We start from the raw sequence: 71,304 nt of genomic DNA, 5'->3' as shown, positions 1-71,304 counted from the left end.
TATATTATTATATATTATATATATTTATAAAAAATATATATTTTCATACTATACATATTATTATTATAACTTATATTTATAAAAAAAAAAACATCAAAGCTATATTATATGTTGAATTAATAAGTAAGTAATATAATATAGGAAAAACTTCAAATACCAACCCTATGGTTTTGCACTTTCTCACTTTAGTACCCTGTTTGTTTAAAGTGTACCACTTTCGTACCCTATGGTTTCATTTTTCTCCTTTTGTTATATCCTCCATTAAATTTTTTTCGTTAAATCAGTGACAAAATTAAAACTAAAAAATGCTAAAGTGAATATTCGATATACTATAGGTGGGGTATCTAAAGTTTTTTGTATATAATTTAACGGAAAGTTAACAGAGAGACCGATGAAAAATGAAAAATAAAACCACATGAAACTAAATTGATATATTTTAAACCATAGAGTACTAAAGTCAGAAAATACGAAACTACAAGGATAGTATTTGAAGTTTACCTATAATATAAAATAGGAGTTTGACTACTATACTCTTATAGCCGTATGAGTATAGTCCCTTTTGTACTCTTATAAGTTTTCGGCCGTTAGATCTACTCATAATTTGATCATTTTTATCTATTAAATCATACTATTCAAACAATCACTCACTCAGCTCTAGAGGACTGCTATCATTTTAACAACACATTCATTCATCTAATGGCCAAACATTTTTAGCACAAAGGAATTTATACTCATAATTATATATATAATAACCTTACTCTATATAATATAATAATAACCATGTAATTCTTTCTCAAAAAAAATAATAACCATGAAATACTATATGATAAAAAAAGATATTTATAAGAAATATATATACTATATTAATTTTATTAAATAAAAAATATATAATAATAATGTGAAAACTTCAAAAACTCCCTATGGTTTCGCATTTTTTTATTTTAGTATCGTACAGTTTAAAGTGTATGAAGTTAGTACCATATGTTTTCGGACTTTTTTACTTTAGTACCCTATGGTTTAAAGTGTATTAAGTTTGTTAGCATCCTGTGGTTTTATTTTTGTATCAAGTTAGTACCCTGTGGTTTTATTTTTCTCTTAATGAAATATTAAACCATAGGGTACTAAAGTAAGAAAGTATGAAACCAAAGGGTACTAACTTGATACACTTTAAACCACATGGTACTAAAGTGAGAAAGTGCGAAACCATAGGGTACTAACTTGATACACTTGAAATCACAGAGTACTAAAGTGAGAAAGCGCGAAACCACAGGGTACTAACTTGATACACTTGAAACCACAGGGTACTAAAGTGAGAAAGTGCGAAACCACAGAGTACTAATTTGATACACTTTAAATCACAGGGTACTAAAGTGCGAAAGAGTGAAACCATAAGGGGGGTATTCGAAGTTTTCCCAATAATATATATGAAAGTTTTTCACCCTCATTGGACCATTCACACGGTCCACGCGCTCTCACATTATCTCATGGACCGCGATATTGGAACACGCTAAAAACGGGATGAGCCACGATTTTCTAGCGAATGAGTTTTCATTTTTCACGTGGTCCAGGCGAAAGAAAAAGCTCACTTTTCCTCTGAATCTATATACAGTGTTTTTTTTTTTTTTTTTTTCCGTAGAAAATTATTTTATGCAAATCAAATGCTATAAAAATTATTTTTATTTTATGCCGAACCAAAACACTCTGAAAATTATTTTATTTTATGCCCAATCAAAAGCTATAAGAATTATTTTTTTTATGCCAAACTAAACGCTGTGAGCCTGTAAAAAAATCTTTGGCAACTTTTACGTGGAAGTAGGAATGTTCGAAATTTTATCCGAACCCGAACCCGAATGAAATGGATATATCCGATGGATATGGATATGAATTCGGATATGGATATAAAAAATAGAAATCCGGCGGACATGGATTCGAATATGGATTTTGATTGTACCCGACCCGAACCCGAACCCGAACCCGACCCAAACCCGAATTTATTTTGTATTATATATAATATATATATATATATATATAAATTTGATGTTATATTTGAATTTGTATTTTAAAAATTTAGATTTAATATAATATATTTTGAAATATTGAAAAAAGAATAATTATTTCNTCGGGTTCAAATTTTCGGGTTTGGGTTCGGGTTCGGATTTTTAAAAATCCGTCCCGAATCCGACCTGTTGATATCTCTACGTGGAAGCAAACGCACCCTAAAAGTTCAAGTTGAGGTAGATTTTCAAGTGAATTCGAGCTCGCGAAAAAAATTATTTTTTTTCCTTCCCCTAATTATTTGTATAGTGGTAAAACTAAAGTTATCTTAATTTTGCTATTTCTTTTGGTAGAAAGTGAGTGACACAAAAATTAAAGATGTAAGAGATAAAATAATATTTATTATTATTTTTTTATTTTTTATAATTTAGCTTAGGGTGGGCTAAAGTCAATTATGCTGTTTACAAAATTTTGATTTGTAATCTAAAAAAAAGGTTATGATGAATCAAACAACAAAAGATAGTTATTTTGTTTTTACTCTCTTTTCTGTATGATGTTTTGGAAAGTTTGAATTTTTTTCAAAGGTGAAGTTATGATGAATCAAACAACGAAAGTGAATATTTACCGCTGAAAATCACTCTACCTCTCTAAACGATTGGTGAAACAAAACGCAACTCATACAAAATGCAACTCAATATTTCTAATTTAGTTAATAAAAATTACTATTTTTTATAAAAAAAAGAAAAAGTTAAGAATGTCTATTTAAAAAGGTTAAATTAAGAGGCCGCGTACATTCGCAACTCAACATTTTCTTATAAATGTCCAAAAAGTAGAGGACACAAGTTGGGCTTCGTTTCGGATTACGAAGAAATGGCGGTGCATGAATTAAAAATATTCATTAAAAATATACTATATTTATTTATATACATAATAATATCACGTTCTTCATATATTGTAATAAGATGATTACGGTATAATTTTTATGATTCTATTAAAAAATAAAAAACCATATATTTTTTTTTATATATGTTTCTTTTAGGGGCAATTGCTTATATATTCTTGAAAAATTTTCGACTTTTCAATTTACCCCTCTTAGAAGGCTAATATTAAAAATACCATTTCTATGTTTCAACATATTTCTAATATACCCTAGAGTTAAAATCTATTAATGAACTCTTTTATTTTTGTAAAATTACTATTTTGTCCTTTCAAATATACTATTTTTTTTATTTGCCCTTAAAGTCAGGGGCATAAAAAGTATTTTCACTTTTGGTCTTTTCCAATATACTCTTCTACCGTCACCAACATTTTTTATTTGCTCTTAAGTTAAGGGCAAAATTGACATTTTAATTTTTTTTAACTGTGGTAGATATTTAACTCACGTTTAACCTAAATTAACTTAACAAGAGATAACTGCAGAGGTATTTTGCAATAACGGTGGAACATATGAAAAATATTTTAGAAAGAAAAAAAAAATAAATTGAATATTTTCAAACGTATGAGAGGTATATAGACAATTATCCATTTCTTTTTAACTCTATTTTATTATTTATCAGCGTCAGATAAACCTTGATACCAGATGAATCCTCTGTAAGTGGGAAAAAAACAAAATTTACAAATAAACCCACGTTTTCTTTGAGGCTGGACACGTACGTGAACCTTTCTTTCTTTTTTCTTTTTGAAATTCCTTTTTAAGAGAAAAAAATCATGCACTTTAGCCCTTGTCAATTTGCTATATTACAAAAAAGTTAGGTGGGGTCACTGGGGTCCACGAGGACATTGGTTTGTTCGATACCCACAACATTCACGTGCGCAGGTAAACTTTAAATGCCACCCCTGTAATTTTGCACTTTCTTATTTTAGTATTCTGTGATTTAAAGTGTATCAAGGTAGTGTCCTGTGGTTTTATTTTTATCTTTTCGTCAGCTTTTTTCGTTAATATTTTGTTAAATTATATACCAAAACTTCAAATAACCCCATCTAGGTTTATCGAATATTCACTTCATTACCCTTCAGTTTTAACTTTGTCATTAATTTAATAAAAAAAATTAGTGGAATCGATAATAAAAAGATAAAAATAAAACCATAGGACACTAAATTGATACACTTTAAATCGCAGAGTACTAAAGTGAGAAAGTATGAAACTACATAGGTGATATTTGAAATTTTTCCTAAAATAAAGCTAAATTACAGGGACTCCTAGTAAATATCAGTTTTTTTATTTGACCTTTTTAACTTTCAAAAATTTATATTTTATATTTTTAAAATTTAAAAATATGTTTAGAAAAGCACGATATTAATAGAGGGGGCAATATAATCAAATTATTCTTATTTATTTTATAAAAAAATATTTTTTTAATATATTTGTTATTTTAAAGGATATTTTCGGTATAAATATAAAAAATAAAATACAACAATTTCAAATATTGAGAGAGAGTAAAATATAGTATTTAAAAATTAAAAAACAGTGAAAAAAATGTGTATTTATAAGAATATTTTCTATAATTTAGTTCATAAAATAATAATAAAATAAAACTTAATTGCATCTTTCGATTTTGGAAAAGTGAAAATGGCACATTTTAATTTCTAATATTTTAAAATTTTAATTTTTGAAATCCAATATTTTTTTAATTTAGTTCATTTAAGATATTTGATAATTATTTTGCTCTAAAATTTAATCAAATTATTATAGTGGCGTGAATTATGTAAGATATACTAATCAACATCTTTTTTATTTTTTTAAAAAAATTCAAAATATTATCGTTACTATATTATTCAAAAATCTACCACATATTTAAATATAATCTTATTCAATTTAAGCTCGCGTATCTTTATGTTACCAAAGCGAATTTTATAGGTTCCCTAATGACATATTATTTTGGCGTATTATTTTGATGATACTGTGAATTGGTAACGCACTTACTATTCTGATTAAATTTAACTTTTTTAAGTTTATTTTTAATTAAAATATAAGTTTAAATTGAAAATTATATATTTATAAATTTTAATTTTAATTTGAGCTTAAAACAAAAAATTAAACTTCAATCAAGCATTTCGAATCTAATTTATAAATTTATATTTATATTTAAATTTAAATTATAAATTTAAAGTCTTTTTCAAATTTTAATTAAAAATTTAAATTAAATTTACAGATTCAAATTGAAATTTAAATTATAATTTTAAGTTTGAAATTGAATAAATTAAATTTTAGTTTTATATTTTAAATTATCTGTTTAATTTCAAAATTTAATTTTTTTAAAAAATATATTTAAAATTTTGAAATAAATTTTTAATATTTAATGTTTAGTTTGAATTTAAACTAATATATTATAAAGATAAAATTGACGTATTAATTTAATTACGTTTCTGATATCTACATGAACAAAACACTGACAATAAAAATAGTTTATTTTAATTCCGATTCAGATGACGAATGAAACAGAATGAGATAATAAATCATGTCGATTTTATCTTTATAATATATTAGTTTAAATTCAAACTAAACATTAAATATTAAAAATTTACATCAAAAATTTAAAATGATGTCAAAATTTTAAAAATATTTTTTGAAAAAATAAAANTCTCTCTCTCTCTCTCTCTCTCTCTCTCTCTCTCTAACCCCACACGCACACACACGCAAACCCTGCAAACCCTCCATGGTCGTTCCCCCCACGCGAGCCACGCGAAGATGCCCCCCTCCTCCACCGCCCACCTCCCCATCAACCTCTTCGATCTCCTCTCCCACCTCCACTCCCCCCGCGGCGGCGCCGCCGCCAACTCCGGCGAACCCCTCCTCCTCCTCGCCCCCTCCGCCGCCGCCGCCGCCGCAGCAGCAGCAGCAGCAGCATCAGCAGCGGCATCTTCCCTGACCCCCTTCCCCACCGTCGGATTCCGCCGCCGCAGCCGCCCCCCCGCCGCGTGCGCGCTCTCGCGCGGCTCGCCGCGGATCCTCCGCCTCTGGACCCGGTTCAACCGCCTCGCGCGCCTACACACCGGGTGGGCCGGGTTCGCCTCGGTCCGGGTCGGCGGGGGGAACCCTAGCGAGGAGGATGGGGGTGGGGGTGGGGGTGGGGTGGGAATCGGGGGCGGGGAGGACGATGGGGCGCCCGGTAATGCCGCGGAGGGAGAAACCCCGAAGAAGGTTTTGATCTTGATGAGCGACACGGGCGGGGGGCATCGGGCTTCGGCGGAGGCGATAAAAGCGGCGTTCAACGAAGAATTCGGCGATGATTATCAGGTCTAATTTTATGCCGGTTCCCGGTTGAATTCATAAAAATATCCGCCTTAATGTCGTAGCTTATCTCAATTTCGCCTTGCATAACAAATTGTATCATTTTCAATCCTGCACTTTACTACTGTCTTAAATATGCTGAAATATGCAGAATGCTTGTGAATTTGGATGCAAAACTTCATGAAAATGGGTCGACAGATGACGCTGGTTATATTCGATTTCAATGTAGTGGAATTTCAATGAAGTTTCAATTTTGGCAGTTTATTAAAGAAAGAGACCTCTTTAATTTAGTTTAGATCGATCGTAGGAATTGCCACTTATGTAGGTGTTCAAATACGGGTCCAACGTGATATGCCAAACCATTTTAGTAAAGTTTTGCATTCATTTTTAACAATCATTCCACAATTTGGGCCTATTTGAGACACTGATGAAGTTTTGGTTGAAATGAGAGGGGTAAGTGAGACATGGGCGAAAATGCAGGTAGGTTCTTTGTAATTTGGCCTTAATTATTAGTTTGTAGTACGGGAGGGTTCCGCGAGGGTTTTGAATTGGAGGTGATTTGGTGCAGGTTTTCATTACTGATTTGTGGACGGACCATACACCCTGGCCCTTTAATCAATTGCCGAGGAGCTATAATTTCTTGGTAAAGCATGGGACCCTGTGGAAGATGACGTACTATGGAACTGCACCAAGACTAGTGCATCAGCCCCATTTTGCGGCAACTGCAACATTCATTGCTCGGTAAGAACAAGTTGCTCTATTTCGCTTAAAAGTTGAAGTTACCAAAGTTGTAGTTATAGGATCTCTTTTGTTTGTGGTGTTCTTGTATTGACGTGGTGATTTTGCGTTGTGGAAGAAATTCAACTGATTTCCATCAGGAAGAAACGCTAAAGAGCTTTTAGCTTAGAAGGATATTGCAAAAGTTTTTGCATTGTGGTAGAAATCTAACTGATTTCCAAACACTAAAGAGCTTTTATCTTAGAAGGATGTTGGAAGACACCAATCATCGATTCACATGATCTTCCTGTTGGAAATGTTGACACGGACATTCGGTTGAGTATATAAGAGTATTGAGTACGAGTGGTCTACCCTGTTTGGGAGTTGTTAGTCTTGTTTTCTTTCTTCTATTTTTTCACTATGCTAAGTTGAATCTAAGAAGACCCCTTGCAAATTTAGAAGCTCTTCAAGGCAGTAAATATAGTTATTAAAGGGTCACTGCTGTTTTGTCACATGGATCTCTGAAAAGGTAAATTTGATTAAAAGAAAGAGGGTGGTTTGCATTGAATAATTCTAGGATTTATATAGGAGCAAAGACCCACCTAATGCTGCCGTAAAATCACATTAAACTAAGGAGCTAAATTTCCAAGCATCAAAGAGATATAGGGAGGAGTGTATATGTAAGTAGATTGATACTTTCCGCATATTAATTTGTCTAAATCTAATGCCTGGATTAGATAGAACATATAAACACAGTTTACTACAAAGAATTAGCTACCTCTCAAAGAGAAGTCTTTTGCAATGACCGGTATACATTCTGTTCTAATTTTTTTTAGAGAAGTCATGAAAGGACTGATGAAGTACCAGCCGGATATTATCATCAGTGTCCATCCTTTGATGCAGCATGTTCCCCTCCGAATCCTAAGGGCCAGAGGCCTGCTGAAGAAGATTGTATTCACTACAGTTGTTACGGATCTTAGCACTTGCCATCCTACATGGTAGGGTCATTTTTTGATTAGATCCGCCCTTCTCTTCTTGTCTGACAAGATATTTGCGTGACATGATATGTAATAATATGTGAAATTCTTGTTCTTTGATATGCCTTAGGTTTCATAAGCTTGTCACAAGATGCTATTGCCCTTCTACTGAGGTGGCAAAGAGGGCATTAAAAGCGGGGCTGCAGCCATCCCAAATAAAGGTCTATGGCCTTCCTGTGCGTCCTTCCTTTGCCAAACCAGTCCGACCTAAGGTATTGTTCTTATATTAAATGTGTAGTTAAAATAAAAATTCTTGGTATCTACTTATACTCTATGAAATCAGAATTTTCATAGATGACTTTTAAAAATTTTATTTCTTGCACGTCCACTCTTGTATTTTCAAAAAATGCCCCCTCCTTAGAAACTTTTCTATTAGAAAACCAACTTTTGCCCATGAATTGGATGACTCCCCTACTACAATAAGGGTAATGCGAGAAACTGTACTTTCAAGAGGTATATGTGAAAACTTGGATTTTACAGGGGTATGTATACACCAAGAAGATTTTACAGGGATATGTATGTAAAACTTTCTGTATTAATTTGTTTGGTTTGCCAATATCAATTTGCTATTTCTGTTATTTTTTTTCCTCAAGTCGAGTCAATTTTGTTTAACTTAGCCCATTACTTTTGTTTCTATCAACAGGTTGAACTGAGACGGGAGTTGCACATGGATGAGGATTTACCGGCTGTTTTACTAATGGGAGGAGGGGAAGGGATGGGTCCCATCGAAGCTACCGCTCGAGCCCTTGGAGATACATTGTATGATGAAAATCTCGGGGAACCGATTGGTCAGATTCTTGTCATATGCGGTCGGAATAAAAAACTGGCCAACAAATTGCAGTCAATAAACTGGAAGATTCCTGTTCAGGTATCTTAAATGCCCTCTCAAGTTAGCTGCAATACTAATTAGAACCCGTGTAGTGGTGGAGGTATTCCAGCTGTTAGATGGTTGACATTTCATATTAGGAATTGTCGAATGACCTTTTCGGCAAAGTGAAAAAACACTCTTCCTGAACTTGTAAAACAGGTCACTTTTTCGTTTTAACTACTTTAATTTGTGTTTTCAATTTTTAATCCAAACTGCTCGTCCGCTACATGACAGTGATGCGTAGTTTTCGCTGATTGATGCACAGATTTTGAACTGCGGTGACGTGTTTTTGAAACCGAGCATTCGATCATTCAAAATCATGCATTATTGTTCCAGTGGAGGTACCTTTTGGTCCTAAAAGTCATAACGCAGGGTAAACTTGCAAAAGTATTAAAGGCCTCTCAAACCTAGGCCATTTGTGTGTTGATACCATGCTCTTTGTGTCAATGACTTGACTTGTGGTTGTTTTGCTTAGTATTCTTGGTTATTTCTGCTTCTCCAACTCATTTGTTGTTTTATTCCTCTCCCCCCCCTCTGAAAATTAGGTCAAGGGCTTTGTTACTAAGATGGAAGAATGCATGGGCGCATGCGACTGCATTATCACAAAGGTGGAACTATAGTGTGCAAGCTGTCATTATGTCCTCCCATGCAAAATTTTAGTTACATATTCTGGATCCTTCAATTTTTGCAGGCAGGACCGGGTACTATTGCAGAAGCCATGATTCGGGGCCTACCTATCATTTTAAATGGTTATATTGCCGGCCAGGTAATATTTTTAACTATTCACGAATACCCTACTGGGTTATTTATGGACAATGCAACAATTGTTGTTTGCGATAAATTTATGTTTAGGAGATTCCAGTCTAGGGCATTTTATCCGTAAAAAGATATTGTAGTCTGAAATTGCAAGGACAGAAAAGGTGGATCAAAGTTGCAAAATAAAAGAAAAGGATTTCTTTTGCAAAATGCCCAAATGTGAAAGCAGTTCTTAGTCTTCTTTTAAGAATGTTATATCTTCTGCTTCATGCACTGCCAACTCCAAATCGCAAATGTTTGCTTTTTCCTAAATATGCAGTTCGAGATGTTAGTGTGATAATCTCGATTTTTAGTGTCTGTGCTTTCATGTAGTCATCGCTTTGTTTAGAAAGATAAAATGTTTGCATCGCAGGAAGCCGGAAATGTTCCCTTTGTCGTGGAAAACGGGTGCGGGAAGTTCTCGAAGTCGCCAAAGGAGATTGCGAAGATTGTCGCAGACTGGTTCGGCCCGAGAATGGACGAGCTGAAAGCCATGTCCCAGAATGCTTTGAAGATGGCGCGGCCCGACGCCGTGTTCAAAATCGTTCACGATCTTCACGAGCTGGTTCGGGAGAGGAGCCTTCTTGTACCGCAATACTCGTGTGCCACCTAAACTTCTCCTCATCATTTTTGAGCCACGTTTGTTCACAATCTATTTTGTAGCATATTTGTTAGTTGATTGAGGCTCTTTACTTCTCTCTGCGGATGTATGATTGAAATGCATGAGTAGTTGATTATATGCTCGATATGATCTACAATTTGTACCCATTCTTTTACACCTGGAAAAATTTTATGATCTTTTTCAACCCCTCGTAATCTTGAATTGTTGAACTTTGTTGTGATACTCAGTTGTTTCACTTAGGTTACTGTATCTCAGTTTATTGTAATTGATGTATTATACATTTATACTGGTATGAGGAGATATGCTTTTTTTTTTTTTTTAGCAGTAATAAATGTAAGTACGAAATTGAAGTTAACTCTAGAAGTTTCTAATATTCAATATTCTCTCTTTTTTGAACCTTTTTGTTTATTGTCCGTTTTGTTCAACTTTTTTTCTAAAATAAACTTATCTATTTAGAGCATGTTATGAGAATAAAAATCGATGGCATAACACAAGAAGGCATTAAGACTAATTAGTAAAATAATATGTTTATAAATTATAAACCCAATATTAAATTCTGTTATGTTTTGTGACATTCTAACATGTGACATTTTAAATTGAAGTTATTCTAAATCCTAAAATTAGCTCGAATAAATACATCCCAACTAAAAACCCCCCCATCCTGAAAATAATTAAAATGGAAACCTTAGAATAATTTTTTTTGCTGTCAATATAGTTTGTTTTTTTTTTTTTTTAAAGTAAAAAGTATAGTTGGCCAAATCAAGAGTAGGGAAAACTTTAAAAACCCCCCCTGTGGTTTCATGCATTCTCACTTTAGTACCCTGTGGTTTAAAACGTATCAATTTGCCCCCATGTGGTTTCGTTTTTATCTTTTCAGAAGCTTTTCGTTAATATTTCATTAAATTATATACAAAAAACTTCAGATAACCATCTATGTTTATCGAATATTCACTTTAGTATCCTTTAATTTTAATTTTGTCACTGATTTAAGAAAAAAAAAATAATAAAATTGATAACAAAAAAAGAAAAATGAAACCACGGGGGGGCAAATTGATACGTTTTAAACCACAGGGTATAAAAGTGAGAATGCATGAAACCACATGAAGGTTTTTGAAGTTTTCCCTAAAGAGTAATACTACTTATACACTCAAAAGTGAATGTATATTGTACATCTATCATCAATGAATTAGGGTCACTCACTAGTCACTTGATATGACTATTAAAAATATTCTATCCATTAAATGGGTAATTTATAAGATATACACCCTGACTGGAAAATACAAATAATATTTACCATATTTTTAATTAGATTATATACTGGTACACCCTTTTAAAATTTAAAAATAATTTATATATTCCTCCGAACTTTTAAGTCAACTTGAAATTAAATTAAAATTTTAAAATTTTAAAATTTTTTTAACAAAAGGGGTGGAAACAGCTTGTTCCCACCCCTATTCCACCTAAGAGTGGGAACAAGCTATTCCCATCCTTAGATATAGTGTTTGAAGAACAAGGAGGAGATAACCTCTTATTCCTATCCTTGTTCTCCAACCAAAAAAGGCCTTAATACCCTACAAAAATATCCCTTTAATTCAATTTTCACCAATCTCTATTATTTTTTTTTTAGTTTTTCCTCTTCTGTCTCTCTCTTTATTTTTTTACCTTTACCTACTTTTTCAATTTTCTTTTTTTTTTTTCCTTTCCGAGCAGTTTAATTTTCAGGAAAGATACTCTTCTCAATGTGAAACAGTTTGACATGGGATTAAAAAAAAGATATAATTTGATATAATATGACTTTTTATTTAGAATTTTTTTTTTTGGTTCATCAGATTGGAATCTAAAGAAAATTTTAAAAAAATAAATAAAAATTTAATAAAAGAATATTATGTTAAGATATTAGAAGTTCGTAAAAACAAAATATCAGCAGAGAGCTCCCAAGCGACACTTCGATGGGAAGCTTTTGATTTGCTATCGCGTGTTAGTTTTATCTCCATTCGAGAGTTTGTTCGATAATTTTTAATATTAATATTTTTTTTAATTTTAAAGAAAAAGATTATTACTTTTGTATAAAGATAAAATTTACACATAACAGCATATCAGGCTCCTCGACGCGAAGATACTCATGAAAATTTTATCTAGTTGGGAGAAATATGTAAATTGATTTACATATTAGCTTAATAAATATAAATTATTTTTAAACTTTAGAAAAGTGCATCAATATTTAAATGTTTTTAATTAATTTGAATTTTACTCCTACCTCTTTTTTTTCTTTTTTTTTAAAAATAAGTTCGTGGGTAATGAAGTGCGGAGTAGGGACTTTTTTTGCATTTAGCTCACTGACAAATTTTATTTTAAAATTAGTCATGTCAAAATTTAATTTGCAAAAATGGTCCTGAGCCTGTCACGAAGGCGCCACGTCAGCGCCACGCGAGCAGGGCCGGGGCCCGTGTGTTAAGTTGAAAATGGTGAACCATTCACCGTGTTCAAACACGGTGAATGGTTCACCGTGTTTAGTATGTATTTTTTGTATATTGAAATGAGGAATAGGGAGTAGGTATGCGAATAGGTATGGATATCCGAAATATTATCCGAATCCAAACCCGAATAAATTATATATATATACATAATTTATTTTTATTTATTTATACAATATATAAAATATTTAATAATTTTTATTTTTTAGATCTTCATCCAATGGTATAGATTATTAAAATTCGCTCGGTTCAGGTTCGGGTTTTGAGTTTTTGGTCGTATATGGATATGGGTATGAATTTTTAAAATCCGTTGGGTTCGGATCCGGATTTGGATTTTAATTTAATTTTTGGGTTCGGGTTCGGATTTTTGAAAAAAAAGATGTATTCCTCTTTTCATTATAATACGTACTAAATACGGTGAATTATTCACCGTGTCACTACCGCCCCCAGTCCCGCTCGCGTGGCGCTGACGTGGCGCCTGCGTGGCAGGTCCAGAGCCATTTTTACAAATTAAATTTTAACTAAATTATTTTTAAAATAAAAATTTACCGGGGGCTAAATGCAAAAAAAAAAAGCCCGTGGAGTCGCCATCGAATACTTTTCTCTACCAAAGGATTAAAAAAAAATAATAATAAAATCAACCACTCACCCACTCCCCATCTCTCTCTCTCTCTCTCTCTCTCTCTCTCTCTCTCTTCGCCATTGATGGAGTTCACGCCGCAGCAGCTCCGCGCCTACGACGGCGCGGACGCGGGGAAGCCGATCTACGTGGCGATCCGGGGCGCCGCCTACGCCGTCTTCGCCGGGCGCGACGCGAGCCGCGCCCTCGCGAAGATGAGCACCGCCGCCGCCGACGTCTCCGGCGACCTCTCCGGCCTCTCCGACAAGGAGATCGCCGTCCTCAACGACTGGGAGAACAAGTTCAGGGCCAAGTACCCCGTCGTCGGCCGCATCGCCGCCGCCTCCTCCTCCTAGAAACCCTAGAAACCCTACAAACCCTAGCCATGTGAGTATATGTGTGTTTGGATCTGTTTATAAGTAGCGGTGAATAAGTGGAGGTATGTATGGATTTCGGTTAACTGATGATTCGCTTTGCTTAGTTATGGATGCTAGAATCGGTGTAAAAATCTATCTATCTATGCATCAAAGGTGGAAACTTTTTACCAATTATCGTGATTTGATCCTCATGGTGGTTGTTGTGGATTGATCGAGCACTGTGTTTGAATTGTTTTTGATTTGTTAATGTGTTATTCGCGCATTTGAGTATATATATGTTCCGATTTGGACTGTATGTAGCAGTAAATAAGTGAGGGTATTCGCTGATTTTAGTTTTAATCACCTTACTATGGATGTTGCATCCGTGCATCATTGATCTATCTGTGGATGAAAGGTGTAAGCTTTTCGCCAATTGTAGTGATTTGATTCTCATGATGATTGTTGTGGATTGTATGAATTGTTTTTGATTAGTTAATGCATTATTCATTGCATTTGAGTGTACATATGCTTGGATCTGTTTATAAGTAGGGAGTAAGTGTGGTGTGCATGGATTTTGGTTTTGTGATGAATTGGCTCGATCGGTGTATAGATCTATCAATGCCTCAAAGGTCCGAAATTTTTAATAATAAATGATTAATCCTGGCTGTGGTAATTATACATTGTTTGGGCGGTGGCGTTCGACTTGTTTTCAATTTGTTAGTCCCTTATTCATCACATGTGAGTGCATGTATGTTCGTATGTAGTAGTGACTAGTGAATAAGTGGAGATATGTGTGAATTTTAGTTTTATGATGAATTGGCTTTCTTACGGATGCTATATCGGTTTATTGATCTATCCATGCATGCAAGGTGTGAGCTTTTTACTAATTAGTGATTAATCCTCATTGTGGTATTTGTGGCTTGATCGGGCATCTGATTCGTTTGCATTTGTGTATGTATGTTCGGATCTGTCGACAGTTTTAAGCGAATAATTGATGGTATGAGTGGATTTCTGTGTTATTGTGGTTTCCCTTGCCAATGGTAAGTTGCGTTGCCTTTGGGCTTTGGTACTCGTAATATTTTTAATTTTTTTTTGATAGCATATATATGTGTTTTAGGATGTGTTCTCAAAATTAGTTTGTTATGACTTGCAACTTTTACTGAATGGATTTCTTATGCTTCTTGAATGGGTTTTTGCTTGGCAATTAGACGCTGCCATTTTTGGTAGTTAAGTATCTGAAAATCTGTTAGTAAAATAGTGCAGGCATGTAGGGATGAAAATGGGTCGTATATGGATTCCATAGTGCCCAAGCCATATTCATATCCATATTTTTATGTTGGATCCTGATACAAATTCGGATGTTGATCAAATCCTAAAAGATGGGTTCTAATACGGGTCGGATGTTGAATGGATACGGATATGTATAGAATATTTAAGAAATAATAGAACTGAAAGAAAAAAAAAATTATATATATATATATATATATAGAGAGAGAGAGAGAGAGAGAGAGAGAGAGAGAGAGAGAACGAGGCTACTATGCTATCTATAGTACCGGAGCTCTGGTACTATAATCTTGTTTTCGATATTAGGGTGTTCAAATCAATGATCCATACCGTTAAATATGGTCTAGAGTATATGAAGTTCTTAGATATAAAATTTTAGTATTTTTCGACATCATTTATTCAAAATGAATGGTGAAAATTGAACAATCTTTAAAATATGAGCATAGGACTTTTGAATTCAAGATCAAGGATGTTGACCTTGATCTAGATAGTTTAAAGTATTTCCTATCAAAATTTGAATAAATTAGATTCTCCTGCACCGTTAAACTACAAACTCGCCATAGTAGCTATTGAAATTTTACAATTTTGAGACGGTTTGATTATAAAGTAAACTATGTTGAAAAAATATAAAATTTATTTCTAAAAACTTCAAATACCCTAGATCAGTTTTAATGGTGTAAATCGTTGATTTGAACATTTTAAGGTTGAAAACAAGACTACAATATTGGGGCCCCAGTACTATAGATAGTATAGGAGCCTAGTGCTCTCTCTCTCTCTCTCTCTCTATATATATATATATGTTTGTATGTATGTCTGTATGTAAGCTTCTTAAATTTTATAAAGAAGTTACAAAAATATACAAATTCTAAAAAAAAATAAAAAATGGATTTAAAGAGGATGTAACATGTTAAAAAAAATCAAAACCAGTTTCGGACTCATATAACTTTGGATTCAGATAATCTGAATCTGAAGAACTATAGTGAACCCGAATTTGAATCCTAATCCAGAAAATAGTCAAGTTCGAGATCTAAATCCGAATCCAAATTTGAGTCGGATAGTAAAATTCCAACCCATATCCGAAAATTTTGAACTCGGAGTCGAGTCGGGTTGTATATTATCCGACCCATTTTCACCCCTACAGGCATGTGTAAATTTTAGTGTTATTAACTTAACAATAAATTGCCCTACCTCTGGTAGTTACATCAGTGTATTGATTTATCTATGCATGAAAGGTGGGAGGATGTTTTCCATTTATAGTGATGAACCCTCATGGTGGTATCTATAGATTGTTTGGATGTTTGTGGTTCAATTTTTCGTGTCGTTAATGACTTACTCATCTGTGCTTAAGGGATGTGTTCTAGGAACCTAATTGCTCTAACTTTTTATAGGCTTGATTTCTTTTTGCTATTTGTGCTGAAATATCTTGTCACTTTGGGTAATTAGGCATCGGAAAATTGCTCTGATTAGCTCATCTATTCATCTATGCGCGAAATTTGTAAATTTTTTTACTTATTCGTCATCAATCTTTATGTGTGTTTTAGGCTACATCAGAATTTCGGTTGTGCAACTACCATTCTTCTATTGCATCCTTTCTCCAAACTTTGATACTTTGATGTACCATCGGATCAGAGACCTGAAATATTCTGTCATATAGATTATAATTTCAAGAAGCGAAGTGTAACATTTCAGATATGTTTGGATGTCAGAATTAAGTTGTGTGTTAGTAATTTATTCAGTATGGAGATCTGCAATTTTGATTTCTAGTTATTGTGAAGTCGTGTAATAGTTCCCATTTTCAAGGATAGGAGCTTTTCGCACATGGTGGTTCGTCATATTTTAATGTACAAGATATTCATAAATCTGCATCCTTTCCTTTCTCCAAACTTCAGTTATCTTTCCTAATCAATGATACTTTGCAGAAGCAGTTACTGACGAACTATTGGATCAGAAACCTGAAATATTCTGTCACACAGATTATAATTTCAAGAAGAAGTGAAGTGTAACATTTCAGATCTGTTTGGATGTCAGAACTAAGTTATGTGTTAGTAATCTATACGGTATGGGGATCTGCAATTTTGATTTCTAGTTATCATGAAGTCGTAATGGTTCCGATTTTCAAGGATAGGAGCTTTTCGCACATGGTGGTTCGTCATATTTTAATGTAAATAACTAATTGACTTTGTTATGTATTATGTACTTGTAGACATATTTCCATTGTCCTAATTGCGATTTCTACACGCAACTAGAATGCATAAAAGAAATGAAATGTGCTGAACTAGATATTCATGAATCTGCACTGTTCTGGGTTTGGAGTTTAGGGTGTAGTTTTGCCGATTTTTGTGGTCATATTTGCATGTTTAAGGAAACTTTTACTTCTTAAGTTATTGCATTTTTATGAATATTTCTCTTGTTATGTGAACACATGTAAGAAGATAAACTCTTTTGATGTAGTTGATATCATTTTGACTTTCGAAATTACAAATTACCCTAAGTTTATGGACAATAATATTTGGCCCCAGATCTTTCAGAACTTGATTTTGACTTTGGGATCTTGCTTTTTCGGCATAATTACGAAATTTTTTTCTTGCACTTTAGCCTTTGTCTCATCTACCTCATTATATTTAAAATTGCATTAATTAGCTTTATGCATTTCGCCATTATTTCAAATAGTTCTAAAAATCTAGGATAATCCGCGAATTATATTGTAAAATTTACTAAAACGAGTTAGTCTATTATAGTGTTCCACTTCGTAGTATCCATTTAATTTGCAACTTAAAAATAGAATAAAAAAAATTAGATAAAAGTGATCTTTTATTTTACCAATACTATCAAAATTTATAATTTATTAAAGTTCGTATGATTCTACTGCATTATAAAGTTTTACATGTGAATTCAACAATAATTCCAATTTTGGGACTTATTTAAAATAATAATAAAGTGCAGGAGGATAATTAAAAGAATTTTTTAACTTAGGTGGTAATTGAGACAATCCCTCTAAGCTACAATATAATACTTTTTGAGTTTCAATATAATGCTTTTTCCTAAAAGCACTATTTAAATTACATTACATTTGGATCCGAGTCAAACGAGCTCTTAAATAGTGTTCTAGTTATTATTTATTTTTATTTATTTATTTATTTATATTTATTTGTTTGTTTTCTAGCTCAACATGCCAAATTAGGACTTATGTGCCTTTGGGTTTTTATATTCTTTATGTTATAAGCCAATGCGGGGAAAAAGTTGAAATATTATGCCTAAACATGTTCGGTTTTTAAACTATGAGATGGTAGTTCTCAAATTTTAATTTATTATATTTTTTTGTTCGAATTTGTAGGATTATTATAATCAAATTTCACAATCTAGTTTATTAACAAAATATGAACGCCTGGTTGATGCAAAAGAGATGTAGCATTTTAAGTTTTACTGTTTGAGACTAAGTTATATCATTTAAAACTATTTAGATTAAGTTGTACCATAAAAAATATACAAGTTGCACTGTTTGAGAAGTCGCAATTTAGTCTCAGATAATGAATTAGTGCAACTTATCTCAAACAGTATAATTTAGTCTCAAATAATATATTTTTTATTTTTTGTGTTACGATTTAATGTCAAATAGTTTTAAATAGTGTAATTTAGTCTAAAGCAATGCAATTTAGTCTAAAAGAGTGCCATGTCGTCTCAAACAGTGCAATTTCTTTTTTTTTCTCTTTTTTTTTTTTCTTTTGACTTTTCTATAGTGGCCGTGATATATAATGGCCTTTCGAGGAGAAAAAAGAAAAAATATTATTATTATTATTATTATTTCCTTCTATTCTCTGCATTATTTTTTCCTACCTTGTCTCCTTTCTCGTTCCATTGTCGCAACAACTGCCTCCGCTCCGACGTGCTCTCCCTCTCCGTCATTTCAACCCATGCGACACTCTTGTCATCGTTGTTGTCGCCGTCCCGTGCTTTCCGTTATAATCTTACCTCTACAATTTATGTCATATCCAAAACTGTGTCGCTGCAGCCGACATAGGCAAATGTGGCGGCAAGGTAGGAGAGAGAGTTGCACGGCATTAACTTGGGGACGATGGAGGGGAAGAAGAAGAGAAAGGAACTGACGAGGAAGAAGGAGATGAAAAAGAAAAAAGAGATAAAAAAAATAAAAATATTTTGATCAGTTTATTAAAAATAAAAATTTAATATATAAAATTTTAAAAAAAATTATTTTTATATATAAATAAAAAACTGTTGGATCTTTTTTTTTTTTAATGCAAATTGGCCTTACATAGGACAACATTTTTTTTATTTTTATTTTTATTTTTTATTTTTAATTTGACAGCTCCAGTTGGCTACCAGCTCTGCCATTTATTTTAACCTTTGGATACCTCTCACACACACAAAAATTGTCTTATATTGATCCACCCAATTTGGACCAGGTCCACCATGGACCGGGCTCATAAAACTCACTGCACGGATCTTAAAGTGAAATCCAAACCGTTGAACATGATTGAGCAGAGCTAGAAATACATAAGTAAATAGAATCATTTACTTTCGCATTATTTTCTAAAATAGAGCATATAAACCGATGATCGGCATTATTAACATGATCTACACTACTTATTTAAACTTTTTAGGGCATGAATTTTATAATTTCTCGACAATATTTGCTTGGCGAGTAAGTTTTATTAAATTCATCTTATATAAAATATAGTAAAAACAACTCTTGAAAATTTACGCTTTGCTCGGACCCAATTTGAACTCAAACTTTGGACAATATATTGTGTCCCGGTTTGGACGTAGTTTAAAGGAAATAGATTATGCGGATTCCAAACCCAATTGGATATGGTTTGAGCCAAATTTTTTTTAAAAAAAGTGTTAAATCAATTGGAATTTAAACTTTGTGTACTCAAATATAAATGTCATAATCGCAGGGACACTTTATATATACATTTTTAATTTTACCACTAAAACTATTAGTGTGTATTTGAGTTGTTGATCCGAAACTTTTTATGTCCAGATTTGATCCAAATTTTACAAAATAATTCGTCAAGATCGACTTTTCCAAAAAATATTTATTTTTTTGAATCAATTATTTTGCAAAATTTACAATTTATAGATATATAAGGTATGATTCTACTAAATTACCTTTAAATTTACTTTCAAAAAAAAAAAAATCTCCCAACTCCAAATACTCTTTTGGGAAACTGAAAATCATAGACCGGTTCTTTGAGTGTCGTGGTGGACAGGGTCCACCTAAGAATATTTTTCACCACCACATCACACATGGGAACCCACAAAACTCTCTAAGGTATCGTTTGGTTCAGGAATAAGCAAAAAGTAGCTATTCCAGGAATAGGTATAAATTGAGGTATAAACGAGGATTAGATCAATTTTGCGTTTGGAAGAAAATTGGGTTATTTCTGATAATAAAAAAGTAGTGTTTGGTTAGATAAGATGGAATAAGAATTAAAGTGGGTAGTTATAAATAAAAAATAATGATATTATCCCTTTCTTTATATTAGAATTTGAACTTTTATATTTTATATTTATATTTTAGAATTTAAAATATATACTTTTAAATTTTAAAATTTTAAAATCTCAAATTTACAATTTTAAAAAATTAAAATTTTAATTTTTAAACTTTAATAAATAGTTATTAATTTAGCCAATATTTTATTACTAACTTAGTTCATTATTAATTTAGTTAATTAATTAATAAAATATTATATAATACATTAATTAATAATATTTTATTATTAAATTAGTAGAGGAATAAAGTGAAGAAATTGTTATTCCACCAAAATGGTGGAACAACAATTTCCCACTCTTAACGGGTTATTCTAGAATAACCCGTTAAGAGAGGGATTAAATAAACTCATCCCCTCTTCTAGTGTTTGGATGAATTAGAGGGATAAAGTGGTTTATTCCCACTTTATCCCTCAACCAAACACTGCCTAAGGAGACAAGTAGAAATATTATCAACACCTGGTGTATCCGTACATCTCATGCACCTCACTCAATATTTGCTGGTTGAGATTATAAATTAAATATTCAATCCAATAAATACAATCTATTTTTAAAAGAGCCAATAAATAAAACTAACAACATCCAAATATCCACGCATAAAAGCTCGTAAATTTTATAAACACGTCACTTATGCATAAATAATTCAAAAAATTAATAAGATAAATAAGAAGTACTGAATCAGAATTCTTTCAAATATATAAGTTTTTGATCTTTCTACGTTGTATTTAATAATTTAAGGTATTTTAACTTAGTAGGGATCGAATTTTTTGATATTTGATATTATTTATTCAGTGATCGAGTGGTCTCATGTATATCTTACACTTTTTCACTAAAATTATTAAGTTTATAACCACTTAAATAATATAAAAAATATAATATATAAAATTATAAAATATAAAACTATTCAAGTTGCTTATCATGTATATTAGTGTTGATCATCAATTTAAATTTTTTTATTATAAAAAATGATGAAAAATTTTAAGTGCTTGATACTTTAAAAATTACGCTGCCCTATCTCTAAAAACAAATTATTATCCAAAATTTATAAATTTAATATATTGATCTCTCGTATTTTGTGTTTGATGAGTCCCATATCAAATGAATTCGATTTTTATTTCAATGCCAAAATAAAATGGAGCATTTAGTGGCTTGGTGTATTAATTATACACTTATAATAATATATACACTTGGTCTATGCAAATAGTTTATCTAAACAGGAGCCAAAAATATAGGACACCAACTGATTAAGACAGCCAATGGAATCGTGACACGTGTAGGACAGGAGCTGTCGAAAGCAGGTGAAAGATTTATTATTATATAATATAATAATAATAATAATATCTCGTGAATGATAGGAAATAAAATAAAATAAAATAAAATAAAAATTATCACACGTTGTACGCAACAAATTAAATTAAAACTAAAAACGCCTCTATTAAGTCAAAATCTTACTCCTTAATCCCTCTAACCCTTTCTCTCCTCCGATTTTGTGCGCATTTCCACAAAATTTGTGTGATTTTTTTCTCTCTCACACGTTTGTTCGCTTCTTCTAGAGCTTAATTTCACGCATTCAATCGATTTTTTGTTCAAATTTGTAGTTTTTTTTTGTCTTTTTTTTTTTTTTTTTTTTTTTTTTTTGCTGTTTTTGGTCGCTGGGCATGTGCAAACACATGTCAAAATCTCTTTTTTTATCCTTTTTCGAGGTGATTGGATCGAAATAGGAGGTGCCCAGTTGGGGAAATTGGTTTCTGATGCCCCTTTGGATCTAAAAATCCTTTTTTTTAAAAGCTTAAATCTGTGTTTTTGTGCGAGATTTGAGCTTTTCATGTAGGGCCAAGTTCAATGTTAGGGTTTTCACCAAGTTTTTCCTAATAGGGTTTGGTAAAATCCCATTAAAACCATGAAAAATCTCATCTTTTGTACATAGATTCAAAGTTCACTCCTTGATCCGCACCAAAATGGCGCCACATCTTTCTCCCCCAGTTTGCGGGGATAAGGAGTGCTTTGAGGAGGCAATAATGCTCTCCGAGGAGTCTCCGAAGGCGAAAGAAGCTCCAGAAGAGGAGTACAAGGAGCCAAATTGGTCCCCCTCGCATTGGTTCAAAATGCTTGCTGAGGAACTGCATTGGAGCTTTGTGTTTGGGGTGGTCACGGTTTATGGCATTAGCCAGGGTTTCGGGGGCGGCGTGTCGAGAGTGGCGTCGGATTACTACTGGAAGGATGTTCAGAGGGTGCAGCCGTCGGCCGCGCAGGTGTATCAGGGGATCACCAACATTCCCTGGATCATTAAGCCTGTTTGGGGCATCCTCACCGATGTTCTGCCCGTGGCCGGATACAAGAGGCGCCCGTATTTCATTTTCGCAGGCAATTCATATGAATGTTACTCTGTGTAATTCCTATGCATTTACGTTTCCATTCATTATACCGTATCGCCATTTTATTACTCTTGCGTAACTTGTTGTTGCAATGCTCGATTAGGGAAGTAGATTCGACTATAGAGTACACAAATATAGTTTTGTAGGTATTCAATTGCCAATCCCGGGGGTTTGGTTCACAGAAAACAGTTTTCTGGCTGGAAAAGTATTTTCTGCCCGCTTGGTTTCTATTAGGGAAGTAGATTCGACTCTAGACACAAATATAGTTTTCTAGGTATTCAATTGCCAATCCGGGGGTGGGTGGATTCGACTATAGACGACACAAATATAGTTTTGTAGGTATTCAGTTTTCTAGCTGGAAAAGTATTTTCTGCTCGCTTGGTTTCTAGTAGGGAAGTATATTCGACTATAGGCGCAAATATAGCTTTCTAGGTATTCAATTGCCAATCCGGGGGTGGGTGGATTCGACTATACACACAAATATAGTTTTGTAGGTATTCAGTTTTTTGGCTGGAAAAGTATTTTTTGCCCGCTTGGTTTCTATTAGGGAAGTAGATTCGACTCTAGACACAAATATAGTTTTCTAGGTATTCAATCGCCAATCCGGGGTTGGGTGGGTTGTGTAGCCAGAAAACAGTTTTCTGGCTGGAAAAGTATTTTTTACCCAGTTCGTTTCTACGAAAAGTAGTATCCTTGAAATTTTTTTTTTTCTAGGTTTCATAGAAAAGTCTCCTTTTTGTTTTCCAGATTTTTTTTTTTTTTATCGGGAAAAGGAAAACTATGGAAATGGTGTTTTCCCACGATTTTCCAATTGCAAATTGTTAGTTTATTGAAGCACACTAAGAAACGAACAGTGTGTTACCCCCTTAAGCTACGTTTCATTTTCTCTCAGCAATTTTCCTTGTCTTGTTCCGACCTAATGAAAATCTTGTGTTCGCGATACTTATTCTTCTTTGATTGCTGCAACTCTTTTCACAATTTTAACATCAAGTGTTAATGATTTACTCTCTTACTTTGAAATGAGAAAAACACAGGTCTTTTGGGGGTCGTTTCTATGCTTACGCTCTCTCTACACGACAAACTGCACGTCGTGTTCGCGGTGGTGGCGATGACCGCAGGAAGCGCGGGCGTGGCAATAGCTGACGTCACGATCGACGCATGCGTCGCGCAAAACAGCATAACTCATTCTTCTCTCGCTTCCGACATGCAAAGCTTATGCGGCTTGAGTTCGTCTATAGGAGGCCTCTTAGGATTCGCCATAAGCGGCCTTCTTGTTCATGCTATTGGTTCGCAGGTGAGACATATCTGACTATTAAAAGTTTTCTTGGCGGAAATCATAAGTTGGTTTGTACTGGAAACATTCTTTTTTTAAGTTTTGGTACTGCCGTACGGGGAATGTGCAAATTTAGATTCTGCAGGGATACATATGGATGTATGAAACTATCTCTTTCTTTTGCAATCAACTGACATTTGATCTTAAATGTCGAAAGGGAGTGCTCGGATTACTGAGTATACCGTCTGCATTGGTTCTTACAGTCGGAATACTACTGAAGGAAACTCACATCCCAAACTTCGCCTACGAGCAGGTGAGACGAGTTGGTAAACTTTAAATACCATCTTACCTTTGTTTTTTTTTCCCTTTTACTTTCGCATCGATGCTTAATTGCTTCCTCGAACTCTTCGATTGGTATCAGGTCTACCAAAAGTTTCTCCAAGCAAGCCAAACTATGTGGGCGACGTTAAAATGCGCCGAGGTGTGGAGGCCGTGCGCTTATATGTTTGTATCTCTTGCGCTGAGCTTGAACATCCAAGAAGGGATGTTCTATTGGTACACCGACACGACTTCGGGACTATCTTTTTCCGAGGTACAATGTCTTTTACAGCCTCTTTCCGTAAACTTAGCGGCGGTTATTTAACCGAAGTATGATTGTAAATATCTCAAACGCAACGAAACTTTTGCTCTCGCTGCAGGAATCGATTGGCTTAATCTTTTCGATTGGTTCGGTGGGTTCGCTACTAGCTGTTATACTCTATCAAAACTCACTCAAGGACTACCCTTTTCGCGGCTTGCTATTCTGGAGCCAAATACTCTCGAGCGTATCTGGAATGCTCGATCTCATTCTGATACTTCGCTTAAACTTGAAACTCGGGATCTCGAATTACTTCTTTGCGGTGATCGATGAGGGCGTATCTCGATTGGTCGGCCAGCTTAAGTGGATGCCACTTTTAGTACTTAGCTCCAAGCTTTGTCCAACGGGAATCGAGGGTACTTTTTTCGCGTTTCTTATGTCTGTCGACAACGCCGGTTTGCTTACTTCTTCTTGGGGTGGTGGGCTTCTGCTTCAGATGCTGAAGGTCACGAGGACGGAATTTAGGAACTTATGGGTCGCAATTTTGGTTCGGAACATAATGAGATTATTGCCGCTGAGTTTACTATTTTTAGTGCCTACAAGTAACCAAAATTCTACTATACTTCCTATGGAGATGCTTAAGGAAAATTGCATTATTATTAGTAATGAAGCTCTTGATGAAGGAGGAGGAGATGGTATCGAACTTGCCTCGCTCGTCGACAAAAGCTATTCTTGTGTTCTTCCTGCCAAAGCGCTTATCGAAAATGAGAAAATTGAAGTTCCTGAATCAGATGTAGATGACGGCGAGCTTGCCAAACTTATTGAAAAGAGTTGAGGACACGAAGAAATATAATTTAGATTTTAGTTTTAAAATTCTGTTTGTTTTTTTTTCTTTTTCTTCTCTTTTACTGGATTAATTGTTTTAGTTCCATTGTAAACTGTGAAGATAATGCTTCTCCCATTGTCTTCATATAGTGGTAAAATTCTTACGATATCAACATTTAATGACAAATTATTGATTCTTTTTGTTTTCTTTGTCTTAATGCAGTAGAATTGGCTTGAAATTCTCCTGCATGATCACAATATGACAGGTTTTGTGTTAGTTACAGTAGTAATGTAGGTTAAATCATGTTTTTATTTACTCCTTTTTAAGTTTTCTGAGTTACTGATCATTTGGATGCATTCATACTTTTGATCTTGTGGGAGCAGATTTTGGAGCATTACATAGTTCAAGCCATGCGAGTCGAGTTATCAACATATAAACAAACAAACAAATATATATGTATTGATCTTATATCACAGACACCATCCAAAATGAGTTACAAAATAAAGGTAAATATATAAACACCTTATCTATACGCATCTACTGCTATGAACTGCAACATAAGACCTCAATTTTGGACACTATGGGAATCACCAACATATATAGTGGATACATGATCTCAATGAACTGAAAAAAAAAAAAAACAAAACCAGAGTCACAACGAGTATCAAGAATCCGCGGGAGGTTCGTCGTCGACTTCGTCATCGACTGCTTGGTTTTCGTCGAGCATGGTCACGAGCATGGAGATCTGCTCCTGCAGCATCGCGTTCTCTCTCTCCACCTCCGTCCGCTTGCTCCGCTCCTGAAGCAGCTGTTGCTGCAGATGCTCGAGGGCTCTCGAATCCTCCTCCAGCTGCTCGTTCAGCCCGTTGATCTCCCGGTCCTGTTTCAACCCAGCCGATGATTCTATCAGAAAACAGTGTAGTTTTCTAAGTGCAGAGAGTTTAGGAACTGTCGAATGTCAATGCAATGTTATCCTGACAAAACACGCAGACCTTTCTGTTCATTTCCTGGACTGCAATCCGCCGCATGCTCTCGACGACGTCGACGTTCACGAGCTTGCGCTTCTTGCCTACCAACCACCCTTTAGGGTACGAGGTGGAGTCGAAGTCCGGAGGCGGGAGGAGGTCCTCTGCACGGATGCCGCGGCCGTTGGCCGGCTCCAATGGTTCAAAGAGGGCTCTCCTACGGGCGGACAGCGCGGTTTCTTTCGCCTCCGGCTTTGCATTTCCATCTGCTGCATCAGCTGTTGGAGTGCTGCCTGCTTTATCTGATCCCTGCAACTGGCTGTCATTACTATTTGGTGCTTTTAAGCTCTCTTCCGTGAGGGCGTTCTCCAAACTCCGACCGCTTGCTGAAACGAAAATGAAAAGGTTCGGGAAGAATATTCTTATTTTCCCAAGATAAATAATACACACCCAGTCTTTGACATACATGTTAAACCTGACGGGACTTCGGATAGTTACAACAACAATGTGAAAGCTGCTATAATATTATGAATCTCACCTATTCATCCATGAATTTGAATAGTCCGTAGTTTAAAATGCATATAAAACGACTGCGGAAGCACATTTTTATATCATGAGTGCCGTAAAAGTTAGGTATAGAGAGTAGTGCATTGAGATAGATTTAATTTTATACTCTTTATTAAATTTCTCAATAAAATTGGATACAAATACTCATAGAATTGTGTTATACGAGAAAACTAGAAGTTGAGCGCTTAGATCTTAATGAAATGGCAACTTTATTGTATATTTCCATCGAGGAATTAAAAGGTTAGTGAATTGAGTGTTGAGTTGTAGCAATTGAAATCCGATAGAAAATTTCTTTGGAATATTTGTAACACCCATTCTCATATGCACGATGAATATGACGAACAACACCCATTCTCATATGCACGATGAATATGACGAACAGGAAATCGTATATCATCAGTGTATATATATATATATATATAGAGAGAGAGAGAGAGAGAGAGAGAGAGAGGATTTAAGTGCCGTGGCATGGGATCGTGCCGGAAATTTGCCAGCACGGTGCATGTCGGGCCGTGCCGATGGGTGCCGGTCATAAAAAATATATGTGTGCCGACACGTAATGGCATGAAATATTTATTTTCTTTAGCAACAAAATATGCCAATTATTTATTATGTACTTTTATCAAATCTTTTGAATTTTATTGAGAAAATTACTCACTAATTTCAAGAATAGAAAATTTTGAGTTGTGACATTGGCACGGGAGCTGTATCGTGCTGATATCTTGTTGGCACCATACGATACGGTGGATACGGCCCGTGCTGATGGGATTAAACTATATATAGATATATATAAACTTTCTCATAAAGCTGAAGGGATTTTGAAGTTGCTCTGGTATCATGTTACATACCTAATGTGATCGGATATCTAGAAAACGATCTAGAAATATATTTAATAAGAACTTTTGAAAAGAAAAAAGAAATATATTTAACAGTAATGAACTCCTAAACCCCACAGAGTAGAAGCGAAAAAAAATTGAACCTTTTCCCTTTAGCCTTACTAAGAAACTATTATGAAGGTTTTTTACTTAAAAAAGACAAAAAAATGTTAGTGTTTCTTAGAAGTACTCTATGCAAAGCTACAATGACTTAAGGTAGGTAGTAAAGGTAGGATTTTATTTCAGAGTGCCACAAAACCAGGAAGCTAAATTACACTTTTGTGCAATTTTTGACTTAATCTTTTCAAATTATTGCAATGAAATCTACGGTATAATTTGGTTGACTAAATAGTGATGTGTCGCTGATGCAGCAGTAATATAATAGTATTGTGGTCGATGCTGTGGGAATAACTAAGATATCATATCACCGACTCACCGTCGTATCTGCAATACATTATCATTTGGTTAACTAAATTACGCTGTAGAACTTGATTGCAACAATCTAGAATATTCGAGCAAAAAATTGCGACAAATTAAAGTTCGAGGATCAAAATGTCACGCGCCTCATAGTTTGAACAGTAACTATTGGAATTGCTTACGAATTAAATAATTTGGTCTTAAATTCCTCAAAAATATTTCAAATAAAATAATAGCTGCCTCCAAAATTTTCTTAAATTTTGGAAATAATTCTCTTTTGTTTTCCTATTCAAAATTTTTCTTAAAATTTACTCATTCATTTAAAACACACACAAAAAAAAAAACAAAGTAAATGCTAAAATTCTTTTCAACGGACACGTGTCGGTTGCTGTGGTCTAATAGATTCGGTCACGGTGATGACTCGAACCGGCATTAACCGGTAACGTGGAGAACATTTCTCGATACCCCCTCGGATGCCCCTCGGATGCCCAAGCAATAAATTTTTGTTTAAAAAAAAAAAAATTAAAATTTAATATTTTTTTATAACATAAAATGTTCTACAACCAAAACCCTAAAAAAAAAATTTCTCAATACTAAAAATATCAAAAGTAGGAGGGAGAACTATGCAGATCATGATGAAGAGAAAAAGTTTGGATCAAAAAAAAAACAAAAAGGAAAACGAAAAAGAGAAACACCTGATCTCTTGCGCGAGTTCCAGAAGATTCGAGGAGGAGAGGATGGAGAGAACCCATCCATCAATTTATCTCCAATCCCAATTCCTCTCTCTCGTTGTATTTCTTTTCTATCTTTTTTTGGAAATTAAATAAAGAATAATCAAGAGAGAGAGAGAGAGAGAGAGGGGGATCGAGGAGGTTTTGTGGGTTTCTTACTCAAATCACTTCTCTCTCTCTCTCTCTCTATCTCTTGCTATGAAGGAGGGGGATTGTGTTGTTACCTTGGTTTGGACGCTTACTCATTAACACGACGATAACATCGATGATGATGATGATGATGATGATGATGGAATTAACGGACGGATCTGATGATGCGGATAAATTGCGGTGCAGTCCAAAACTGTTTGGTGCTTTTACTTTGGTTCTTAAACTTTTAATTTTGATTTTTTGTAGACCCTAATTTCCAGCTTTATTACCTACGGAAAAACAAAATTCAAGTCTATATCTGTAACAACCCATTAGAAGTAATAACTCGTTCAGCTCGAACCACCGGTTCAAAATACTTCAGCTCAATTATTATTATCAAGATTATCATAAAATATGAGTCTCGTTTCATGCTTAACAATAATAATTGGTTGGATTCAAATCACTAGTCCAAGCGCCAAACTACTTATCTAAGAGGACCTCTTGCCCAACCACCAGCCCAAGAGGATGTGAGATCCACCTCACCAGAAGATGTGAGACCTGTCTTACACTTTGAGCACACATTTAAGATCAATCACATCATTGGAGGATATAAGATCATTCTTAGTTTTAAGATCATTCTCATATGCAATTAAGATCACCATCACTAGAGGATGTGAGATCTGTATTTATACATTTTAAATTATTAGAGGAGAAGAGATGTGAGACCCGCCTCACACTTTAAGTTCACTATCACCAGAGGATGTGAGACCTATCTCACACTTTAAATTTATAATCACCAGAGGATGTAAGGACCGCCTTACAATTCTGGCTGGTGAACCGACTCTGATACTTAATATAACTATTCGACCCACTAACAATATATTAACTCATTGGGTCCAAACCTCTAATCCAATATGCTTAAATTCAATTATTATTATTAGGATCTCTGATTCTTATATTTCAAATCACAACTCTATTTTCATCTGATCTGAAGCTATTAGGGTATCACAATATCTGTTACATTTATATGTATCGATCCAATTCGGGATCTATCTTATATTTTAATTCCATTATTTATTGAATTGTAATCCTTTTATTATATTGAATGCATAACCATCTTGTTCACTATAATATTTTTTATTCACTCAAAAATCACAAACCATTATTTAGTTACACTATCCTTTCTAAAGAATTAAAACAAAGCTCTTTTAAATTATAAATATTAAAAATTTATAATGTAAAAATTATTGCTCAATAATTTATTCTAACACTAGATAAGCTTATTAGAATTATATTATTTGATTAGAAAAATGATAAAAAAGAGGCGCATGGATTTGTTGTGCAATTACGAGCAATTATTCTCTCTCTAATGTAAGGACTAAAGCCAAATATTTTAAAAATTTTGAGGATCAAAATAAAATTTTCCGAGAAGTTTAGTGACTAGTGTGCAATTTTCCAACTTAAACCACACGCTGGGCGAAAGTGTAACGCTTGTGTCACGGTGTGTGACTGACGCGTGGGCCTTGCGATTGCCACGTGTCATACGATCAGAGATGTTATAAACCGGGATAAAAACGGATCGAATACTCGATTTCATATCCATATCCATTATTTTTATGAAGGATCCGGATTCAAATATTTGCTTCAATACTAAAATTCAAATTTATATTTGATAAAATCCGATTCGAATACGGATCGGATATTAAACCAATACGAATACGAAAAAAGTATTTAAAAAATAAAAAATTTCGATATGTATGTAAGCTCTTTTAATTTTATATAAAAATAGAAAAAATATAGGAATTCTAAAAAAATAATGATAAAAATTGATTTAAAGAGGATTTAACATGTTGAAAATATATTAAAAGCCGGTTTCGGATTTGGATAATACGAATGTGAATCCGAAGAACTAATAGTGAACCTAAATCCGAATCTAAAATTTTTGGATTTGAAGTCGGGTCGGTCGCATATTATCCTACCCGTTATTACCCCTACTTTTGAAGAGTTATATTTTACTTTTTTTTTACTTTCTTTTTTTTTTCATTGAGAGAAAGATAGTAGTAGGCTATTCTCTTTATTCAATTTTTTCTTTTAAAATAAAATTAAGTAGAAATATAAAGTAACTAAGCTTTGAAATTAAAATCTTGGATACCAACTATCATACCCTCCGCCCACTTTGTTAGATAAGTTGTATAAAAGACTCGTTTTTACTAAGAATTTGTTGGGAATCCCGATACCGGATTTTGTGAATTCGCAACCTACTTCGATACCGACTGCTGTAGATACGATACCGATTATTGTGATTCCGCAACGGTAGCGTCGAATCGAATTTTTACTATAAACTCGTATTCTCAGTAAAAATTGATACAATCATAAAAGAAAGAAAAATGAAAACAGAAAATATGCGGGTAAAACAAAATTTATTAAATAAGAGAAGATTACACATGACTCATCTTTTGTAACAGAGTAGCTACAACCCGAGCCCTCTTTTTGAATCTTTTCTATCCTTCTCTCGTCTTCTATAAACCCAAAAAAAGACTTCTCTCGTTGGTATATCCGTGTACTAGGTGCATCAACTCGATAACTCTCTCTCTCTCTCTCTCTCTCTCTCTCTGGAACGGCAAGTGATGTAAAGCTAGGATTGTTGGCTTAAATGAGCCAGTATTTTGCCTTGTGGTTGGAGGTCTAGTGGGCCGAGTCACGTTCGAAATGGCGTAAGATCAGGTTGAACCGAGTCATGTTTGAAGTAGCGTAAGACTGGATGGGTTGAGCCACAATCGAGACTAGTAAACGTTGTATCTGTATACTTTAAGTAAATTGATTGTATATTAGCTTTTGAGCTTAATGGTTAGCGCCAACGATCCGATGGTCTCTTCCACCTACATACACTGAAATGAGTTTCCTAAAATTGAACACATTGCACATGTTAACATAAGCATGCTATTGAAGTTGATTGAAGCAAATCCCTAGTTTACCATTACGCAAGCCTAAAAAGGGCTGTTTCATCCAGTTAGAGCTCAGTAGATGAGCAAAACTTTCATTTAGAATTTACTGCAACAGTTTTAAGTGTTGCGGAAGCAGAAGCTGCAAATCGCAACTTCTGCTTCTGGAGTCCGAAAGCTCAATTCAACATCCCGACAAAGCAAAACTGACAGACATTTTCATCTGACAAATGTCTAGTTGTTGCTTCTCAAAGTAAAAGCTATTTTAGAAGCCACACCATAAAGAAATTTAAACTACTAGAATCCAGATAATCATGGAGAAACGTTTTAAGACGCTGCATATTAGCCAAAGCTTTGATTACCACGAAACAAAATATAGAAATTAAACAAACACAAAATTCTCATAACAATGCACTACAACGAGTCGAAACGTTTCTATTGTTCCTTTGCTATCAAAAACTGATAATAAGTTCCCGAAATGTGTTTACATAACATGCAAAATCCTGTTTTATTATTACTTTTTCCCCTAATCCCAATCAAAAGAACTTTTAACTTCAAAAAGCCCATGTAAAAGGCATTTCTTGTACAGAACACGGGCAGTTTGTTTGACTTGTATGAGCAAAATCCAGTGATTGCTTTATTTCACTGTCGGGCGCGTTTCTGCAGATGTTGAAACATCTTTTGTTTTATCCACTGTCGGTCGTACGGCAGAAAGGCCTGAATTGAGCGATCGTATCTGCAAATGAAGCAATAGAAACTTATATCAGCAGTTACGTGGACGAGAAAACTTCTACGAACTCCTATGTGGTATAGCTTAATTCCACTTTACTATCCCATGGTCGGAATTGTGATACTTAACCATCATGAGGTAAAGTGTAACACTCGGAACCAGGCTATAATGCACGGTAACGCTTACATTGTCCTAAATAAAACATTTGAATAATGTGATGTTAGTGTCTTAAAGAATGATACTCACACGAGTGCACTTATATCCACTGTACCATCGATGAAGTTATAGAGATCAGCAATGTCGTAGCTGATGTTCTGGATCGTTGGGTTAATATCCATGACTTTCCTTTCATAAATCCTGCAGATTTCTGTCATTGCAGAGGTTTATGTTAGTTTCCTCTCATTTGGAAAGTCTTATTAACGCGGTAACTGTCAGAATCTGGCACCAGCATCTATAGAATTGTTAATAACAATTTTGGTACTTGGAAGTTTGCATTGGGTGCATGTTTAGTCCCCACAATTTCAAGCATTACAATTAAGGGTCTATAATTCCTGTGTTCGATGATCAAGTCCTTTCGTCACTCTAACTACAAGATCAATAAGAGATGACACAAACATTCGCACAACATCCAATGTGGCGTTGGATATTCCAGGATAATTTAGTAACTTCTACTTAATTACATAATTTAGTACTTTTTTTTCGTAGTCATTTTCTCCAAGTATACCGACAATTTACCAAGTAATACTTATTCCTAATCCTAAAAAGAATACACTGACAAATTCAGGATAAAAGATGTTTCCGAAAGTGGAAATGAAGAAATGGAGTCCGAATTAAAAGACTTGAACAAATTTAGTTCGCAAAGTGATACGTGAAGGGCAGTTTACTGAATCTGACGACACAGAAATAAAGAATTATATCTAAATTAGAAAGAATGTTGCTTTTTGTAGGCTGATTGTACGTACCATCCATAGCTTGACTAATCGAATTAAAATCCAGAAACGTCCTGCTCGCCCTACTTTGAGATGTCTGCATCAAAATAATGGTGTACTTCTCAGCCTGCAAACAGGAAATTCGAGACTCATTCTTCGTCAAAAAACAATAAGATGGTTAGCAGTTGCATCCGATAAGAAGCATATTAATATCTAGCTTCATAACAGCAAACATTAGTACTCGTTAAACTCGTAACTACATATACTCGGTTCGCATATATTTAGTTTCCCTAGTAATCTTTATAATTTGGTTGATAGTTGAGAGGGTCTCGATACATTTTTACCCTGACATAACAATCAATTAAAAGCATTACTTGAACAGCCTTGTAACCATGCCGTATATTCGCGGTAAGGATAATCATCACCGGAAGAATAGAGAAAATACAAATGTTTTTTCAAGCGTAAGACGACGCTACAACGACGTGCTGAATGAAGCAGTTATCAATCTGTTTCAGTAGATGCTATCAAGAAACCAAACTAGAAAGAAGGGCCAGTTTCTTATACACTGAGTTTCGATTCCAAAAGGCGTTAAGGATAATCGTCTTCACAACTAGCATAGGGCTGTCAACGAGCTGAACAAGAGCAAGCTAGGGCCGACTCGTGTTTGTTTGTTTATTAAACGAGCTGAACACGAGCTGACTCGTTAAAATATCGAATTGAAAAATCCAGCTCGTGTTAGGCTTGTTATTAACGATTAAAATATTAGAATCTTAATCTAATAATAAAAGTTTACAAAATATAGGACTCTTTACATTTTGGTTGACCTAAAGTCCAAATAGTAGAAATTTGTAGTTTAGGGGCCGAAAAAAAATAAAAATCTAATTCAAATTCTTTGCATGATGATCAAATTAGTTCCCAATTCTTTGATTTGCGAGTAATAGCAAAATAGCATGCATTTGCGGAGTTTCACAATTTTGCTGTCGAAACAAATTGTTCTATCAACTATGCTGTCATTAAAATCCTAACTAACCAAATTATATTATACCCATCAATTATATATATATATATATAGAGAGAGAGAGAGAGAGAGTGAGAGAGTCCAGCAATTATACTCCTATGAGTACGATCGCTTTCGTACTCATAAGTCTTTTTCGATTGTAGAACTTTCGAATCGACGATCCATATCGTTAAACGTTATTTAGAATATTTAAAATTTCTAAAAATTAAATTTTATAATTTTTTAACATTATTTATCTTACAATCAAAAGATCGCAAAATTGACAATTTTTAACGGCCAGTATGGAATTCTTGCTAATTTAACAGTGTAAAAGAATTAAAATCGGTTGAATTTTTGATAAAAAATTCTATTCACCGTCTAGATAAAGATCGATAACTCCGATCTTAAATTGACCGAAGGATCCGATTATCCATTTTTAGGACATTATTTGACCGTTTATTTTATGCTCGCTTGATGGATCTTATTGTGATTTTGAAAAATTACGACATTTATTTTTTAAAAAATTTCGAATACTCTAAATTATATTTATGATTTGAAAGCTGAAAACAATTTAGGAGTACGCCCTACTTTACGTACATATTTCACTCTTTTCAATCCATAAACTCCAAAAAAAAAAAAAAAAAAAAAAGGGAATGATAATGGAATCACATTATCCCCAGTCAAAGAGATTAATGAACAAAAGATGAGATAACACCAAAACAGATTATAAAGTAAGAGGGGGGCCATAGCAATTAGAGCTCAAAAAGAGAAACAAAATATAGGAAAGAGGAACTAAAAATAAAAAAAAATAAAAAAAAAAGGAAAAGGGAAAAGAAAGAGAGGTTTTACCATCATGGATTCCGCACGAGGGCAGAGATTTTGTTTTTTTCTACTCCTCGATTTGGAGAGAGAGAGAGAGAGCAGTCGGCGAGCAAAAGGGAGAACGGCGACGGTCTGTCTTCCGGAATCAGAAAAAAAGAATTATAGAGAGCGAAACGTATCGTGCTGTCAGCCGGCACGGCCCATATGTTTTTTTCTGGGCCGGAATTGGGCCGGGCCAGCCGGGCATCGGATGATTCAGATTTGGATTTTTCGCGCGGTTGCGACTCGGCTCAACACGGTATGGCACGGCACGGCACGGAGTCGGATCTGAGCTTGTTGTGCTCGACTGTATTTGTCAGTTCGGACCAGCGTGACACTGCATAGTCCAGCGCGGTGTAGTACGGATTTGGATCTGCCCATGTCGTGTTGTGCTTAGGTTTTACGAAACGCTATTGGCCCGGACTGTACTGGGCTGGGCCTGGATTGTTGACCAATTGAATTCTTTTAGTTTATTATTTTTGGAGAAAATTTCAATTATATGTCTTTGAAGTTTTCAAATTTCTTAAATAATACCCCTTATATATATAGAGAGAGAGAGAATTGAGTTCCTATGCTTTTAAAACTACCAAGTTATTAGTACATGTAGACTTTGGCTATTTGATTAAGGGATATGCGGTTAGGATGATGGGGAACCTCTAGGGTTGAGTGAGTGGTTGGTTGAATAGTATGATCTAACGGATAGAAGTGATCAAAGGAATAAATCTAACGGTAAGAAATTTACAAACACCAAATGCTTGGTGCTTTTACGAGCACATAGTCGAATTCTCTCTCTCTCTCTCTCTCTCTATGTATATATAGAGTTGAGCTGGAATACTATTAATAGTATTTAGGCTCTTTTACTATCAATTTTGTAACCGTTAGATCTATACTTTAATTAATTCCATTTTTTAGATCATACTATTCAGCCAACCACCCGTTTAACCCTAAGGGGATTACTGCTAAACCCTAGAAAACCACTATCATTCTGACCCTATAATTTTTCATTCAATGATTAAAAACTCTCTCTATATATAATTAATAGTATTAATATATAGTAGTTCAACTCCCTTTAAATATATAAATTTATTATAAGTTACAAATGCCCCCACAAGCTCATCTTTTGTAAGCAAGCAAACTTTATCCGTTAACTTGGTTTCATGATTTTTATTTTTATTTATTATTTATTATTATTATTATTTTTTTTGTTCGAAGTCAACAATTAATCATTGCAAATTTTTACATGTGGTGAGATAAGTGTAAACTGCAGAATGATATTACTATAATTTTTTTGGAGAGGTAATTAAGAAGGGTCAAATACAAAGAGTATTTTTCGTTATGAAATTTTCATTGTGTAGTTGAAAGATAGGAGTTTTATTTTTGCTCCGTAAGGCACTGTTTGAAAGTCGGAAAAGTTATCACTCAATAATTTATTCAGTTCAAAAAGTTTTTAGTGTGATTGTAGGAAAGGGGTTTGATTTTTACTCGAAAGGTCTTGATATCTATAATTTGGTATGATAGAATATATCATCTACGAGGTGATTTATTTTATTAAAAAAATAACTTGAAAACTAAATATAATATCCAATTCTAAATTTTGATCAAATGTACAAGCTATTAATTCAAAGTAAATCATAGAGATATGCCGAGCAAGATATTTATGCATCCAAACAGTGCACAACTGATTTTGATATTTATAATTTGGTAGGATAACATATTTTTCCTACGAGATTATTTAACTTATTCTAAAAAATAATTTAAAGACCAAAAATGTCATTCCATTCAAGACAATAATCACACTCCTATCTAGCTACCTAAATCAAAAAAATATTTTAAATAAAATATTCGTGCATTCAAATAGGGCCTAAAAGTTTGAAAATAAAAAATGAAATATGACTAAAAGCTCAGGGGATTGCAGTGCAATTTACCCTAAAATGACAGGTGTTGTCAACTGGATTATGCCCTTATCATTGTTTCACACACACCATAGTGGCATCATTTATATATATATGGAGTCTAATTTTAATTTGTTGATATACAAAGTTGTGCCCCACAAGTTGTAGCTATCACATAGCACTTCATTTTTATATTTTAGAATAAGCAAATAATGTGCAAACCCACCTCAACTTTGCATTTTAGAGTGACCAAATATTGTGCTAACCCACCATGCATGATATGTAAAGCATCAAGCCCTTGGACAACCAAAAGGTTTTCTCCTTTCTTTTACATCTTTATGTTAAATCAATCGTTCCTAGCGTCAGTGGCAAAAAGCTCGATAATGATTGGTAAAGATTTTAAGTTTGAAGTTTAGTTGTTTCACGTCTTAAACTAAGTTTATTTCTGAAAAAAGTAAACGAAACATGTGGTATACTATTCTTCTCTCTCTCACAAAAAAAAGAGTGACCACCAGTTCCGGGACTATATTTTGGTCAGATACACCCGTATTTGTGCTGAAGGTTCAGATGCAAGCGAATCGGATGCCGGGATGTACGGAGGCTATGGACAGATACATCTAACATACCCAATGCCGCCACGAGATCGAAAAGTTTAACCTGTTTGGTGGCAATCTGGTGGGTCGTCCGGACTGAGCGCAACAACATTATCTTCCGCGAGGTGCTTCCCAATGCTATCCGGGCTCTTGAACGTGTCGCTTCTTTGACCAATGCCTGGAACGGAGCCCTTTGACCCTTGCTTGTCCCTTCTTCCATGCTCGGTCCCCACTTCTTCCTTTTTGTTATCCACCCCGCTTTTCTTGTTTACTTTGTCTAATCGGTAGGTATAGAGTTCTTTATTTTGGGTTTTCTTTCTTGTATTTTTTCGGCTCTTTCAGGAGGCCCTAACTGTCTCCATCATGTACGCTTAGTTCATTTTGCTTAATGAATGAAGCAGGTAGCTTGCTACTTATTTCTCAAAAAAAAAAGAAGAAATAACGTTGCTTATCTAAAAGCTTAATCTGTCAGAAAATTATAGTTTTTTTAAAATATTTATATTCAACACTTTTTCTCATGTCTAGGGTTAAAAACTTTTTAGGTGAGATTTGAACTCAACACTTATTGTTTTGATACTATCTTAAAGAATATTAAATAACCATACTTTTCTAAAAGTTAAAACTATCAGCAAATGATATTTTTTTAATATTTTATATTTTAGCTGTTAAAAATATTTGTGGCCATCCTTGTTACATCTACATCTAAGAATCCCCTGTGGATTTAATGGGTTAGGCACAAACCAGTGTTCCATCTCTTTTATTGTAGGGCAATTTTAATTGGTGATCATGAGTAGGATGAGATAATGCTTGTGGTTTACATGATAAGACTTTTTTTTAAATTTTTTTTCCTCTTTTTCCTTGAAAGCTTTACTCCACTTCATGAAGCCACAAACATCATAGGATTAGAGTTTTAATCTCTTGAAAAGCTACATACACTTTAATAAGCTGGGATTGGAAGAAGAAAATGCTATTATATTGCCTAGAGCATAGAGGGTTAGGAGCAAGAAACTTATAGGGCAATCATTTGAAGATCCATAAATGCTTGGAGATATCTTAATAATTAATTTATTTTAGAGTAAATTATACGTTTGGTCCTTATGAGGCGAGTGATCGATGTTTTGATCCTCAAATATAATTTTTGATTTGAACTTTGTGAATTATTGTAATCAATCTCACAATGTAATTTTGTTGGTTAAATATTAATAAATTGTTGATGTAGAAGTAATGTAGAGCTATTGCGATTGATGATGTAATAATAATTAAAATATTATATCACTTCTATATCAATAATTTTCAAAATTAAGCCAATTAAATTGGATTGTAGGATTTGAGTGCAATAATTCGGAAAGCTCATGCTAGAAATTATTGCAATAAATTAAAGTTTAAGAACCGAAACACGCTATTTATTGATTAAGGATCAAAAGTGTAATTTATCCTTTCTTTAATATTAGAAATATAATTTGATTTTCAGAAAAAAAAAATAGGAATGAATAAAGTCTTGTGTACAATGTTTCTAATGTTGCTCAAAGTTTTACGCCAAGACAAACTTCTTAAGGAGTATAAGAGCCCATTCTTTGAATCTCTGTGCACAAAAAAATTTTGTGTATGGGACGCGCCCAACACTCTTATGATGTTGGATGTATTTGATCGAGCCATCAAAATGAAGATATATTCGGCCAGATATGAGTAGCGGTATTGTTTTGTATACAAAATTTTTCTGTGCACGGAGTTGCACCCAATGTGCGTTCTGTATAATAATCTCCGGTTGTTGATAACATATGTAACATACCATCAATCCTTTTTACACATCTTTGAGCATGAACCTAGTACACTATAACGGGTCATTTAAAATAGTAGTTTGATAGTTAAAAAACTATTTGGTTGGTGGAAAAGAAATAAAAATTTTTTTGAATTATTCTCAACTGTGTGTGTATATATATATATATATATATATATATATATATATATATATATATATGTATGTATTAATTGCATCTTAATAACACAATAGTTTCTTTGCTTTTTGCTACCAACTCAATGTATTCTTCTAGGAGCCAAATGAAACAAAACACACTTTTAACATAAACTCCACTTGCATCTTTAATAATTTATTTGCTAGACTTATCTAAAAAATGTAAAGAAACCTTTCTAGGTCAACCTTTTGAGGCCCTTTTCTTGTATGTGGTCCATAACAAAAAGTTTAAATTTAATTTTGTTTATTAATTTTTTTAAAAAAAATCTTTGAAATTAATCTTGTGCATTTATCTGTGTATATAGCGTAGTTGTACAAATTACATTTGACCCCATTTTTTGTACTTGAGCCTTGAAGTACAGCTAATCATGCATGGATTCTTGTTTTGTTGAATTAATTTCTTTTGTAAATAGGATGAATATTTTTCGCCACAGCTTCTTACATTGCCATTTCCACATTTTCTTTTAATTGATTGAGATAATTTCTGTAGCTTCTGGGATTACATTGTAAAATTCAATTAAGGCTTGTATAATTTGGTAATGTGGCGACTAAATTAAGCATCTATCTTATCCTTTGAAAGGTCAAAAAGTTTTAAAGTGTTTCTAATTTTTTTTTTCTCTAATACTATAAAATAATGATGACAAAATCATCACCGGAGAAACTCCTCCGGTGGCGATTGCTGCAGTAATTTAATTTCATGTGACAAGAAGAAAAAAGATCAAAAGTATTTCGAAAATTTTGGGCCTTTTAAAACATAAAAATAAGTGTTTTTAGCTATCACATAATTATCAAAATAGTCCTAATTATAATTAACCAGCAAAATTTTGGGCAATAATGATGTGAACCTTAAGCTCTAAAATGGAATATTAGTTACATACTAAAATATCACTAAAGCAACCCAATCCCTTAAAATATTACAATTTTCTTCGGATGAAACGTTTTTATGTTGTTTTTAAGAATAATTGCAAGCGAAAACAATTTCTTACAATGAGCAAGAGTCGTACCTTTTGTAATATAAATGTACGTGTCCCAGATCCTATAGATTTGTTATGAATAGTACATGTTGATATTTCAGAAATTAGCTAGATAGATACAATATGAATCAATCTAAATGAATACCAATGACAATGAAAATCCTCATCATCTACTAAATTTTCCATTCATTTAAGATTTGTACATTGCATGCAACATTTGTTTGCGATATATATAAACAATTAGTTAGACTGTCTTTCTGTGGGAACGTTTCAATGCAAATTACGTTCCGCTAAACCGTTTCAATCATCGTCAAATCTAGAAGAAGACAAGCCCAAGGAGGAGGCGAAAGTCGCTGTCGTATCGCCGGAGAGGTACCGCTTAAGGCGGTCCAAGTCGTCCGCGGTGTTCATCATGGTCGGCCGGGTGGACGGGCTCTCCTGAGTGCAAAGCAGGCCGAGCTCGAGTAGCTCGCCGATTGCGACCTCCCACATCCTTCTGACCTCCGATGTCTCGCCCCGTACCATCGCCACCAACGTGGGATCCACCACCGCCTCCGCCCGACCTCGGTGGTGGTGGCTACTCACCCAGCTGTGTAGGTTCAATCCGCCTTCGAACATCTCGTCGGTCGGCCTTTTCTTCGTCACCACCTCCAGTACCATCACGCCGAAGCTGTACACATCACCCTTCGTCGAAAGGTTCGACCCGTACCCGTACTCTGAAAATTGACGAACAAAAAGTAAATATGAATGAACAAAATTCATCACATGAACATTTGTTGAGAATAGTTCGAACGTGCATTTTTGTTTCAACGATAGCAATCGTGACTTTGACAAACAGAAAATCTAGAGCATATGATAATAATTAAAAAATAAAATGATGCTATGCTCTAGGACCTTAAAGCTTTTTCTTTAGTTCTTTTCTATTTTTTTTTTTAAATGTGGAGGAAACATGTATTTAGAGATCATATTAAGCAACAATTAATTAAAGCCATATATATAAATACCTGGTGCAATGTATCCAACGGACCCACAAAGCATGTTAGCAGTGGAAGCCCCCACATTCTCCCCTATAGTTGCAACATTATTATTATTGTTATTATTTCCTCCTCCACTAACATTGCTATTGCCCATCACCAACCTTGAGATCCCGAAATCCGATACGACGGCCGTCAAGTCGTCGTTGAGAAGTACGTTGCTCGGCTTAAGATCGCAGTGTATCACCTTCACCGGCGAGTGGTGGTGCAAGTACGCCATCCCTTCAGCAACGTCGCTGCATATACTCACCCTTTCAATCAGGCCTAATTCAGGGTTTGAGTCTAATGAGTTATTATTATTATTGTTATTGTAAAGCCGATTCTCGAGGCTCCCGTTCGCCATAAATGGAAGGACCAACGCCTTAAAATCCGGTAGGCTACATGCCGTAATGATCCTCATGAGGTTTCGGTGTCGAATTCGCTTTAGTACTTGACATTCTCTATTGAAACTCTTTGTAGAGTTACCTGCATAAGTCACAAGTTCAATATTCGAGATAAATTTAGAGTGATTGAAACTTTCTTATATTCCATAAAACATTCATAAATTTGAATAGAAATAGAAACAATATGCTTAGTAAAGCCAAAAACATATTTATGAAAAAACATACGAAAGTAAAACTTATTATATTATTTGCTAACAAAATTTTTATTTTAGAGTGAAATGGTTAAAGAAGATGAGAATACTACTACCTTGAGAAATTAATGGATAAAAACGAATAGTTTGTCTAAACCTTGTAGTTAATGGAATGATATATTTTAGTATATTGCTTTTTAGTATGTAGTCAATTTCGTAAATATTTATGCACTAGATCTCATTTATGAACTCATGAATCAACATTGAATTTAAAAAAAAAATCGGAGAAATAATATTGTGACTATATATGATTACCTGTTTGGAGGTGCAACACCTTCACTGCCACAATGGATCCATCTCTTAACACGCCGCGATAAACCCGCCCGTAGCTACCCGATCCGATAAGCCTTCCTTGGCTGAACTCTTCGGTCGCCTCAACAAGTTCTCTATATGTTATTCGCGGGTACTTCAATCTCATAACGGGTGAAGAGGAGCCCCGGAACATCTCCACTTTGATAGTGATGATCCTTTCTTTGAATTTTCGAATAACAACGAAGCATGATGTTGTCAACATGATGGCTAAAACCGCTGCACCGACAATAATCGCGATCAAGAACTTTCGAGTGTGCAAGAACCTTCTTTGTACGCCGCAAGATTGACCCGAAAGCGGCCCGCAGAGGTGCGGGTTTCCTATGTAAGATAGGTTACTGAATGAAGAGAAGATGCCACCAACAGGAATATACCCACTAAAGTCATTGTATGAGAGATTAAGAGAAGTGAGATTGGTACATGTGTTAAGGCTCAAAGGGATCTCCCCAGATAATAAATTGAACGAAAGATCGAGGGCCTCGAGGTTTCTGAGCTCACCAAATGAATCAGGCACCTTCCCTTGAAGCGAATTATGCGAGAAATTGATCAACTTTAGCTCCTTACATGATGATAGTTGAGGGATAATCACACCACTTAGGTTGTTTGAAGAGAGATCAATCTCTTCCACCTGTTCCATTTTGCTGAGCCCAAATGGCAAGGGCCCAACAAGTTGGTTGTGTGATAAATTGAGGGATATTTTCACAATCCCTGATACTTCCTCAGGTATACTACCTGTTAGTCTATTGTAAGATAGGTCCAGTATGTTCAAGCTCAAGCACTTTCCGAGACTAGTTGGTATGGCACCTGATAGCTGATTCTTCTGCAGATGAACTTCCACGAGCCGACCACGATCTCCGATAGTGCTCGGCATCTCCCCCGACAGCATGTTCTCCGACAAGTCTAGTAGACCAATCGCGCTTATGTTTCCGATTTCCGAAGGAATCGTGCCACTCAACGAGTTGTTCGACAAGATTAGCCGCTCTAGATTCGCAAGTTGGCCTAGCCCGATTGGAATCGTCCCGTTCAAAAGGTTGCTCGACAAATTCAACAGCGTGAGGTTCGAAACATCGCTGATGTCGGCGGGGATCGGCCCTGATACCATGTTATCTTCTAGGTTGATGTGATTTAAGCTTCGCGTGAGCTGACCCATAGCTCCGTGAGGGAGTACCCCTCCGAGGCCTAGCCGGGCCATCTCGATCTCAATCAAACTTGAGCAGTTGGCGAGAGCTCGGAAAAATGGCCCAAGATCAGTGTTGTTGTTGTGGCTTGAGAAGTGGTTGTCTGATAAGTGAAGGTATTTAAGAACAGTCATGTTTGCTATGATCTCACTAGGCAACTCATCTGAAAGGTGGTTATTCTCAACATCCAGATTGTGCAAGTATACTGAATTTGAGAGCCACAAAGGAAGCTTCCCTGTCAAGTTGTTCATGTATAGATCAAGAGAGACCAATACAGTGAGATTGATCGCGTTATCCGCCGGGATGTCACCGGAGAGAGAGTTGTTCGAGAGGTCGATAACACCCAACTTGGTGCAGTTGCAAAGTATGCTAGCCGGAATTGGACCGGTTAAGTTGTTGCTCGAGAGTTCGAGAAATCTAAGGTTAGCGAGAAAGGAGAGGGAGTGAGGGATAGGACCATGAAGTTGGTTTCCTAAGAGATTGAGGAAAACGAGGTGACGGAGGTTGGAGAGCTCGGCGGGGATGGGGCCGGTTAGGAGGTTATCGGAGAGGTCGAGCTCGTTGAGTGCGGTGAGGTTGGAGAGCTCGGCGGGGATGGGGCCCGTTAGGAGGTTATCGGAGAGGTTGAGCTCACGGAGTGCGGTGAGGTTGGCAAGGGACGGGGAGAGGCGGCCGCCGCCAGGGACGAGGAGGCCGCCGAGCTGCAGACGGACGACGTGGAGGCGCCAGCGGTCACAGACGACTCCGACGAAATCGCAAACTAAGGTCGACACATTCCAATTGGAGAGGAGGGATTGAGATTGAAGTGGAAGGGAGCTCTTGAAAGACAGAAGAGAGGATTTTTCTTGGAAAATTGACCGGCGGTGGCCATGATCACCGAGGAAGTGATTTCCGGCGGCGGCAAAAAGAGTGTTGTGGTGGTGGTGGTGGTGGTGGAGGAGGAGGAGGAGGAGGGAGGTGTGCTTCACCCTCATGATACTAACTACCATTGTTGTAGTTAGGGAGACCAAGGTGGTAATGTAGCTAAGGCTAGCTAGATAGCTATTGGTTTGTACTTCGCACATATTGTTGCCTCCTATCTTTTCTCCACTCGTCCACTAACTAAATGACTTGACTTTGTCACATACTAAATGGATAGAGTATGTGACTTGACTTTGTCACATACTCTATTTAATTTAAAGTTTATATTTCAAACCAATCAAATATTTCAAATTCAAACGTGTAAAATATAAATATTAAAAATATTATTTTCTGATAATTTAAGTTTTGACGAAAAATGATCATTCCATAATATTGAATATAAATACTAAAAGTATCATTCTCTGACAATTTAAATAAGAGAGAGAGAGATTGAATATAAATACTGGAAGTATCATTCTCTGACAATTTAAATGAGAGAGAGAGAGATTGAATATAAATACTGGAAGTATTATTCTCAGACAATTTAAATGAGAGAGAGAGAGAGATTGAATATAAATACTGGAAGTATCATTCTCAGACAATTTAAATGAGAGAGAGAGAGAGAGAGAGAGAGAGAGAGAGAGAGAGGATATCATGGTTGGGTAGTGGAAAATCATGAGGGAATGTGATGAATTGATGTGTGGGGTTTAATGATAGGGGATGGAGCAATTGGAGTTTTTTTTTTTTTTTTGAGAGAAGGTACAATTGGAGATAATTTAATCATCACAAGTGGTTTTCCAAGGTGGGTATGATTGGGGCTATACTTTTGATCCTTTGGTGGAAGCATTTTAAGTGGATATATATTCACTCCAGGAATTGAGGCAGTGCTCCTCCTATGAAGAAGCAACTGTTGAAAAGGATGGACAAGAATGATTGTGTTTCTGAGCAAAAATGGTTTTTCTAAAATTGTTGGGGAAATGTAATGGAATGATTTGTGGAGGATGTTGTTTGATTTGAGTAACTAAGGGCGTGTTTGGTTTGAAGTCGCAACCAGAATTGGAATCGGAATCGGAATGACTCATTATCTAATTCTATTTGGTTCGTTACCTGAATCGGAATCGAAATAAATTATTTCTATTGTCGGTGCTTGGTTCAGGTAGATATAAAAAACATAATCAAATTAATATGCGAACTTCATCTTTATAATATATTAATTTAAATTCAAATTAAAATTAAATATTAAAAATTTACATCAAAATTTTAAAATAATGTCAAAATTTTATATATTTTTTTAAAAAAGTAAACTTTGAAGTTGAGTGGATAATTCAAAATTTAAAACTAAATTTTGATCTATTCAAATTCAAACTTAAAATTACAATTTAAATTTTAATTTGAATCCATAAATTTAATTTAANAATTAAAATTTAAAATTATAAATTTAATTTCTAAATTTAAACTCATATTTTAATTAAAAAAGTTGAAAAAATAAATTTAATCCGAATAAATATCCATTCTGTCCGGATTCAACTTCTAATCCAACATCCTAGGCCGAATTGGAAAAAGAGGTGATTGGGAGATTCCCATTCCGCTCGGGAACCGGAATCTGAATGAGACTCCCGCATACCAAACATCCACAAACGGATTCACCTATTCCGATTCCGATTCCATGGTAAAAAAGAAGCGAACCAAACACACCCTAAATGTTATGTAACCACAAATGATCAATATCATTTTTTTTTTTGAAATCCTTATAAAAGTTTTGATATATAATAGTCAGTAAAACCAGCAATTAATACAATTTTAGAGCTTAGACCATGTACATCAATCAATTAATAAATTTTTTTTTGCGACTAATGAATAGAAAATTCTTTGATTTGGAGGTGTTTTACTTGCAAATTTGGATAGATGACACCATCAACTTGTTTCTTTATGATTCCAAAATTTTGATGTATTACTTTAGGGGATCAAATTGTCCAAACAATTTCATATACATTCGGTGGAGATCAAGCTCACTCAGAATTGATGTTATTACAATATTATTCAAAAAATTGATCCCATAGAAAACATACCTGTAACTATATCCTTGTTGAGTTAAATTGTTGTGTATTAATAAATCAAAGTTTTTTAAAATATGTATGGATAGTTCCCTAACTATTATCGTATTGCCGGTTGGTCCTTGTACTTAACAATATACTCCTTAAGTTTTCAAATCCGTGGTGTTGTTACTGTTGTAGGTATTTAATTACAATGTTGCCTTTTGTGTTATCTGTGTGTTGCAAATCCACGTGGCATCTCGATCTACATGCATAGTCCGATTACAACCCTTCATATATTATAGTGTCAACACATCAGCAATATAGTATAAGACATCCATTAAGAGTTCCAAAGCATTTCTATTTTTAAACATATTGTACCTTTATTTAACTCCAAAACCCTCGCACGAAATTACTCCTTTATTAAGTAATTATTTTATTTCGTTTACGAATTATTGATTTTAGTTGCATTAAAGCAAATAATTTGTTAGGCGCAAAGATGTAAGCGTAACGCATATCAAAGTTCAATAACTATAGCATTTAGAAGGAAAATACAACGAACAAGTTGCATTAAAGTTAGGGTTTCGCGAAGTTCCAGTAGTTCTTCTGCTTTCAGGATAAATTCCCTGCTTGCGAGATGTGAAAAAGATAATCAGACGTATTTTGTAGCTCTCTTCCTTAGATGTGAAAATTGCCGCCGAAAATAGCATAGGCCCGATAAAGCCCAAAATACGAAGAAGTAATTGGGCCCTTCAAACGGCCCACGAAATGACAATGTAGGAAGCCCATCTAAAGATGGGCCTAATTTATTGTACTTAATTAATTTAATTGCATTATTAATTCAGTTACGGAACTAAGACTCGACGAAGAGACGTTTAATAAATGCACCCAACCCCCTCAATTAACGTTGCTTTCCCTAGAGGGAAATGCTTTGCTTCACAATATAAAGTACCATAAAAAAATATTGGAGAGGTTTTTAGTAAAATTGTGTGTGTGTGAGATATTTTGATCTCCATGCATATACGCTAGTAATTAAACAAAAAAAAAAATTCTACATATAAAAAACAAGTATTTATCATGACAATAATTTTATTTAGAAATAACAGTATTTAATTAAAAAATTTTCTTCTTGCATGCAATATATATATATATATATATAGATATATAAGTATAAATTTTTTATTGTATGACCTTTAAGTTCACCGCTTAAAATAATAATGCATTGTAAATTTGATGATCGTATAATGCAGGTTATTTCCATGCTGACTGTAAAATCTCTCGAATCCTAAAACAGTGATGAACGGTAAATTTAGTGGTCTCCGTACCATCGTGAGATCTCCCACTGTATCGTTCAGCAAATTTATTCAACTCACGAATCTTAAAATAGTGACTAATCGCTATAGTAAATCTACCGATATTCCCACCATACAGAACGTCCCAACAATCTTTTCTTGTTCACTGTAGTTAATACAGTAGGGTAAGAGTTTAATAATTGATACCCGAAATTCCAAGTTAAAAGCAGGGGTAGGCATAGCATGCAGTACTACTACTACTCTTCTCCCAAATGTCAAAGTCAACCTTCCTTTTTCTTCTTCATTCATTCAATCATTCATTCCACACCTCCCCCCCTTCTCTCTCCTTCTCCATTTCCATAGAAGAGCTACTGCACAAATGAAGCCCCAGCAACAAGATCCTCCTCCTCGTCCTCCATCATCATCAACATCAACATCAGCATCAGCATCGGCATCGGCATCGGCATCGGCATCAATATCATCATCTGTATTTACGACGAGTGCGGTGGCGTCGGTGGTGGCGTCGGCGTGGGGGGGGTGGTGGGGATGGGTGGGGATGCTGGGGAGGGAGCTGGGGGGCAGCTTCGTGTTCGGGGTGGTGGCGGTGTACGGGGCCAGCCAGGGGGCCGGGGGGTCGCTCTTCCGGGTGGCGTCGGACTACTACTGGAAGGACGTGCAGCGGCAGCAGCCGTCGGTGGTGCAGCTCTTCACGGGCTGCTACTATGTCCCCTGGCTGCTCAAGCCCCTCTGGGGCCTGCTCACCGACCTCGTCCCCGTCGCCGGCTATCGCCGCAGGCCCTACTTCGTCCTCGCTGGTGAGAAAAAAAAAAAAAAAAAAAAAAAAGGAATTCTAAGAACCGATATTTTAATAGGTAAAAATGTATAATACATGTTTATTTGAACTATAAGACTATTATGATTCGACCTTGATTTTAGTACAAGTAGNTCTGGGGCCTGCTCACCGACCTCGTCCCCGTCGCCGGCTATCGCCGCAGGCCCTACTTCGTCCTCGCTGGTGAGAAAAAAAAAAAAAAAAAAAAAAAAACATTTGCTATCTGGTTTTGACTAGTTGCCTTGTTTCTATTTTACTATCCAGTCTATAATTTTTGGGATTTGAATGATAATAGCCCCCTCGGCCTTTAAAGAATGAAATTGATCAAAAAATAGATCTAATCGTAGAAAGCTTAATAGCATCAAGTGTTTTGTGCTATTAAAAGTATCCTAGTCAGACTCTTTTATTAGAGCAATGCTAAGAACCGATATTTTAATAGGTAAAAATGTATAATACATGTTTATTTGAACTATAAGACTATTATGATTCGACCTTGATTTTAGTACAAGTAGTTTGATAGGTATTTGGGTATACAAATTAAGCTAATTTTTTATTTTAACAAATTTTTAGTTATGTAAATTGTATACAATATATTAACTACGCTCGTAAATATAAATAATGTATTCGAATTTTGAAGCTAAAACTCATGTGGTATAATATTGTATTAAAAGAAAGAGGGAGATAAAAAATTAATGCAAAGAGTTGGACCTTGGATTATCATATTGCAAGATTATAATTGCCTTTTGGTTATAGGCCTAGCATCGGCCGTTATGGGTAGATTTTTAAGAAAGAATATTTTTCTAAATACATTTTTTTATGTTGCTTTTGAATATATTTTAATTGATTAGATTAAATATTTTACAAAAATTAATATTTTTTTTACCTAATTGATCACTAATTATTAACGAAATTTTTGCCCCTATGCATACATTTTTATCAAAACCTTTATAAAAGAAAATTAATAGTAAATTGCTACAAAAGCATAGGAAAAAAAAAAAAGATAGTAAACTGAAAATGCACTATGTTAAATTGTGTGTCGGACCTACAGGTGTGCTGACGACGGGGTCGTCGCTGATCGTGGCGGGAAGCACAGGGCTGGCGGCGTGGGCGGCGCTCGTGTGCTTCGTGTCGTTCGCGGCGGCGGTGGCGATAGCGGACGTGACGATCGACGCCTGCATAGCCCGCAACAGCATCGAGCGGCCCGCCCTCGCCCCAGACATCCAGACTCTCAGCGGCTTCGTCTCCGCCCTCGGCGGCCTCGTCGGGTACTCCCTCAGCGGCGTCCTCGTCCACCGCCTCGGCTCCCAGGTCTCTCTCTCTCTCTCTCTCTCTCTCTCTACTATATGATGATGATTCACTAGCTAGAAAATTTTGGAGTGTTTGGATTTAACCTAGAAATTGAGAATAAAAAGTGATTGGTTGTCTCATCTGATCTCTCTCTCTCTCTCTTTTTATTATTATATATATATATAGTTACTCTCTACTAAGATGATTCTCTGGGTAGAGAATGATTGGCTCTTACTCTAGAAGCAAAAGCAGCATTGGATGGCAAAAAGTGCTTGTCCTGTCTGGCTGTCTTCAGTCTGACAAGTGGTTAGATTTTGATGGCTTAAAAAACTTTTTACTTTTTATGCAGTACAGAAAGTTGCTGAGCCAACTTTAATGAGAAGATGATTATGGGGTAATTCTGTTTGATATTACTTTTATTATTATTTTTAATTTTGTAACCAAGTAGTATTTGGCAATCAGGAAATTAAAAAAAAAACTGCAAATTTACTGAAGCATGAAAGCCTAAAAGCAAAAGCAACATCAACAAACAATAAATAAATGGTTTTTTGGTTTAACTTTTGAAATAGAAATAGCTTTCTCATTCTGAGAATTAATAGCCGGATGTTTGATAAATAAAAAATATGAAGTTTTTTTCGATGGCAGAAGGCTGAGCTTTTAAATAAAAGCTTTATTTTGAATCTTTCACGTCTTGTATAGTAGAGAGTTTATAGCAGCAAGTTGTTGAAGTTCTAAAATAATTTTGATAAAATAAATATTAGTGTCTGCTTGGTCTTGTTGTATTTTCTTTTTCCGCTACAGTTATTTATAATAGAGCAATAGCATTTATAATAGAGCAATGGCAGATCAAACGTATTCTTAGCGAAATTTCAAATTGCTCTACTCAAACGATACTTTTGTGAAATCTCAAATCTAGCAAAGTACTACTCCCAAACTCTAGCTATCTATAAGCCATAGTGAGCACCTAAAAATCAGAGGCCATAATTTAAAGCTTCTACAAGTTGATGTTTGAGTGAGCAGTGAAAAACATCCACACTTTCATCATATTTCAATCTTGGTTTTGCAATTATTTCCAAGAGCTTTTATAATTAATTTAGTGTAGTTGTAAAAATTTTAGTGGATTAATTTACTTCAGGGAGCACTGGGGGTTATTGCCTTGCCTGGTCTGCTGTTGATTTTGCTGGGGTTTGTCATAAATGAGCAGAGAACATATCAATCAGCAGAGAAGCAAAAGGTATGAGAAATACTTGCAATTTTACTAAAATCATTAGTCTAATTATCTACTAAATTACGCGAAACAACTGCTGTTTTATATTTATACTTAACACTCTCCATTACGTCTGGACTCGCACTAATAATTTTCTACTCAAGAAGCCTGGTGGGACGCGAACTTTCTACTCTACTTTTATGTTAAATTGTATGGAATAACTATTATTCTCCAAAAACTTTAGGTTAGTAAAGATCAGTATTTTTAAAAGTTATATTGAATATTAAGCAGAGAGGTATCAACATATATTTATTTATTTTGAAGTACCTTCCTGGCATATCTACAAATTTAGGAAATATTACATGAGATTAACAAATTGTTTATATATATGTATTGTATGTATGTATAAATCAAGGATTTAAGTGCCGTGGCACGGAGTCGTGCCGGAAACTTGCCGGCACGGTACGGTACAGCGCGTGCCGAGCCGTGCCGATGCATGACGGTCAAAAAAATTCTTGTGTGCCGACATGTAATAGTATAAAATATTTATTTTTTTAAACAACAAACTATTATAACTATTTGTTATGTTTTTTTATCGTATCTTTTGAATTTTATTGAGAAAATTACTTCCTAATTTAAAGAATAGAGGGTTTCGAGCTGTGCCATCGGCACAGGGTCTGTATCGTGCCGGTATCTTGTTGGCACGGTACGACACGGTGGATACGGCCCGTGCCGACGGGCGCTTAAAACCTTGGTATAAATCCTTTGTTTGCTTTGTGTGATTGAACGGCTAATTTAAGTTGGTTATTATGTGCAGGTGTGGGAGAAGTTGAGGGTGGCAATGAGAGGGATGGGGAAGACAATAAAGTATCCTGTTGTATGGAGACCTTCTTTGTTCATGTACTTATCTTTGGCCCTCAGCATCAGCATCACTGAAGGGCAATTTTACTGGTATACTGACCAAAAAGCTGGCCCTGCATTTTCACAGGTAAACATACAAATACCTCTCAATGTAAAAAATTGTTATCATGCAGCATCATTCCATGAAAATGATAGCATTACATCCATAAATAATGTCGATTTCATTATCCGCAGGAATTCGTCGGAATAATCTTCGCGATCGGTGCAATGGCATCCATGATAGGGGTCCTAATCTACCACAAGCTATTGAGAGACTTGCCCTTCAGAAACCTTCTCTTCCATGCTCAGCTCCTCTACGGCGCGTCCGGTATGCTCGATCTCGTATTCGTTCTCCGATGGAACCTCTTTCTCGGGATACCAGACTACTTCTTCGTCGTGCTAGAAGAGTGCTGCTCGAAAATCATAATGAAGATAAGATGGATACCGATGATCGTTCTTAGCTCGAAGTTGTGCCCGCTGGGAATTGAAGGCACCTTCTTCGCGCTCCTCATGTGCATCGACAGCCTCGGCTTACTGACGGCTAAAACGGGGGGAGGAATTGTTCTCCACGCGCTTAACGTCACGAGAACTGATTTCGAAAATTTGTGGCTTGCGGTGTTGATTAGAAACTTGTTGAGGCTTTCGAGTTTGGGCTTGATTTTCCTCGTGCCGAGAGCGAGTCAAGCTGATGTATTGCTTCCTCCTGATATACTGAAGGCATATGGTAGAAATCAAGAGGAGAGTTTGCAGCTCACAAAATTTAATGATATGGAAGATGTATGAAAGGAATACAAGAGCAAGATAGTGTGACACACCAAAGTAAAATCAGTGACAAGATTTATTAAGTTTCTTTTTTTTTTTTTTTTTGGATGATGAATGAAAGGAATACAAGCACAGGGAAAAATAGTGTGACACAGCAGAAAAGTCAGTAACAGGATGTATAAGATTTTTCTTTTTTTTATTTTTTCTGTACTTAAAATGTCACAATACATACATTTTGATTCATTTATACATGGATTTTTGATTCCTATGCATAATGTAAGTGAGATACATAAATCGAACTCCTTTCGTTTTTATCACAATGTTTGTTGTTTCTTTTTTTGACATTGCAAATATAAACACTAATATTTGAAAACAACACAAACAACACGGTACTATAAAATTCCAAAGCATCCAAACAGGCCCTAAGTATAAAATCTCACATACTGTTTTAGAATTTTTCCTCAAATTGGAAAAGGGGTAGCTATGTAGCAATTAGATATCTTAGGAAGCCCTCCTACTAATAAGATTCATGGATGGATAAAACAAAAAATCATCGCTAATTTCACAAATTATCTAAAAATAATCCAATACACCAAACAATGGCTACAACTCCATAAAGAATTAACTAATGCAAGTATCATTGAAGTATTAATAGTGAATTAAGAAAAACACATTGCAAAGAATACTACACTGCACCAACAGCATTCACTTTCGCTACACCAAAAGCACACAAAAAATTAAGCCACAGCTCAAGAGCAAAATCCATGGCTCTTTTTGCTTCCTACACCGTAAAACAACAATAGACTCGCGCAAATAAAAAGATGTACACCTCGTAAATTTGAGAAGTGAACCATCCTATCATTTTCCGGCTTCAGATATACTCTAAAAGAGTAGCAAGTAGAGGTAGAAATAAAACCTAAAACAACTTACTACTCAAAAAGCAAGAAGGTTCTTGCAAGCCTCGAGCTCAGTCGACTGCGAGCTCATTATGACCAGACCTGATGGGTTTGCTTCGATACTTTTCACAACGGCATCAAAAATTGCTTCTCTGAATCTTTCATCCTCCACTTTCTTCAGAATCTCTTCCACTACCTTGAAGCTCAAGCCACCCGCTAGAATCAACTTCCCCATGACCTCCCCAAAGTAAACTGGTGCTTTCGGCAAGTCAATACCGATATCATCCAGCATCGACCCGTAGAGCAAGCACCCGGTGCCCAAGTCTCTCGGCTCGAGCACGTTTTTAGCGAAAAGAAACTGCAGAAGCCCGACGAGAGGATCGATGCAGGCCGAGCCCTTGTCGAGAGCGAGATTGATAGCTTCTTTAACTACCTCAGGGTGGCGTTCTGGGCTGTTCAGCTCTTCCACGCATTGCAACGCTTCTTCGAGAATTCGAATGTGGAAATACTCCTCGAGAAGTGCAACGGTCTTCTTGTGTAGCTCATCAGGGTCTTGTTTTGGAGCAACTAGTGGCTTTTCACTGGGCGGGGTCACTGTAGATACTGTATTAAGAGATTTCAATGGCACAGTATTTTGCGGTGGCAAGTTGAGAGCGCCTGAAAGCAATGCGCTGGTCTTGCCACTTGTTGAACCCCCACTGCCTTTGGGAAGGAGCTTATTTAATGAGGGATTCTGGAAAACTGATGCATTATTTCCTTTTGTCATTGACTTGGAGCGCGGGACTTCCCAGTTATCAGTGTCTAAGCCCGGCATTCCGGGCATCCTTCTTGTACGGGGCATTCCGGGCATCATACCTCCCGTTCCAGGTCCGTTCATAGGAAAAGGCCCTGTGGGAGAGAGTGGCCCGCCTAAAGCACTTGCACTGCGAGCAGCTCTCATGTTCGCAGTCGCGCCAGGCCGTAACCCTAGGTTTTTCTCCGCTTCAGTGTGGATTTCGGTGATGGTCTTAGCCTTGACCTGCAATTTAAAATTTGAAGCAGCTCAAATCTTTAAATTAAACAAGACTATATATGTGAAAAGATGATTTTACAGGGTATGTATCTGACTATTCTATATATATATATATATATATATAGAGTTGAGCTAGAATACTATCGGTAGTAAACGAGCCGTTTTATTACCGATTTGTTTTCGATGACAACGCTTCCAAATTGACGATCGGTTCCGTTATATATATAGTAGGGCTACTATACTCTTATGAGTATAAAATCCTTCATACTCATAAGTTGTTTTCGATGATGGAGCTTCCGAATCGACGATATACTTTGTTAAATATGATTTAGAGTATTTGAAACTTATAAAAAATAAATTTCCTAATTTTTTGAAATCATAATAAAGTCCATCAAGCGGGCATAAAACGAACAGTCAAAATTGATATAGATATATACCCCTAGAAAGTGTACTTTCTCAGAAATATACCCTAATCTTGAGTTGGGACATAATCCAATTCCTCTGGGGAAGTATTGTATAAAAACAAGTTTTTAAAGAGGAATACATTTTGTAAATATTAGGGTACATTTGCAACCAATTATTTATTTAAGGTCATAGAGGAAAATTTATATTTTACAGGGCTATATATGCAAATAGATGATCTTGCAGGTGTTTTTATGCTAGTGTCTCTAAAATACAAGCCAAATGGGATTCAACGAGCTGTCTTGCCTAAAAACACGAAAGAACACAGATTGAAGAGAGATTTACCTCTTCACGTCGAGGGACCCACATGTTTGCACGCAGATCGAGGACATCACGCACCATGAACCTCAGCCGCGGCACTAGCTGGGGGTTTGTCATTAGCTCCTTCAGCCGGTTAAAGTAGAAGTCATTGACCAACCAAGCTTTGGGGCTTTCATCCAACTGCTTGCCAATAGTGTTAAAGAATTGACAGATTGCTTCGACATTTTCCTCAGCAGGGCATGTCTTGCCATCAGGTCCTAGTAGTTCCTGTTTGCAGCAAAAATATGTATATTACTGCTCATTAAGTAACAATTCTTCTCAAATTGAGAAAAAACTTGCAAACACAAATCAATATGGGCTTCCCACATAACAGAGAAAAGTTCAAAGGTCTCAAGAAAATAATTCTATAAGACCACTTAACATTGCTAACGTCAGGCTCCGTCGCTTATACCACAAGTGAAAGGGAAAATGTAAAGACTACCTGGAAAACAGCCCACACAAGACGTACTATATACATGCAAATGGCATCTTATATCTACGAAAGAATTATTCCACTATTCATCGATAAGCATAGCATGTGATTTGTTAGACTAACAAAAGTAGCCGAGGGATCAGCCAATGTTCTTTTTTCATAGAGTTTTTCTGATATTTTGTCATGCTTAAAGTGAGTCTCAAGATTCGAGCTAAGACAAAATCATCTGTTTATCCATCTACTCTAGTATATAATCCTTGCTTAACTTGGAGCTTCATCCAATTCATCGTGAAATGTTGCTACTATATTATAAAAACTTATTAAGAAGAGGCATTTCAAAAGTACAAAGGTATATATGTATGATCTTTCTGTTACACTTCCTTTTTTTATGTATTATGAAGCTCAAATTCAAGGCAATGGAATGCATCAATAGTGGACCTGACTTATAAACGGTTGAGTTGAAAACTCATCTTAGGAAAATAATAAAGTGTAAAAAAATTATTATGATTTTTTTTTTGTTGTAACTGAACAACCATAAATGTATGGATTTTTAAGCAATCAGTTGTCCATTAGTGAAGTTTATTCATAGAACTTGAGTTTCAAAAAAAAAAACACAAAAGGGTAAATACACAAGGCCTAATAGATTAGGCCTTAGAGGGCATGCATGAAAATTCAAAATTTCAATGATATATGTGAAACAATAGAATTCAAATATCTCTATTCTCAATGGTACAAACCTGAACGATGTGATGAACTATCTTCTCCGGCACCATTTTTTGCTTTAGGAGCTCTCCAATAAGGCGGATGTTTCCGAGGGTACGCAGCTTCACCAGTCTTTCCTTATCCCTCCGTTCCATTTCTTGATCCGGGCCAGTCAATTTTCTAACCTCGGCTCTCAGATTACCAGCGCCTTCAAATGCCTCTTGACAATTATTTAAGAGTATGCGTTTGAATGTTATCTCTTTCCTGCCAGCCTCTTCAGCAGGGAATGATGGGAGCTTCTCATTGAGATCTGAGCATAGCTGAGCATACATTGGACAAAAGGTTGGTTCGAAAACTGCTTTCTCAAATATGAGAGTGATGACCCCCTGCAATATTAGTACATTAAAGTTAGATAATAAGCTAGGGAACTGCATACAGATATGAAATGGATACGGACAAATTGGAAAAGAAAGTAATTTTTGAACCTTCAGAATATCAGATGTTGTGATTCCTGAATCAATAAGTTGGCCTTTTAGAACATCAAATTTCTCCGGTGTTAATTTGTTTAGTATGCTGTATATAAAAAAAAAAAAAAAAAATGAAACCAATGCATCATTAGTAAGAATAACTCGACTCAACAGATAACTGTATATTACATTTTTCCTAATCAAAGAAAAGAAGAAAAGGTAAAGGTCACACTGAAAAAAGGGACATAAAAATAACTAGAAGTGAAATTTCTCGCAAATTTGAATACTATCAGTTCATTTTAGAAGTTCTTCTAGTTATTTCCTAGCAGACGACTAAAATTCAGATATATTACCCCTTAACTGTTTTCAACACCCTCTCTTTCTCAGAGTCGTTGCCTCTTCGTGCAGACCATGGAACTTCAGCCTTTATTAAAGCAGGAGTAGGTCCAACCTGATACATCAGAAAAACAGCAACAAGTATCAGAATCGATGATAAGCAGAACAAAAGAAACAAAAACCATACAAAATTTGCTAAGAATTTTCATATGACTTCAATCACAACCCTAGTTAGTTAATTCGCGAATAAATCGCGAATTATTCGCGAATTATTGAAAATCCGAATTAAACGGTCCGTTTACGAATTTTTTTCAAAGAAAGAGAATTATTCGCGAATTTTTTGGCTAGCCGAATAATTCGCGAATTATTCCCGAATTATTGAAAATATGAATAAAAAATTTATAATCTTTATTTTTAAATATAAATTATCTCATATTTTATATCTTATATTTTATATTTTATACCGAATCCGTTTTTTAAGCCGAATTTTTCAACGAATTTAAAAATTAGAAAACAAATTTTATGCGTATTATATCTGTACCGAATTTTTGCCGAATCCGAATTAACTAACTATGATCATAACTAGTCGCTCTAGATGATTAATACAGTTTAAAGAGATATTCTGGTTGTGGGAATTCTAGAAGTCAATGCAAGAATCACACCCTATGCAAGATCAGTAACTTCTATTAAACCTTGATGCGGGTACTCCTCAAAATCCATAATTATAACAAAGCGACCTTCGATATTAAGATGTTCTTTAGGAAAGGGCCCAAGTCCAATACACTGCCCAAGAAGTCACAAATTGATACCTGATTTGCCCTACTTGCAAAAGTGAGGTCAAAATCAACAGCATAAAAGAAAACGACTACAGGAATGAAAAAGTATGTAGGCATTAGCTTGCAAAAGCTCCATTTCACAAATCAAGCCACATAGAAAACCAGACTAAACACTATAAACAAAGTCACAGCCTCCTAGGAATACTGCCTTAGTGGTTTTCTAATTTCCAAATAATAATAGGAGTTTAGCTCATCACATTCATACATCATTATAGGTATATGAAATCTTTGTAAAGAGAAAATGTTCTTCGGCAGCCAACAGTGTTAGTCATTTGAATAATTGCTACAAAGTTTAAGAAAACTAACCAATTTCATGTATCCATTGCTATTTCTATTGTTTTTCACAAGAATAGTTCCATCAGCATTTTCTTGTCTGTTCTTTCTAAAAGCAATGCCCATTTTCTTATCCACAACCCATATCCATCTCAATGTAAGTCGTGATTAACAGAATTGCCAACAAATACCTCAATAGAATGGGAGCTATTTACTTCTCATATATTATTCTGAACATTGAATTAATTGCTCAAGATGAAAGATGCATCTTTAGAATGCGAAGCACAGCATTAAAATTACATGCCCTTAAGAGTTGGAAGAATATCCATATAAATCCGAATCATCTCACCATGATTGATAAAACAGGAAGTAATCTGATATCTTACATAGTTACGCCCATAAGTGTAAGGTTTATTTCCTTAAAAAATAGAATACTTGGTATGGGTTGCTTCAAAGAAGGTTTTCGTATTTCTTAATATATAGCTGGGCAAATAACAAACCTTTAGGTTTATGAAGTTAGATGAAGTAAACAAGGGCAGTAAAATTGGGATAGGCAGCGAAAGAGAACATATAAGAAAACAAAAAGTGAACTTTAAGTCAAACATGAAAATCATATATCTTAAATAAACTGCACTGCAATGATCGATATTAGTATAAACAATTAATTAAAATAATTTTGCTTTTCAAATAACCTATGAAGTCACCTTTCCTGCTTCACTGTAGCTAAAGAAGAAATGTATTAACATGTTTGAAATTACGCAGCACAAATAAAATGATAAGATAAGAAATCAAAAGATAAGGAAGCAATTGAATCCACAGAATACTCTGATAAAAAACAAGGTTAATTATTTCGAGATAAAGAGTAAGAAAATAACTAAATCTTCAAAAGACATATTGGACTAGTTAAAATTACCCCTTGGTTGGAAGAAACTTGCACTCTTGAAGAAGACTGGGAGTTCAACTGATCATGCCTATTAAATTGTTCCTGCTGTGTAGAGTTGGATCCATAAGATACTTTATTTTCACGGATTGTATCCCAAGATTTTTCTTCTCCATAAGAAGACACTTGTCCTGACCGACCACGCCAATCACGATTATCTGGCTCGGAGTAGCGAGTGTGTGATTGATTTAGAGACTTCAAAGGTGAGGGAAAAAAAGAAATATCAGAAAGGAGATCAATTTTAGATATAACAAATGAAAAAGGACAAAACAAGATTTTTTTTAAAATTTTTTGATAAGTTAAACTCACAGAAAGTAACCTACACAGACGCACATTAAGAATGGATAGCAGCTGAATATGTAGAAGCATTGGATGATGTAATAGTTAAATTTAACTTAATAACACTATGAGTGTGATAATTATACTTAAAGATGAAAATGATTCAAAATTTTGAAAAGCTAAGACTAAAGATTATACATTTGAATCAGTACGACCCCAAGTTTGATCTTCAACATTAAATTCTTCCGCAATTTCCTGCTTGATTTTCAAGATATCTTCGGATATATGAACAACCTGCCATGTAGAACAATCAACAAGTAAATAGAAGCAGTAGCAAAGTTGTTTGAATAAGAACTCTCAACAAAAGCCCCATCATGTGATAACAATGTCTGCTCAAAGCATGATAAATTATATGGCTGCAAGCATGACTATCATAAAAACTTTTATGCTTGAGTGAACAGAGACACCGTAATCATGTTGATTGCCACCATAAAAGCATCAGAGCAGTAGGAAGGGAAATGGTCATTTCCCAGAGGATGTGTATTTACAAATCATTGTGAAGATTACGTCAATTACTCTAATATGAATATTCATAACTTTTCTTCATTCTATAACCTTTTTCTACTGAACCAAAATAAAATCTAAATCTTATCTAAATTTCTAGACGAGTTCAATGTTAATTCTTTTGACGAGTTTGTGAAGAAAAAAGAGGCACTTCGGGCTCCAAGCACACTGACAATCTCTTTTTCAGATAGCATTAGTTGTGTTAGAACAATTAAATTTGAAAATTCAGAGCGAACATTGTTTTTCTTTGAGTTATTATACTTAACAACTGCATCGCCCCTCTTTTCTTTTCACCTTCTCATTCATCTCTCTTTTTTTCTCCTCTCTCTTCTCATAATGATAACAAGATCAAGAATAACCATGTTCACGGGACTACATCTGACGGCACATGGAGTATTTGAAGTGTCAATGTTCAATCATCACTCTTCTTTACTCCTATTCTAATCTATTATTTCTAGTGCTTACCCTGTTAAATTTCACAGCTACTATGATTGAGGTATATGTTTACTAGGAAGCAATGGCAACACAATGGAACTTTTCAACCAAAGAGAATACTCAAAGAGATAAGACAACAAGCCTTAAGGCTATTTCAGATAACTTGTTAGCATAGAGAAATTGGCATACCTTGCGCAATTGTAAAAGTAAGTCCCTTGTATAACGAATGCAATCACGAGCCTCAAAACGTGAATCTCCGACCTACAACAAGACTTGGCGAGTCTTAGAAAGCTAAAAGATGTTGGAATTTGCGAACGTAAAAAGGAGAGGAGCCTAAATCAAAACTACAACTACAAAATAGAGTGCGCAGCATGTAAAATGAAGCACCCAATTGATATTCATGCTCAAACATACAACTTCAAAAGTAGACTTTAGCGGTATTTTGCACTCACACTTTATCTTGAGAAGGAAAGCATACTACAGTCGCTGAAGATGAATTTGTGCATCTTATGAATATTTTGATATGCCATCTCATGCCTATATCCAAAAACAGCATTTTTCTTTTTTAACCCCCGATTATTACAAAGGACCTGTTTGGTATTAAGGGTCATCTGATGCTATTAGACAAAACGGACTTAAGGCGAAAGTAAATGAAAATATGTTTCTACATTTTCTAATAGTATTGCATAAAATATGTGGTAATCGACTCATTGCAATACGCGCAACATAATATTATGCACGGAAACTAACTACCACAAATCCCAAACGAGACCACAAAATAATCAATCATTTCACAAGATAGATTCGCTAATTGATTATGATAGATTCACTCGTTTACTCATTCCAAAGCATAAAGAATCTAAGAAACACTAAGATGGCACTCAGAACCACTTCCTACTAAACACAGCCAATATACAATCACAATCAGAATACAAGAAGTGATCAAAAAGCTATATTATCACCTTATTGGCTCCATTAAACAGAAAAAGAAGGAAAATGTTGGCCCAAAATCCACCAAATGGACGAAAACTCATCAAGATCCCAAACCATGACAATTCCGTGCTACTTCACAGAAAATAAACCGGATACCCGATCAGCAAAACACCTAAACCCCCCTCCCCCCCGCCCCCCCTAAAACCCTAATTCCCTAACCAAATCAAACCGGGACACGATCTCCATGAAGGTTAAAGTAACAAGGAGCCCTAGATCGGGGGGATCGCGGGGGCACGGCGCTCACCTTAAGGGCGGCGGCGTGGGGGCGGAGGAAGGGGAGGTCGCCGGCGCCGGCGCCGGCACCGGCGGCGGCGAAGGCGGAGGAAACGAAGTGAGGGGCGAGGATTCTAACGCCGCGGTTTCCGCCGCCGCCGCCGCCGCCGCCGCCGGGCCTCAAGCTGATCACCGTCGTATCCGACTGCATAACTCGATCAGATCCGTCCGTTCGGGGGCCGCCGTGATGCGCGTAACCTCGACCGTTCAATCCGGCCGCGGAACACGGGAACAGGGCACTTAGAGCGAGCGCGCGCGCTCTCTCTCTCTCTCTCTCTCTCTCTCTCTCTCTCTCTCACTACGCAGATGAGGGAGAAGAGCAAAACGAAGGAGAAGGGATTTGGGATTGTTAGGGCCGTGCAGGGGTATTTTGGGGATTTCACAAGGGTTTAATAATAATAATAATAATAATAATAATAATATAAAACGGTGGGCCAGTTGCGTCGGTTCAATTGAATCCTCACGTGTTGTGATTTGTGTGAACAACGTGAGAGATCTACAGGTCGGTAAAATTGAGTGAAAATGTACGGAGCCCCCCCTCAACTATACCAACTTTTGCATTCGGCCCCTCAGTTTATGTTGAGAAATGCTACGTCGTAGCATATCTAAGGCTTCATTTGTAATTACAAAAAAATTGTGTTACGTCCGTTTGTTTCCATACATAATATTATGTTTCGCATATCGCGATTAGTCAGTTACAATATATTTTCTACAGTCTCTATATGCTTTTATCTAAACTCTTTTTTATCTAATAGCATTACTTAGTCTAAATTTCAATATCTTTTTTTTAAAAAAAATATTGCCTTCATCCAGACTATTATCTTCTATTTATTTTTTGGAAAAATTTAAATACCACGTATGTAATTTCGTACTTTTTTATTTTAGTATCCTATAGTCTAAAGTGTATCAATTTAATACTATGTGGTTTTATTTTTCTCTTTTTTTATCATCTCTACTAATTTTTTTCGTTAAATCAGCGACAAAGTTAAAAGCTAAAAGGTACTAAAGTGAATATTCTATACACTTAGATGGGATATTTGAAATTTTTTATATATAATTTAAGAATACTAAATTGATACACTTTAAAGCATAAAGATACTAAAATGAGAAAATGCTTATTTAAAGTTTATTCTTTATTTTTCCTTCTATTTTTTATTCCTATTTTTCGCTTCTATTTCCATCCTCAGGTATTGCTCCCCTTCCCCCTCAATCACCATTATTATTTTTTCGTGATTTTTTTGATAAATCAATGCTGTAATTTCCTTTTTTTTTTGGGTATTGGAGGAAAAATTTTAGAATGCAACGGGTATATTGGTAACGTGGCGTAACAAACCAATCAAATGTCTTCTTTCAGGAATATATGTCCCATCATGATTGTAAAAAAATATTTTTATTATACTTTTGTTTGAAAAGAAGAAATGTGATTAGCTTATTATTGATGACGTGGTGTAAGTGTGACAGTGTAGAATTCCTCGTATTGGAGAGGTTTTTTTTTTTTCTTTTTTTTTCCACTTATATCTAGGATTATTGTGGATTACAGCAGGCCGGGCCGGGACCCGCGTCCGCTACGAGGCGGATCGGGCCGGACCTCACTTAGCAGGCCGGATCGGGCCTACGGATCCGATGCGAGACGGGTGGGCCTGCGCTGCGAGGGTCCGGCCCGCGGCAGACCCTTTTTTCATGCACAAAGCAATATATAATATATATATATATACTAGTCGAATGTACGTGTAAATACACGTAACAATTATTATAATTTATTTTAAATCAATATAAATTTGTACATTATATATATTTAAAATTTTACAATAAAAATTATATTTATAAATTATTATGTTATATTTTATTAGAAAATATTTACAATATTCTACAGTGTTCTTTTTTTGTATACATCGAACATTTTTATATACTTTTTGATTTTTTATGAATCAAATTTAAATATGTGTTTTAAACTAAAAGCATTAAAATTTAATTCACATTTACTTTAAAATTTAAAATTTAATATTGATCCACTGTAATAAAAAAATTAATTGTTAATTCAAATTTGATATAAAAAATTAAATTTAATTCATAATTTAAACTCAAATTTTAATTTTAATATAAAATAGATGAATAGGAATGCTATTTTTTTTTTATTTTTATTTGAGATATTTTCTAACAAATTGATTATAATTGTTCATAGGATTGAATTTATAAATAGATAGAAATGCTATTTTTTAATAGATTAATTATAACTATTTTATTTGAGATATTTTTTTAACACATTGATTATAATCATTTGTAGGGAATAGATTTTTATATACAGTAGAGATTTAATAGATTGATCATAATCGTTCGTTTTTATTTGAAATATTTTTAATAAATTAATCATAACCATTCATAGGGAATATTATTATTATTTTTTTTAATACAATAGAAATTTAATAGATTGATCATAACCGTTTGTTTTTATTTGAGATATTTTTAACAAATTAATCATAACCATTCGTAGGGAATATTATTTTATTCCCTTTTGGATTTCGTCTGTCATTGTCGGAATTCCTATACGCTTTTATATATAGTATAGATATAGATGGATCATAACCGTTTGTTTTTATTTGAGATATTTTTAACAAATTAATCATAACCATTCGTAGGGAATATTATTTTATTCCCTTTTGGATTTCGTCTGTCATTGTCGGAATTCCTATACGCTTTTATATATAGTATAGATATAGATGGATCATAACCGTTTGTTTTTATTTGAGATATTTTTAACAAATTAATCATAACCATTCGTAGGGAATATTATTTTATTCCCTTTTGGATTTCGTCTGTCATTGTCGGAATTCCTATACGCTTTTATATATAGTATAGATATAGATGGATCATAACCGTTTGTTTTTATTTGAGATATTTTTAACAAATTAATCATAACCATTCGTAGGGAATATTATTTTATTCATTTTTGGATTCCGTCTGTCATTGTCGGAATTCCTATACGCTTATATATATATATATATATATATATATATATATATATATATATAAAGTTTCGCATGTCTTGTGATCAACTTAAAAGAAAACTAAAACCAATTTGGTTTTTAATCGATTTTACATAGAAAACGAATAAAAAAATTATATAAAAAATTGATCGATGAAGCATGGATACAAAACAAATATCATAGACATGATCATGCGGCGAAAACAAGCAAAAAATAGCTCTAATACCAATTATTGGAATAAGAGGGAAATAAAAATTTAAAAACTGGATAACCAACGTATTTAGGAACCAAAACAGAATCGGATTGCTTGTTTTACTAGCTTTTTTAGATCGTCTTTATCTTGATATTTCTGAATCTTACACGTAATTTTTGGATCTTCCATGTATCTCGTATTCTCTTCCACATATCTCGTCTTCCTCCTCACGCGTTGTGGATCGAATGCGAAGAGAGCTATCATCAATGTCTAAACTCCAGTCCTCTTCAATGTCTGCACTCCAGTCCTCTTCAATGTCTACATTCCAACAACTCTAGAAAAGTAGGTGAAAATCCTAAGGAGAAAGAAGAGAGAAGAGAGAAGAAGAAGAAGAGAAGAAACTTTATTATTTCGTACGTATAAAATCTGAGAAAATAGAACTGTATTTATAGATTATTATAATCCCTTAAAATATTCTGAATCTTATAATTTGAATGGTTTGCAACCAAGCTAATCAAATAGTTTGCTAGTAGATTTTTCAAAAGAAAACTTTATTAACATCTTAATTTACGCCTTTGTTTAGAATTGTGGAAAGAATATATAATGCCCAATTTGAATGTGCAACACAAAATATGCGAAAAACGTATTCTGTATGTGAGAATTCATTGTGCATAGATTGCACAGATTTAATTAAGATAGAATTTTTACGTTCCAATAAATAATGGGGGATTATCAATAACAAATAGTAAGATATTAAAATGCAATATGTAACATTTAGAGATTGTTTTACCCCCACCAAAAAAAAGAAAAAAGAAATAGAACCCAAGTTTCACTACAATATATGATGAAATATTCAACTTGACTATGAGGGGCAATTTAAGTGGTGTAGCTACTCCAAGGCCAAAGTAACCAAGTTTGGTGTTGACTCAAGAAGCAATTAAAGAATCTCATTTCAAAATTGAAGTACCTAACTATGAACTGTAAACAATCAATTCTTGGATCCCTTCACATGGGAGGGAACAATATATATATATATAGTCTATATACTATAATATATATATATATTATAATTATAGAGTTGAGCTATGATACTTTAACAAGTATCACAATCAGTGGTGCTATTGGTTTTAAGCCATTGATCTACTTTTTGATTATTGAATAAGTCTTTGGATTAAACACTATATCCACTACCACACCTACACCACTACCACCATCCATCTCACACCTCACACTCTCCATCCAAGGCTAAAAACACCAAGTATCACCCCATGATACTTTTACAAAACAGTATTCTGGCCTACTCATAATATATATTATAATATATATATATATATATATTATATATAATATATATATTATCTATATATATATATATATTATATAATATAGACTGGAATATTCTGTTAATAGTAAAACTTCTTTTTGCCTAATCTAAGTTTTTTAACCTTGATGAAAAAATTTGTAGGGTCAGTATGATAATTAAATCGTTAGAGATTAGTGGTCCCCCTAGGGTTGAGATTTCCCCACTGGGTTAATGAGTATTTATGCCAATGGATGAAAATAGAAAACGAGTTATCCAAAGGCTAAAAATTGACTAGCAAACAATGAGATTTTGCTACTAATAGTACCCAAGTCCCAACTCTTCTCTCTCTCTTCTCATCTCTCCTCTATATATATATAATATTATATAAAGAAGCTAGAGGGAAAAGGAACACACCCTACATCCATGATTCACAAGGAGGGATCTTGTTCCCACCACCTTTGAAATGCACTTCAATTGTGGGGTCCTCTTTGAAAGTAATCGAATCGCAAAAGAAAGTAAGGAGTTAGTCACAAAACTTTCCTGATGGTGCGAGCAGAAGAAACCCTAAAAACCGACACAAGTCAAAGATCGTAGAAATTCGAGTCCTCTAAGGACATGAAGTAGGGACAGGTTTAATTTAAAGTTGGTAAAAACGTATAGAATTCGCCCGACTTATGAATCATGTTGATTTGGCTATTCCCAGCCTTTCAAAATTTTGATTTTACGAACTAAAATAGCACTTTGATCTCAAAATTTGAATGTGTCATTTATTTTTATAGGTTTAGTTAGTATATTTCATGCAATCTCCCAATTATAAGTTTATTGAAATAAGTAATTAGTTTAAATTTTATAGCAAATTATTATTGACTGACTTAAACCAAACAAATTAAAAGATCGTATAGTAAAATCAAAATTAATTTTGAAAAGTAAGATAGCCGATTCAAAACCGTCCAAAGTTTGTATAAGTTCGGTGTGTTTTACCTTTTAAGTTAACCCCGTCCCGAATACACCCTTTCTAGAATCTATTCTGCCAAGATCAAATATAAATATTTTAATATAATAGATAGGTTGAGTTGCGATTTTAAGTACGATGAGTTGCGATTTTAAGTACATTAGCGACATAGAGCTATAATATTGGTGAATATATATAGATGGAATATTTCAATCAGATTATCGATTGCTTTGTACGTAATAAATAACTGTAACTAAAAGCAGAAGCAGAATCCCGACTAATAGTCCGTAATTCTAGATGGGCAACTAGGATTGACTAGTTCAAGCCCCACCTTTGACACACACACTCCAAAAAAAAAATCTAATTTTGGTGTGAAAACTTATCCTAATGGGGGGAAATTTTAAGGATTCTGGTGGTTGTAACTTGTAAGGATCCAATTCCCAAAATAATGGGGGTTTAGGTTTGGTTCGGACCGTACAACCAATTATTATATAAAAGTAGTTTGGAGTCAAAATACATGCCTAATTGCATAATAATAAACAAATTAGGAGAAGTTACGTGTAATTTTGTCCTCAAATTACGAGATAGGTCGGTGATATTCTAACACTCAAGCTTTAATTGTTGGCGTAATTGTTGACTCGAGCTTGTACATTGTTTCAATCAAGTGCCGCAGCCTGATTAAGTTGACTGAATGATGATGGATTGCTGATATGATAATAGTGTAGTGTTTTAGTTATTGACACGTTTTTAACTACAAAATTACCATATTACTATATTATGCTAACGATATATCACTACTCTGTTAACTAAAATATATTCATTAGCTAGTAAAATGAAAAACTTTCGAAGGTCACAAAATCGTTTACAAATGATCGAATTAGCTAATCATATATACCACCCTAAAAAATGTCCCACTAATTTTTTTCATTTTCTAGCCCTGTCATTTTCAGCTCCAATTTCTTTTACTTAATTTCTATTTTGTAAATATGCACACCACAACTAAAGTATGATACAAGAAGGAACACATAAGTTTCAAAAAGATTCATAATTAAGGATGTAAATGCAAATGCTTTAATATAATAGAAAATGGGTAAATAAGAAGAAGTGGGAAAGAGAAGTTTGTTTCTAATTGGAGTTGGTGGGTGGCCTATCCCTTGTCTTTTTTAATCTTCTTCTTTTGCTTTCCCTTTTATTTTTTTTATTTTTTTTATTTTATTTTTTTAGCCTATCCTTGTTCTAAAATGTGGAGAAATTAAGAAGTGCATGTATCATGTGTGGGAGGGATATATTCTATTGGTTAGTTGGAGAGTGGTTTAATTAATTTATCTTAGGTGGCCTCAGTAGTGTTTTCTTGACCTAGCAGCACTGCAGAAAGTCACCCCACCTACTTCACTAACAATGACTGCAGGTTCTCTTCACATGTTTATGTAATTTTTAGCTCTTTGGAGTTAAATTGTAATTTATTAGCAGGCGCAGATTCTCTGTAATCTCGACTGTAGAAAATTTTCTGTCAGTAGTCTATCTGAAATATAAGTAAGATTGCAGCTTGCGGTAATGATCGGTTAAGAGTTTCTCTATCTTTAATTGGATGATCTAACAATGTTTGTTTTTGTGCAGAACCGGTGGCGCCCTAATTTAGGTTATGTTATTTGGTATCATGAACCTCATCTTAACTGTAGCTGATAAGTCAAATTAAATTCTAATTTATGGGGGTGTAGATTCTCTGCAGCCTCATTCATCGGAGGCCACATTGTGTGTTGGTGATACAGCCGTCCATTTAAAATGCAAATTGTATTTTAACCACCATAGGAGGTGATTTACGATGTCTTGAGCTAATGAATTAGAACCACTACTGTATCTTTAATTGGACGACCTAACCAAGTAGCATGTAGAAATTCTCTGCATATCGCGTCTGTAAAGAATCTGTACCCTAATTTGACGTTACATATTTTATTATGTTATTCGGCAAATTCTAGTTTAGTGCCATGAACCTCGACTTAATCGTGCCTCATGAGTTAACTAATGCCAATGCATTTTAGTATTAATTATAAGACCTTTTTTAGGTTTCATTCTTTCTTTTCGTCTTGTCATATATATATATATATATATATATATATATATATATATATATATATATATATATATATATATATATATATAGTTCGGTTGGGATACTATCGATAGCACCAAGTTTGGTGCTATCGAGTTTTCCACCGTTAGATTTAACCCTTTGATTATTTTTACCCCTTAGATTATACTATTCAACCAACCACCCACTCAATCCTAGGGAGCCCGCGTCATTCTAGCCGCACATTTTTCAATCCAAAGGTTAAAAAACTAATAGCACCAATAGTTTGGTGCTATTGATAGTATTCCAGCCTAGTTCTATATATATATATGTAGAGAGAGAGAGAGAGAGAGCTAGGCTGGTATATTATCGGTAGCACGGAGGCCTCCGTGCTACCAAGTTGTTTTCAATGATGCGGCTTCCAAATTGACGATCGACGTCGTTAGACTTGATCTACACTATTGAAAGTATTTGGAAACTAAATTTCATAATTTTTTGGCATCATTTACCTATCAAACGAGTAGTCTAAAAATGAACGGCTGAAAATAAAAATCTCATAAAAAATGATGATAAAAGATTTTAATTTAAGATCAGAGGTACTGATCTTATTCTAAATAGTGAAAAAAATTTTCTATAAAAATTTTATCAGATTTGGATTGTTTTACACTGTTAAATTCACAAACGCGTCACATCTACCATTAAAATTGTCAAATTTGAGACCTTTTGATCGCTAGCCAAATGATGTCGAAAAATTATGAAATTTAGTTTCAAATTCTTTAATAGTGTAGATCAAGTCTAACAGGAGCCCGAATCGTCAATTAAAGTTGTTTTTCGAATGATGGCAGCTTCCGAATCGACGCATCCACTTCGTTAAATATGATCTTAGAAACTATTTGAAAACTTGCTAAGAAAATAAATTTCGTAAATTTTCGAAACATAATAAAGTCCATCAAGTGGGTATAAACATGAACAGGCCCCCAAATCGAACGACGTCCTAAAACGGAGCCTGCGTATATGATATATATTATATATATATATATGATATACTATATATATATATATATATAACATAAAAGTAATTGAGAATATATTCTACCACAT

The 71,304-nt window shown here is 34.7% G+C and overlaps 8 protein-coding genes across 11 annotated transcripts; 4 read left to right on the top strand and 4 right to left on the bottom strand.

Moving 5' to 3' along the window:
* Positions 5,583-10,584, top strand: LOC109725667 (probable monogalactosyldiacylglycerol synthase 1, chloroplastic). The gene is made up of 8 exons (XM_020254941.1): positions 5,583-6,232; positions 6,795-6,967; positions 7,780-7,941; positions 8,051-8,192; positions 8,624-8,848; positions 9,394-9,456; positions 9,540-9,614; positions 10,017-10,584. Exons 1-8 carry the CDS (start codon positions 5,684-5,686, stop codon positions 10,254-10,256), a joined length of 1,629 nt encoding a protein of 542 aa, XP_020110530.1. The 5' UTR covers positions 5,583-5,683; the 3' UTR covers positions 10,257-10,584.
* LOC109725984 (probable steroid-binding protein 3) lies at positions 13,396-14,030 on the top strand. The gene has a single exon (XM_020255403.1). The coding sequence runs from the start codon at positions 13,445-13,447 to the stop codon at positions 13,712-13,714; it is 270 nt and encodes an 89-aa protein (XP_020110992.1). The 5' UTR covers positions 13,396-13,444; the 3' UTR covers positions 13,715-14,030.
* Positions 21,903-25,767, top strand: LOC109725928 (probable folate-biopterin transporter 2). Of its 2 annotated transcripts, none has more exons than XM_020255331.1 (5): positions 21,903-22,873; positions 23,919-24,178; positions 24,375-24,470; positions 24,579-24,749; positions 24,856-25,767. In XM_020255331.1, exons 1-5 carry the CDS (start codon positions 22,468-22,470, stop codon positions 25,567-25,569), a joined length of 1,647 nt encoding a protein of 548 aa, XP_020110920.1. In that variant the 5' UTR covers positions 21,903-22,467; the 3' UTR covers positions 25,570-25,767. The 2 variants fall into 2 exon arrangements, with proteins under 2 accessions (XP_020110920.1, XP_020110921.1); XM_020255332.1 differs by having other exon boundaries at positions 22,529-22,898.
* Positions 25,992-29,351, bottom strand: LOC109725953 (protein HEADING DATE REPRESSOR 1). 2 transcript variants are annotated; one of them, XM_020255362.1, is made up of 3 exons: positions 29,080-29,351; positions 26,553-26,911; positions 25,992-26,440 (listed from the first exon to the last, which is right to left on the bottom strand). In XM_020255362.1, exons 1-3 carry the CDS (start codon positions 29,138-29,140, stop codon positions 26,225-26,227), a joined length of 636 nt encoding a protein of 211 aa, XP_020110951.1. In that variant the 5' UTR covers positions 29,141-29,351; the 3' UTR covers positions 25,992-26,224. The 2 variants fall into 2 exon arrangements, with proteins under 2 accessions (XP_020110951.1, XP_020110949.1); XM_020255360.1 differs by lacking the exon at positions 29,080-29,351 and having other exon boundaries at positions 26,553-28,653.
* LOC109725801 (enhancer of rudimentary homolog) lies at positions 32,545-35,823 on the bottom strand. The gene is made up of 4 exons (XM_020255166.1): positions 35,692-35,823; positions 33,879-33,972; positions 33,163-33,283; positions 32,545-32,922 (listed from the first exon to the last, which is right to left on the bottom strand). The coding sequence occupies exons 1-4, from the start codon at positions 35,695-35,697 to the stop codon at positions 32,829-32,831; spliced, it is 315 nt and encodes a 104-aa protein (XP_020110755.1). The 5' UTR covers positions 35,698-35,823; the 3' UTR covers positions 32,545-32,828.
* Positions 41,280-45,224, bottom strand: LOC109725583 (putative leucine-rich repeat receptor-like serine/threonine-protein kinase At2g24130; the record flags this gene model as incomplete). The annotated part of the gene is made up of 3 exons (XM_020254823.1): positions 41,280-41,850; positions 42,139-42,633; positions 43,058-45,224. Coding segments are annotated over 3 exons (3,078 nt in total), but the record flags the coding sequence as incomplete, so codon positions are not given.
* LOC109725650 (probable folate-biopterin transporter 6) lies at positions 48,521-53,822 on the top strand. The gene is made up of 5 exons (XM_020254916.1): positions 48,521-49,329; positions 50,395-50,654; positions 51,769-51,867; positions 52,658-52,828; positions 52,936-53,822. The coding sequence occupies exons 1-5, from the start codon at positions 48,894-48,896 to the stop codon at positions 53,521-53,523; spliced, it is 1,554 nt and encodes a 517-aa protein (XP_020110505.1). The 5' UTR covers positions 48,521-48,893; the 3' UTR covers positions 53,524-53,822.
* On the bottom strand, positions 53,325-63,027 carry LOC109725649 (eukaryotic translation initiation factor-like). 2 transcript variants are annotated; one of them, XM_020254915.1, is made up of 10 exons: positions 62,675-63,027; positions 61,627-61,698; positions 60,637-60,732; positions 60,133-60,354; positions 58,128-58,225; positions 57,793-57,880; positions 57,343-57,693; positions 56,158-56,400; positions 54,433-55,416; positions 53,325-53,451 (listed from the first exon to the last, which is right to left on the bottom strand). In XM_020254915.1, the coding sequence occupies exons 1-9, from the start codon at positions 62,852-62,854 to the stop codon at positions 54,436-54,438; spliced, it is 2,331 nt and encodes a 776-aa protein (XP_020110504.1). In that variant the 5' UTR covers positions 62,855-63,027; the 3' UTR covers positions 53,325-53,451; positions 54,433-54,435. The 2 variants fall into 2 exon arrangements, with proteins under 2 accessions (XP_020110504.1, XP_020110503.1); XM_020254914.1 differs by lacking the exon at positions 53,325-53,451 and having other exon boundaries at positions 54,117-55,416.

Source organism: Ananas comosus, linkage group 20 (assembly GCF_001540865.1).
Source record: "Ananas comosus cultivar F153 linkage group 20, ASM154086v1, whole genome shotgun sequence".
NCBI classification, from domain to species: Eukaryota; Viridiplantae; Streptophyta; class Magnoliopsida; order Poales; family Bromeliaceae; genus Ananas; species Ananas comosus.
The sequence above is the reverse complement of the archived record's forward strand: the minus strand, read 5'-3'. Positions and strand labels throughout refer to the sequence as shown.

Coding starts and splice junctions, on each gene's coding strand:
- LOC109725953 (XM_020255360.1), bottom strand. CDS start 26,993: ATGTATGTCAAAGACTGGGTGTGTATTATTTATCTTGGGAAAATAAGA. Junction 26,441..26,552: donor TCCAGGAAATGAACAGAAAG/GTCTGCGTGTTT, acceptor GGGTTGAAACAG/GACCGGGAGATCAACGGGCT.
- LOC109725928 (XM_020255331.1), top strand. CDS start 22,468: ATGGCGCCACATCTTTCTCCCCCAGTTTGCGGGGATAAGGAGTGCTTT. Junction 22,874..23,918: donor CCCGTATTTCATTTTCGCAG/GCAATTCATATG, acceptor AGAAAAACACAG/GTCTTTTGGGGGTCGTTTCT. Junction 24,179..24,374: donor TTCATGCTATTGGTTCGCAG/GTGAGACATATC, acceptor AAATGTCGAAAG/GGAGTGCTCGGATTACTGAG.
- LOC109725649 (XM_020254915.1), bottom strand. CDS start 62,854: ATGCAGTCGGATACGACGGTGATCAGCTTGAGGCCCGGCGGCGGCGGC. Junction 60,355..60,636: donor GGGGTCGTACTGATTCAAAT/GTATAATCTTTA, acceptor TCACCTTTGAAG/TCTCTAAATCAATCACACAC. Junction 55,417..56,157: donor GGGTCCCTCGACGTGAAGAG/GTAAATCTCTCT, acceptor TTTAAATTGCAG/GTCAAGGCTAAGACCATCAC.
- LOC109725801 (XM_020255166.1), bottom strand. Junction 33,284..33,878: donor GATTAGTCAAGCTATGGATG/GTACGTACAATC, acceptor CTGCAATGACAG/AAATCTGCAGGATTTATGAA. Junction 32,923..33,162: donor GTGGATATAAGTGCACTCGT/GTGAGTATCATT, acceptor CTTCATTTGCAG/ATACGATCGCTCAATTCAGG.
- LOC109725667 (XM_020254941.1), top strand. CDS start 5,684: ATGCCCCCCTCCTCCACCGCCCACCTCCCCATCAACCTCTTCGATCTC. Junction 7,942..8,050: donor AGCACTTGCCATCCTACATG/GTAGGGTCATTT, acceptor GATATGCCTTAG/GTTTCATAAGCTTGTCACAA. Junction 9,457..9,539: donor GCGACTGCATTATCACAAAG/GTGGAACTATAG, acceptor CAATTTTTGCAG/GCAGGACCGGGTACTATTGC.
- LOC109725650 (XM_020254916.1), top strand. CDS start 48,894: ATGAAGCCCCAGCAACAAGATCCTCCTCCTCGTCCTCCATCATCATCA. Junction 49,330..50,394: donor GCCCTACTTCGTCCTCGCTG/GTGAGAAAAAAA, acceptor TCGGACCTACAG/GTGTGCTGACGACGGGGTCG. Junction 51,868..52,657: donor AATCAGCAGAGAAGCAAAAG/GTATGAGAAATA, acceptor TATTATGTGCAG/GTGTGGGAGAAGTTGAGGGT.
- LOC109725984 (XM_020255403.1), top strand. CDS start 13,445: ATGGAGTTCACGCCGCAGCAGCTCCGCGCCTACGACGGCGCGGACGCG.